We start from the raw sequence: 57913 nt of genomic DNA on the forward strand, positions 1-57913 counted from the left end.
CAACTCAGATTATACTATGGCTCCAACATCTAGAATGGCATTAATGGGAAGAATGACTCATTTATTTATCTATTTAGTCACTTTAATAATTGATGCGCTGCATGACCTCTATGAGGGTTTCTTTGTTTTTTCCAGATTTTACAAATTATGAACATTGAATTTTGTTAATTATGTCGTAATTCCATGTTGTGCATTTATTTATGTGTTTGTTATCTGTTTGTATGTATATAAAAAGAATAAAAATAATGTTTAAAAGTATGCTTTATTTCCAGTCTGATTTTGTACCTTCAACTTCCCGCCATTGGATCCTGTTACAACTTTCTCTTATCAAATATTTGTTCTCCGGGTAGGTTCTAGTAGAGCGAACAAGGACTTTTTCAATCCGCACCTGAAAAACCTCTAAGGATGGAGATTCCACCACCTCCCTACATAACCCATTCCATTGCTTCACCTTCCTCCTAGTCAAAAAGGTTTTCCTAATATCCAACCTAGACCTCACTCACTGCAACTTGAGACCATTGCTCCTTGTTCTGTCATCTGCCACCACTGAGAACAGCCTAGCTCCATCACCCCTGGAATCCCCTTTCAGGTAGTTAAAGACTACTGTCAAACCCCCCTCATTCTTCTTTTATGCAGATTAAACAAGCCTAGTTCCCTCAGCCTCTCCTCATAACTCATGTGCTCCAGCCCCCTAATCATTTTTGTTGCCCTCTGCTGGACTTCTTCCAATTAGTCCATATCCTTTCGGCGGTGCGAGACCCAAAACTGGACACAATATTCCAGATGAGGCCTCACGAGTGCTGAATAGAGGGGAATAATCTCTACCTTTGATCTACTGGCAATGCTCCTACTAAAGCAGCCCAATATGCCGTTAACCTTCTAGGCAATAAGACCGCACTGTTGACTCATATCCAGCTTGTTGCCCACTGTAACCCCCAGGTCCTTTTCTGCAGAACTGCTGCCTAGCCCGTCTGTCCCCAGTCTATAGCTGTGCATGGGATTCTTCTGTCCTAAGTGCAGGACTCTGCACTTGTCCTTGCTGAACCTCATCAGATTTTTTTTGGCCCAATCCTCTAATTTCTCTAGGTCACTCTGTATCCTATCCTTACCCTCCAGTGTATCTACCACTCCCCACAGCTTAGTGTCATCTGCAAATTTGCTGAAGGTCCATCCTTGAGATCATTAATGAAGATGCTGAATAAAATTGGCCACAGCACTGACTCCAGGGGACTCCGCTTGTAACTGGCTGTCAACTAGACATTGAACCGTTGATCACTACCCATTGATCCCAATGATCTAGACAGCTTTCTATCAATTAATCTAACCCATACTTCTTTAAATTGCTGATAAGAATGTTGTCGGAGACTGTATCAATTGCTTTGCTAAAGTCAAGGTATATTATTTCCACTGCTTTCCGCAAATCCACGGAGTTTTCCGTAAATCCTCATCATTGAAGGCAACCAGGTTGCTCAGGCATGACTGGTCCTTGGTAAATCCATACTGACCATTCCTGATCCCCTTCCTCTCTTCCAAGTGCCTCAAAATGGATTTCTTGAAGACCTGCTGCATGATTTTTCCGTGGACTCAGTTGAGGCTGAGACGTCTGTAATTCCTGGGTTCCTCCGTCTTCCGTTTTTTGAAGCTGGGCACTCTATTTGCCTTTTTCCAATTGTCTGGGACCTATCCCAATCCCCACAAGTTTTCAAAGATAATGGCCAATGGCTCTGCAATCACATCAGCCAACTTCCTTGGCACCCTCAGATACATTGCATCTGACCCCATAAACTTGTGTATGTCCAGCCTTTCTAAATAGTCCTGAACCTGGAAATCTTTTTCAATGTGTCCACGAAGTGATCCTCCTGAATCAGACTTGCTACCTGCCTCTGATACCCCAAAACTTATAGAGACTTGTGAATCAAAAGTATTACATAGCTGATCAAATGTAAACGATTGTCAAGCAAAGGCAAAGGCTACAAGGAATGTCAAAGCAGGATGCAGTTATGTGCTTTCGAGTAGTTAGTCTGGCAGGTATGCTGACGGCCTGCTTTTCACCCCCGCACGTGAAGAAAAAGGCACAGAAAGTCAGGGTCACCTCTCCTCCTCTCTTCCAGCTTTGCCCTAGCTGAACTAGGTCACACAAAAGATAAATCTACTAAATGACTATTCCTAGAAATAAGCAAAAAAGCAATAAGCAAAATAATGGATAGTTCATCTCAGTAGCTGGCAGTGGCTTAGGCACCTGGTGATTTGCTAAAATGCCCCCCTTCAGTAGCCACTTCTTCCCGCCATAGGTTGCCGGATGCTGTAAGGAGAGGGACCTGTGTGGAGTGGAGATGGCTGAGGCAACTGAGGCTGGTTGAATACCGTGCCCTGAGAACTAGCCCTCTCAGGACATGCCCTCGTTGCACTCAGTTTTGGGGACACATTGTAACAGCTCCCCTCCCTTTGAACTGCTCTGTGCCGTTGGTGGCAGCAAGGCAGCTTCTGCCTGCAGTGTCACGTGTGGGGGTCCCTCATCAGTGACTGTTTGACAGGCCTGGCCTCAGGAAAGGCCTCAGTTCTACATGTGCCCTGGCAAACCTCCACAGTCCCAGTGTCCCAGGTTTGCGAGTCGACCCTTTGTTTGCCCAACCTCCCTGCCTCTGGGGGCCCCGGTGAGCCTGGTGCGGTTGCTTTGCTGCTGCTGATCCCCGCTGGGCTTAGCCCATGTAAGAGCTATGAAGCTATTCCTGGGGAAGTGTCCAGAGGTCACTGCTGGTGCCTGTCTGTTTGCATCCGACCTGTGGGAGAGCAAGGGAGGTGGCTGGTTTGTGGAGGGATATAGATTTATAGACTTTAAGGTTAGGAGGGTCCGTCATGATCATCTATGTTAGGGATCCCCTGCCCCATCTCTCTCAGACACATTCGTGGACAGAAAGCAGCAGGCCAGAGACCAAAATGCAGGCAATGCGATCTTTATTGGGGCTAAACAAGCAAGCATAAAACCATAACCCTTCACACCAGTTGGATTTCTTTTCCCATAACCATAGCTCTATATCCCAATAGAGTTTTCTTCCCCCTTCACCATAGCTCTATAAGCCCATAGAGCTCCCTCTCCCTCTCTTCTTCTTGGTAGGCATAATTATCCCTGTTGTGTCTGCCCCTAACACCACGCCTTACAATTTATGGTTATAGTCCGTTTTGGAGCATCTTGAGTCTGGCGGCTTTGGTACCACCTCTTTTGTACCCCATGGGAGGGGCAGGGAGCAAGGTTATATTTTGGCCATGGTCCCTTTATGACCCTTCAGTGTTTCTTTCCCACACCTTCCTGTACCCCTCTTGCTCCTCCCAACCGGTGGCTCGACCTTTCTCTGGCATCTGTTTTGAAGAGGAGTCAGAATTATCTTTCATTAGTGCATTCATATATCAAACCCCCACTACACCTCAACACATTTTAACTACATCCCTTATCTCTTCTCACAGTAATAAAAAAAACCCATGTGGTTGTGGGTAGGCAGGGGGAACACACTATGTCTTTGTTCTTTGCTTACATGTGTATCTAAAGACCTTAGCTTTCAGGCAGGCAAACAGGCCCCCAAGTAGGCCCAGAATACCATCTCAGGCAGATACACAGGCCTAAATACTTATACAAACCTAAATTATATACTACTAATCCTAAAAACCTAGTTTGACCTCTTGCACATTTCAGGCCAGAGAGCCTCACTCACCCACTCCTGTAATAGACCCCCACCTCTGGCTGAGTTATTGACATCTTCAAATCATTGTTTAAAGACTTCAAGTCACAGAGAATCCATCATTTATTCTAGTTTAACCTTGCATGTGACCCATGCCCTATGCTGCAGAGGAAGGTGAAAACCCCCCAGGATTTCTGCCAATCTGACCTGGGAAAAATTTCTTCCTGACCTCAAATCTGGAGATCAGTTAGACTCAGAGTATGTGGGCAAGACCCACCAACCAGACACCTGAGAAAGAATTTTCTGTAGTAACTCAGAGCCCTCCCCATCTAGTGTCCGATCACTGGCCATTTGAGATATTTGCACAATTTCAGGGATGGCAGATTACCCAAGCTTACGTCCCCACATGTGGTGCACCAGGAATTAGTATTTTCATTGCCCACACATTTATTTTGATACAAATTACTTTTTAATGAACACTACCAAAAAATGGTTAAAATTGTCTCCACTGTACCGGGTGCTCGGTTAAGATCTCCATGATGGGAAGATGCTGATGGCCACCTCCCTCCCTGCTCCTTCCATTGAAATGGACAATGTTAGAAATAACCAAACAGGTTGTCCCTGGGCCGGATTGGGGAGACAGAGCCCTTTATTACCTACTTGTTCCACCTCGACAGCGCGAGTGACCAATGAGGGGGTTACTTTACAATTCTTTTATCCATAGCAGTATGTAAATGTATACATTTCCAGCAACTCCCCATAGACCATTATTTGGTTACGTTGACACCTATAAAAGGAATATTAACAACTACATGATGAATACAATTATACCCGCCCCTGTTTGTTGTTTACAGGATTACCACACAGAGGGCAGGCACATCACCTTAAAACCTATACATTTTACACTAACATTCTTTGAAGCAAAGGCATGCCGGGGGAAGAAGGAAGATAATGCTTTCTTCCCACCAAGGCCTTGTGCAGGAGTGGTGATAGACTCATCCCCTGTGCAGATGGCCAGGAAGGGAGGAGAAGAAGAGAGATAACAGACTCTACCTAAAATTCACATCAATTAACAGAAACAAGGTTTGCCTGTGACTTGACCCTGTTCCCTGTAGTTTAGGCCTGACCACTTATCCAGCTTTAACTCTTTACTCTCTTACAGACAACACTAACCTGAGTGCCGCCTGGATTCTTCTGTGTCCTTAGGGGCATAAAAAATGATCTGCAGCAACAAACATGATGATGTCACCCCCTTGTGTTTTATTTGTATTTGACTGTCTGAATTTGATGACAAGACTTTATTATCTTGCATTTACTTGGCTAGTTAGTGGATTTTGTGCCTTACAAAATTGCTGCTCTGTTCATGTCAGATGCTGTGCACCCACCTCCCAGGGGGTGAATATTTAGCTGACACCGTGACGAAAAATACCATCATTCGGTGTGTCTCAGTGCTGAAAATGGAGAGTGACAGAGCTTTCCTCAGCCAAAATTTTCTGTGTGTTGTGTTACATGGACACAGCATAAGAGCATAACACTATCAGTAACTCTCTGAGATCAACTTGTTTTTTTTCACATTCATGTTGAGATTTTCAGTGGGAGTTTTCAACTTCATTTTAATGGGGGCTGAGCAGTTAAATCACCAGGCGACTTTGAAAACCTCAGGTTAAGTTATTATCTCGGAGGCTCAGTTTAAACCTCAGGTTAAATATTATCTTGGAGGCTCAGTTTTGTGAAAGCCACATTTACTGACTGCTTTGCTCAAGGCTTCCTTGACCTCCCTGTTTCTCAGGCTGTAGATGAGGGGGTTTACCAGGGGAGTCAGGACCGTGTAGCAAAGCGAGAGCACTTTCTTTATGACACTTCGTGTATCATGTTTTGGAAGCATATACACAATCATTATGGTGCCATAGAAAACTGTCACCACGATAAGGTGAGAGGAGCAGGTGGAAAAGGCTTTTTGCCTCCCAGTGGTGGAAGGGATTCTCAGGATGGTGGCGATGACACACATGTAGGATGTCAGGGTTAGTAGAAATGGAGGCAGGGTGAATACACAGGCCAGTATGAAATCCACCAATATGACCAGGTGTATGTCACTGCAGGAGACTTCCATCAGTGGGATGGATTCACAATAGAAATGGTCAATTTCATTAGGGCCACAGAATATTAACTGTGATAGGAATGAGTCAAAGATGGCAGGAGCCAAACAACCATTTAACCATGATCCAGCAGCCACTTGGAGGCAAAACCTGGTATTCATAAGAGTGGGATAGTGCAGGGGTTTACATATTGCTAAATACCGATCGTAAGACATCACCGCTAGAAGGTAACATTCTGTGCATGCCAGAAAACCAAAGAAGTACAGTTGTGTGAAGCAGCCACTGAATGAGATGCTTCTGTCCCCAGTCAGGAAACTGGCCAGCATCCTAGGCAGGATGGTGGAGGTGTAGCAGATCTCCAAGAAGGACAAGTTCCCCAGGAAGAAGTACATGGGGGTGTGAAGGTGCCGATCAGTCACAACGAGCATCACGATGAGGGTGTTTCCAGCTACGGTTGTGATGTAGATCACTAGGAACATCAGGAAGAGCAGAATTTGCTGGTCAGGGAGATCCCTGAATCCCAGGAGAATGAATTTTGTGACAGCCGTTTGGTTTCTCCAGGCTGTGTCTGCCATGGGTTAAGTCTAGGAACAATAAAATAAACTGTGCAATTGATTTAGAAGAACATAGCCTTAAGGTCATCAAATTTCATGAATTAATTCTTTAAATATTCAGTAACTCCCCTTCTCCTGACTATCGGCTGAAATTTTAAGATTAAATGTACATTTCAGAGCAAAATGCCAGGAGTCTCAGTCCAAGGACAGAACACTGGTATCCATGTAGACCACTCCTTCCCCATCACAGCAATAACTACTATAACAGCCCATTTCTCTGGTAGCTAAGTACTGATATGACAGATCAGAGCATTTCTTTATCTACCCTCCGGTAACACACAGGAGCTTAACAATGATGCTTGAATGCTGTATTTCACTTCTGGCAATGGCCAGAATCATGTCCCTCTCAGGAGTCAAACTGAATAAATACATAAACTAAAATCTTGCACTGAGATTTCCAGTGCAGTCTGGTGTCCTTAGGCACCAATCTTCTGTTAGAATTAATGGAAATTAATTTAACCATATATCCTGGTACATTCAGTATTTCAGTGTCCTGTAGGAAAACGAATAATTTTCACCCCCTCACGAGAGATCAGATTATGCCATAAATTATGAAGTGGAGTCAATTCTTCCTTAGTTCATGGGCTGGTGATGGAGACTCGCTGAGGGGACTGGCAACCTCTCTTCTGTTTCCCGATGTTCCCTTTGTAGCAGTAATAAAATACAGCTCTTTGGAGGGTGAATGTTAGGAAGGGGCGAAACCAGGCTGATGTGCAGCCGTAACCAAGGAGTGTCCCTCCCCACTCCATAACAATTGTGGGGTGATAATACAGGAACAAGAGAGGCACTGGGGGATGTGGGGGTGAGGAAGATGCTGTCCATGAACTCAGAGTCCAGAAACAATCCAGTCTCTGTGATCTGGGCTAGTAAGACTCTATTGCCACTTGCTACCCCTCTGAGTCATATCCTCAGCTGGTGTAAACCAAGGAAGCTCCATTTGTGTCAGAGGGCCAGATCCTCAACTGCAGACCTGTCACGGGTCCTGGATCTCAAGCTCCATCTCTATTAAATGGTGCTATGGACCCCAGCTGACACTACTGTGGGAAGGTGAGGCTAAAACTGTTGATATTCACCTGAAGAAGAGCTCGGTGTAGCTCGAAAGCTTCTCTCCTTCACCCACAGAATTTGGCCCGGTAAGAGATATTACTTCACTTGCTGCGTCCCTCTAATCCTCACAAAGCACATTCACGCCCCTGTCTGGAAGTGGGATAGAAACGCTGTCAGGAAGTTGGTACTCACCTGTGACCATAGGACAGACACAACTTGAAGCAATGAGCTCTTATTTCTGCAGAACCCGGATTTTCTCAGTGAAGAGACCTGTGGTTACTTGGATGGGGAAGCAGCTGCTCCGATCTGTCTTAGACTGTGCTCTTCCCCCTCTATTTACACAGTGCAGAGTTCGCCTCCTATTTGTATCCTTCTCCGTGGAAGGCTGCATCTCCCTTGATTCACCCATGAAGGGGCTGAGGCTGGGGAGTTAGCACTGTGTTTTCTGTGCACACAGTACAAACAACGGTCCTGATGCAACCAACCTCCCACACCCAGAGGAACCGCTGTATGAGATCATTGCTCTGCAAGGCTGAAATCTAATGCATTGACCATGGAGTGCATGGCCATGCAGAGACTGATTCTACTCAGTAATCTTTACTCATGTCAATTGTTCCATTGTCTTCAGTGAAACAACTACATGAGTAACAATGGCTAAGATAAATCAGGCCTGCCAGACTGGGTGCTGAAGTCATGCAGTTTAACAAACACACAGGAAACTGAACGTAAAGCAAATATAATCCATAGCTGGCAAATGAAAGATTTGGCTGAAAGGAAATCACTCTCGCACTTCCAACCCCAATGAAAATATTTCTCCCGAGGAAATTTGTTAATTACAGATGTTTAACGATCCTCTCGCCCTTCTGCTGAGCAGTAGCAGAACTGGGCGTCTTGCAGGTTGGTTTCCCACTGGAGGAGAATTGAGTGATGTGGAGTCTGGGTAATTTCTTAGTGTAACTTGTTTGTTTTTACACTATAAACAAAGGTCCTGGACCAGAGGTAGCCACAAAGGACATGCCAGGAATCCTTCTTTAGAGATCTCAGCCCTTACACCAGGAGCAGGACCTTCTCCCCACACAATACTTTCAGCCCAGTACACCAAGAGTGAAAGCTAGATCATCACCAGTGAATGGGAGGTGGGCATGGCAGGGTACTTCTCCATATAACCTCTCTGACAAGAGTTGGTCTCTAATGCTGTTGCATCGTGAACTAAGTGGTTACATATTTTTGGTCTATATCCTAATAACTATTGCAATAGCTTCTCTGTAGTTCCAGTGTCAATTCTGGGACGTTCCCTATAGGTTGCCTGGCCATGTTGTGTGTTGGATTCTCATTTCTGAGAGATTCCTGCCTCTCCTGAAGTCACAGGAAAGAAATCATTTGAAATGGGAAAGGAAATGCCCAGCATTCTCAGTCCTGAGGCTAATGGGGTTATACACAGTGTTTTTGGAAAACTCGGTTTTAAAGTACTTTTCTTAAGTTTTCCGATCTCTTTGATTTGCCCAACGTTCATCTCAAGCATCCCTGAGGACTTCTCAAATCTGTCCCTGAAAAAGTGCCTGAGAGACTGTAGGGACGGCAGTTAGAAAGGGTTTTCTCTGAGCTCCTCTCTGGGTCCAGAATGGAACCTGCACATTTGGAGGTTGCCTCACTAGTCTCCCCTAACCCTGGTCTTATTGACTCAAGAGATATGGAGTGGGAGAAAGTATTCAAACTTGTGTCCTAAACGGAAATACCAGAGATGCTGAAAAGCAGCATTAAGTACAGAGTCACTGCAGAAGAGCTGTTCTAAGGTAACTCACCTGTAAAATCATGACTTCTCTCTGGGACCAACTTCTAGCGTTCCTTATGGATTTGCCACAAACAGTTTTAGCTGAAATTTTATATGCCTGCTCTCAGCCGTGATACTGTTGTGATTATTAAAGTTGTGCTTTGGATTCCTTTTGATGGTGCAAAGAATGGTTGTGACGCTGGCTGGATTTTTTTTTGGGGGGGGCACTTATATTATTTAACATCAATATGTCAAAATCATAATAATTCATATAAACTATGCCGTGTCAGGTGCTGTTAAAAAGGCTATAATGTGCTAAGTAAGGTAATAATATTTATGTTCATGTGTTATATGTGTAATGGAAGTTATGGATATGTTTGATATAACTGTATTTCAAATTGTGCTGTGTCTGCGCGACACCCCAGATAGGATGGCTGCAACACTAGCCTGCTTAATGGCCCAATAAGAAATTCACATGTACAAGGGGCCCAGGCGGAGAAGCCAGGGATATACCTGATGAGTCACCAGGACTTATTCATGTGACCCTGGACTCCATCTTATTCCTGTAAATTTCCACAAGCAGCATGGCAAAGGACAAAGGACATAAAAGGCAGCCGCACCACATCCATTTTGTCTTCAGTCTTCAGCCTACCTCTGGATCAACTCCTCTACAACTGAACTGAAGCTGTGAAACAAAGGACTGAGACCCATCCAGGTACTGGATGTACACCAGAGGGATTATACAAGCCTGCTAGCTCCACAATTCCATTTGAAACCTGATGTATATGGACTTTCATATCAATTGTATGTGTCTGATTGCTTTAATCCTTTAACATTCCTCTTATAGTTTGTTTCTTTCTTTTTATAATAAACCTTTAGTTTCATTTACTAAAGGATTGGCTGGCAGAGTGGTATTTTGGGTAAGATCTCAACTTATATTGATCTGGTGCTGTGGCTGACCCTTAGGGGTCAGGAGAAACCTTTCAGGTAAAGAGCATAGAGTTTTAAATATATGATCTCTTTACTGGACCTAAATGCAGTAAAGGGGCTGTGTATATTTTTGTTTTGGCTTCTTGATAACCAGTGTGGGGAATCAGAAGCACTGTTTTTGGCTGGTTGGGAAGTCTGACTTCAGTGTCACTCACCAGTGCTCAGAGAATCTGCTCTCCTTTTGCAGCCTGCCCTGAACTTGGCATTTTCAGGTGGCTACCCTAGGCATGGACGGGTCACAATGGTGACAGACTGTCTACCGCTAGTGTGCAAATTAAAGAGAAACTAACTGTGAAAAATTATGTTTGAGTAAAGAAGGAATTATATTTTGGGGGGTTTTTTTATTATTATTTGAAATGTGAGAATGTTGTTAATAAAAGAACTAAAAATTGTTGCTTTGAAGACTTCCTTTTTTCTTCTGAATTATCTCTCTTTTTTTCCAGATTCCTCCAGCAGCGAAGGAATGAACCAGAAAGCCGATGTTACCAGCTGTGCTTAAATCTATCTGATTTTCAACCCAATAGATTCTTTTCTGTTAACCAGACATTTGACACTTGGACTGTAGGATTTGATTTAATTCCTCTCTCCTACTACTGGGACATCATACCCAAATAAATCCATCCCCTCACTACCTCTAGCCCTCCTTCAGCCCCTCATGATCCAACCCCTGCAGCACCAGCTCCCTGACCCTTTCCTTTCCTTCGCCGCTCTGCCCCCAGCCCTCCTGACCCACAGTGTATCAGTAGATCAGAACTTCATTTGCACGCGCCATGCAGTTGGAAGTCACTCTGCCTTAATGTTGCCAAGGTCACCACTGGGGTGCTGTGTTCGAGTGCAAGTCTGATGAAGCCGGGGTATGTATTGCACTTCAGTTGGAGATAGAAGCAAAAACCTAATGGTCCACAGCATTGCAGGCACTGTGAATGTAGCAAGCGGTGTTGGGGGGCTTTTCTCTGAACTTCTGATTTCTGTGCTTTTAAGGTATGAATTGGCAGGGGTGTGTCCTGATGCAACTTGCCCAAAATTTGTTTTTTCCATTCCCTTCTATTCTATTCATCTGCCTCTATCCCAGACTTGTCACCATGGTATAGGAGTAGGGTTGGAAACATTCAAATGTGATTTTTTAAATAATATCAGTGGGTAATACCAATATTTGTTTTTAAGCATTTTATTTTTAATTTTTATTGATTTTAAATTCTCACCCTTCCCTAAAATTATGGGGTTTGTGTGTCAGAGTAAGGGTGTCAAACTATTATCTAATGACAGAAACTGCAATTCGTGAAATGAAAGCTTTGTAATCCGTAAAACACAAATTACCAGCATCACATGTCAAAATACACAAAGCCAATATCCTGAAATCAAACTCTAACAAGTTCTCAAGCAGCATTTTTCTTACTTTGTCCATCTGTAAATTTTGCTTGTTAATAATGGAAAATTTTGTTGTTGGTTTGTGTGTACAGTGAAATCAATGTTTATAGACACTTGCCGAAAAAAATGTAATCCTGCCAAGCCTAAATATGAGCAACTTCTAGCAATGCATTGAGCAATGTGACTAGTAAGTATATGATTATTTGTTTCATATGTTCTTATATTCTTTCTTTTTCTCCATCTCCTCAGGGAGAATATTTCATGTGGATATTTTTCTAGATATTTATGTATCTAGTTCAATTTAATCTAAAAAGCCCCCAGTTAGGTAAAAAATTTTGAACTCTGGAAAGTAATATATTTCAGGACCAAGTAGAAGACATAGAACACTTTGACTTCCCCCACTGCAACCTGAGACCATTGCTCCTTATTCTGTCATCTGCCACCACTGAGAACAGCATAGCTCCATCCTCCCTGGAACCCTCTTTCAGGTATTTAAAGGCTGCTATCAAATCCCCTCTCAATCTTTTCTGCTGCAGACAAAATAAGCCCAGTTCCCTCAGCCTCTCCTAATAAGTCATGTGCTCCAGCACTGTAATCATTTTTGTTGCCCTCCACTGAACTCTCTCCACTATGCCCACATCCTTCCTGTACTGGGGGACCCAAAACTGGACACAGTACTCCAGATGTGTCCTCACCAGTGCTGAATAGAGGGAAATAATCACTTCTCTCGATCTGCAAGAAATGCTCCTACTAATGCAGATCAATATGCTATTAGCCTTCTTGGCAACAAGGACACACTGTTGACTCATCGCCAGCTTCTTTTCAACTGTAACCCCCAGGTCCTTTTCTGCAGAACTTCTGCTTAGTCAGTTGGTCCCCAGTCGGTAACAGTGCGTGGGATTCTTCCATCCTAAGTGCAGAATTCTGCGCTTGTTCTTGTTGAACCTCATCAGATTTATCTTGGCCCAATCCTTTAACTTGTTTAGATCACTCTGTATCCTATCCCTGCCCCACTGCCATCTACCACTCCCTCCAGCTTAGTGTCATTTGCAAACTTGCTGAGGGTGCAATCAACCCCATTCTCCACAGCATTAAAAAGATGCTGAACAAAACTGGCTCCTGGGGCTGACCCCTGGGGCACTCCACTTGTGACCAGCTGACAACTAGACTCAAGTCACTGATCTCTACCCACAGCCCAATGATCTAGCCAGCTTCCTATCCATTTTAGTCCACAAATATTATGCATTTTTTCTCCACGTAACTACTTATAGATTGTCATCAAGTCACCCTTTAGCATACTCTTTGTAAGCTAATAGATTGAGCTCTTTGTGTCTATCATTAGAAGGCAGGTTTTCTAATCCTTTCATCATTTCTGTGGATCATCTCTGAACCCTCTCCAATTTATTAACCTCCTTCTTGAATTGTGGGCCCTAGAACTGGACGCACCATTCCAGCAGCGGTTGCATCAGTGCCAAACAGTTTGACAGCAGGAGACTATCATGCTTTGACCCTAAAATTGGGGCAGTCATGAGGTCAAGAACTGAGGAGATGCACTGAGACCCGACAAGGAGTCAAAGGTGCAGGTAGCCTTGTTACCATAACAGTTGGGATTTAGACATTCACATAAAAGGGATCCAGATTTGGCTAATAGTCTCTCATCCACACAAGGATCTGAATGTGTCTAATGGAGTCCTGAATTGCAGAAGTTGGTTAAAGTACAAAAATACACATGTAATAGAAGGTAACTTTCTCCTCTGAGCCTCTGCTTCTGGGCTGAGATGTACTCTGGAGAGAGAGCTCCCAAAAGCCCTTGGGGAGTAAATCTGGAGACAGCTCCTTTCCATACCACCAGATAGTTACTTCTAGTGAAGATCAAGCTCAGCTACACAGGTAATCTGCCAGGGTTACACATCTGAGTTGATATTTGTCAGGGTAATCTGGGAATCATTAGGAAACAGATAGATAATAAGACTAAAAGTATCATATTGCCTCTTTATAAATCTATGGTACATCCACATCTTGAATACTGTGTTGTGGCCGATGGCCGGCTCCCCTCTAGTGGATCTCATGCTTTGCTCCTGTTGGGGGCCAGGAAAGTGCCCATCACCCCATCTTCCCTGGGGGAGGGGGATAGGGACCCAGGCCCACCCGCTCCTCCGGGTCCCAGCCCAGGGGCCCTATGAACCGCAGCAGTATACTACTGGCTCTGTATTGTTTGAGCTGCAGCTTCTTCCCCTGGGCTACTTTCCCCCCTCAGTCCTTCTGGCCTCTCAGGCCCTATGTTCTTGCTGCCCCTTGCTGGGCTCAATACCTCCTTTCGGGGTTCCTCTGCTCTCCCACACTCTGCTACTTCAGTCTGCTGCTTTGCTTTGCTCTGCTCTGCTCTGCTCTGCTCTGCTCTGCTCCTTCCAACTTGTGCACTGTGTGTTTGGGGCGGAGCCCTTTTATGGAGCACCTGGCTGATCACTAATTGGCCTCAGCTGGCTCCTAATTGCCCCCTTATGACTCCAATTAGGCTACAGGGAATAAAGCCCTGATCATCCTGGGGCTGATATACCTCCCTTCGTGTATTCTCCTGCTACCCTCTGCCCTTCATATATCGCAGTGTGCAGATCTGGTTGCCACATCTTCATTAAATTAATGGCATCTGAGTATGAGGAATGAAATATTTCTTCTACAGCTATGTCTAAGACATCTAGATACAGCTACATTAGGGAGAGAGAGAGACAGAGAGAGAGATTCACATACAATAGGTGATGATGATGATGACGACGATGAAGATAGATAGACAGATAGATAGATATATTCACTTCAATGAAAATTTATTTCAATGACCAAAAGAATCTTGAAGTTGGAGGAGGAAAACCAATTTAACTTTGGAGAAAACCACACACACCAGTACAATGAGTGTCTTGCTGTCATTATTATTTATTTAGGTTGAGAAATTTAGCAGCATGAATCTAAATGACAGTGGAAACTCTGTCTAAATGTGACTTCATTAAATTCAACCTCCAAAACTTAAGTTGAGTAGTTTGAGTCCTTTCTAATTAAGATGGCAATGTTCTCCAGACGGCAGGGCAAAGGACTAGGAGAGAGAGGACTTGTATTGCTAATGTCTTTTAACACTCAGTGGATGATGTCCTTGTGTTTCCTCCATAACAATGCACAGATTCCAAGGTCAAAAGGGACCATTATGATCACCTAGTGTGATCTCCTGTAGAACACAAGTCATAAAACTTCCCCAAATTAATTCCAGTTTGAACTAGAGCGGATCTTATAGAAAAAACACATCCAGTCTTGATTTAAAAACGGCCAGTGATGGAGGATCCAACATAGTCCTTGGTAAATTATTCCAATGGTGAATCATGGTCACTATTAAAAATATATGCCTTATTTCCAGCCTGAATTCGTCTAGCTCCAACTTCCATCCATTGGATTGTGTTACTCCTTATTCTGATAGATTGAAGAGCCCATTATTAAATATTTGTTCTGCATGTTGATACTTATAGACTGTAATTAAATCACCCCCTAACCTTCTATTGGTAAAATAGATTGAGATACTTTGAGTCTATCATTATAAGGGATGTTTTCTAGTCCTTTAATTATTCTCATAGCTCTCCTCTGAACCCTCGCCAGTTTATCAACTTCCTTCTTGAATTGTGGGCCCCAGAACTGGACAAGTCATTTCAGCAATGGTCACACCAGTGGCAAGTAATCTACCCCTGCTCGAGATTCCCTTGTTTATGCATCCAAAGATTGCATTAGCCCTTTTGACCACAGTAAAAGCACTAAGCATAAACCCGTATTCTGATTATTATTTTTTCTTTTCCTTTCATTACATGGTGCAATTATCAATCCAATCCCTGTCCTTCATCTTTAGACTCCATTGTATCCCTTTGTGGTACAGAAGAATTCATAATGATCTCAAGTACTTACAGAATTGGGAAATTCTCACTGAAGATGGAAGAATTCCATGCACACCTACAGACTGGGGACCGACTGGCTAGGCAGCAGTTCTGCAGAAAAGGACCTGGGGTTACAGTTGAGAAGAAGCTGGAGATGAGTCAACAATTTGTCCTTGTTGCCAAGAAGGCTAATAGCATATTGGGCTGCATTAGTAAGAGAACTGCCAGCAGATTGAGGTTGTTATATTAAATCCTTGGAAAGTACTTGTATCCCAAGAGAAATCAGCAGGGAACACAGAGGGATGCAAACCCATGAAAAGTCTTTATGAACTACACTAAAAACCAGCCAGGACTGGCTGAGCTATCCCCTAATAGTCTAACTCTATTGCTATGGCAACAAGCCAAGCTCTGTTGCTATGGCAACCTATGCAATAAGGCAAGACACAAAATACACAACAGAAGGAATTGATCTTTCCCCCTGTATTCAGCACTGGTGAGGCCACATCTGGAGTATTGTGTCTGGTTTTGTGACCCCCTCTACAAAAAGGATGTGGACAAGTTGAAGAGAGTCCAGCGGAGGGCAACAAAAATGATTAGGAGACTGGAGCACATGACTTATGAGGAGAGGCCGAGGGAACTGGGCTTGTTTAGTCTGCAAAATAGAAGAATGAGGGGGGGATTTGATAGCAGCCTTTAACTACCTGAAAGGGTATTCCAGGGAGGATGGAGTGAGGCTGTTCTCAATGTAGTAGATGACCTCCTGAGCAGGGGGTTGGACTAGATGACGTCCTGAGGTCCCTTCCAATTCTATAATTCTATAATTCTGTGACAGAACAAGGAGCAATGGTGTCAAGTTGCAGTTGAGGAGGTCTAGGTTGGATATTAGAGAATAGTTTTTCCCTAGGAGGTTGGTGAAGCACTGGAATGGGTTACCTAGGGGGGTGGTGGAATCTCCATCTTTAGAGGCTTTTAAGGCCTGGCCTGACAAAGCCCTGGCTGGGACAATTTAGCTGAGGTTAGTCCTGCTTTGAGCAGGGGGTTGGACTAGATGACCGCGTGAGGTCCCTTCCAACTCTAATGTTCTATGATTCTATGAGTCTATGAAGCATATTCTGTGCTCTATCAGCTTTGCGGGTTACTCAATTGCATTTTCCATTGAAATAGAAATAAACCCAGATGCCAGATAGTAAATTGTTTTCTAATTATATTATTAAACAATATTACCCCCTCCCTTGTTTATAGGTAGTTGGAAAGTTTCATTTTTTTAATAGGAAATTGGGTTTTCACCAAAACAAAAATTTTTCCTTATCATGTGCCCTCTTTCCTCGAAAATTTGTGATGTTTGGTTGGAAAAACTGAAAACTCAGAGAATGACCTGGTTTGGTTTTCTCAGAATGAACATTTTTAAGCTGAAAGTTTCCTGGCTTAGTCATGCCAATGTTATAAGAAAATGAGCCAATACAAGTAACTCGCACCAATGTTTATGTCACTGTTGCACTCATCCCATAGTTTTTGTCCAGAAACTCTTCAGAGTTAATCTGAAGTGGAGTCACGTTGAATTTTCATTGATCCAAGTAAAATGACATGCCTTGTACACTCTTTCTCCAGGCTCCCTTTAAACATATTTGGATCCTTGTGTGGTGAAACCCTGATTCCTTCAAAGTGAAGAGGTTAAATCCCAGTGCACGGCATCAACATTTGGCCTCATTTTCCAGAGTCAGCTTGTTAGGAAACACTGCAAAACCTTCCTCTTCCAAAAAGCCTTTCCACCACATCAAGAATGACACAGCATTAGGTATTCAGGGATAAAATAATACAAATATGCACCGCTGTAGGCACCCTTACGTATCCATAACAACACAATACATTAACAGAATCATTTCAACAGGAGTTCAGCCTTGCAGACGCCTACGAAGACACTTCAGCACCCCTCTCAGATTGCAGGGAGCAAACATTAAGTTCCCTCAGAAAAATGCATTAAAGAGGTGATAGATCAGCACCCGCAAGAGATGACAAAACATCAACTACTGGGTGTAACCAAACATTCCCTCTCCCCCACCAAGTATACTCACTGACCTAAAAAACAAACATCTGGAACAAAAAAAAACAACCAACCAACTAACTAATGAAACAAAACAAAACAAAAAATAGACAAGACAACGAACTATAAAACTCCAAAGCCTCTGTTCCCAAGCAGAGCTCTTTATCACCCTCTGCCCACGCCCCAAAAAGGAGATAGACCAGAGGATACACTAGGGACTATGATATGGCTACTGATTTTGTGTGGAAGCTGCTCAGATAGCATGATGGGTGGTAGTATAAAAACCTAAAATAGCTGGCTAGCTGGATTTTCATCTTATATATACGGGGGTACTTCAGTGGAGTTAATCTTTTTTATTTTACCAATATAAATACAATATTTTTCATAAAGACTCTGTGCACCATGCCCTGATGGAGACAATATTGTCACCTGTTGATTAGATTTACAAATACAGAATTAAAAGACAATTATGAGAGGAAGACAGATGTTTTATTCTTGGTCAATAAAGTGTGCCAAATGAGTTTCTTCAGAGCAGTTTTGATCTCCTTGTTCCTCATGCTGTAGATGATGGGATTCATCATAGGATGGACCACAGAATAGAGAACAGTGAGCATGAGATCCAGACCTGAGGCTGAGCTGGAGGTGGGTTTCAGGTAGGCAAAGGTGCCAGTGAAAACTAACAAGGAGACTACAATCAGGTGAGGGAGGCAGGTGGAGAAGGCTTTCTGCCGACCTTGCTCAGAGGGGATTCTCAGCACCGTGGTGAAGATCTGAATGTACGACACAATTATTAAAACAAAGCAGCTTAAGCCCAAGAAGGCATTTAAAGCAATAACCCCAACTTCACCGAGATATGAGTCAGAGCAGGCAAGCTTGAGGAGCTGGGGGATTTCACAGAAGAACTGATCCACCATGTTACCTCCACAGAAGGTTAAGGTGAACGTATTCCCGGTATGCAGGGCAGAATTGAGCATTCCACTCACCCAGGCACTGGCGGCCATTTGGACACAAGCCCTCCTGTTCATCACAGTCTCATAATGGAGTGGTTTGCAGATGGCGACGTAACGATCATACGCCATGACAGTGAGTAGGGCAAAGTCAGACAAAGCGAAGAAGAAGAAGAGAAAGACTTGGGTGATGCATCCAGAATAAGAAATTGACTTGCTGTTCAATAGGGAGTTGGCCATGGACTTGGGGACGGTGACAGAGATGAATCCGAGGTCTAGAATGGACAAGTTCATCAGGAAGAAGTACATAGGGGTGTGAAGGTGGTGGTCGAGAACTACTACAATGATAACTAAGAGATTCCCTGTCAGGGCCACCAGGTAAATCACTAGAAATAAGACAACGTGCAAAATCTGCAGTTCCCGAACCTCAGAGAATCCCAGGAGAAAAAACTCAGTCACGGTGGTATGGTTGGACATTTTCCTTCTCAATACATCATGTGCTGCCTGTGAAGGGAAGGACAAGGCAACGTCAGGATTAGAATGATCCTCACCTCCGACAACTGGACCCTTAGTCAGGTGCATTATCACACCACTGTAAATTGCCATTGATCCCTTAAAGTCAATGGATGGCGTCTGCTTCCATCATCTGAGAATCTGGTCCAAGATGTGGCTTGATAAAACGCAGTGTAAATATGGAACAAATTATAACCCTGACCCAACTATCTTAGGAACAATGGTCATCTTGTGGCGACAATGGAGAGCTATTAATGTGAGGAGACCAAAAGAGTTCAGCTTGTTTAGCCTGGAAAAGTGCAGAACGAAAGGGGGTCTGGTCACTTTCTGTAAATATATCCGGGAAAAACAGCAGGGAGGCAGAAAAGCCACTGATGCTAAAGGACAATGTAGGCACAAGAGCAAATGGACTATACTGGCTGTGGGTAAATTCAGACTGGAGATGAGAAGTTTTGTCCCCATCAGAGGAGGGAGAGTCTGGAATAGCATCCCAATAGGAGAAGTTGGGGACAAACAGTGTTCACATGGGTCTGGATCAGTTTTTGATGGGGATTAGATGACAGGGTTGCCAGTGAAAGCAGGGGATTGGAATCGATGACCCAGGAGGTCCCTTTCTGTCATATGTTCTTATGACAAACAGCAGGCTCACATCTAGGGAAGGAAACTAAACTTCTGATCCACCAATACTGCCTGATTATCTCTTCCCAGGGAAACACAAGAGAGACACACACCCAGCTCCCTGAGCACTAGCTTGCCTGTAGTGAATCCACACTGAGTTCAGGGCTTAGGTGGTCTGCTACCTGCTTACAGATTGAGTTATGGCACCAAATCCCAGCCTCACTTTCATCTCTGTGTGATGGAGGACTAGGAGCATCACTCCATTACTTCGATGTTGTAGCCTTTGCCTCTGAGACTGTATGTCTGTGCTGTGTGGGTGACGGCAGTCAGGAGACTTGGGTTTTGTTCTTGGTTCTTAGCTCTGCCACTGATCTGCTGGGTGACCTTGGGCTAGTCACTTTCCCTGTGTGTGCCTCTGTTTCCCTTCCCTGCCTTTCTCTGCCTTGTCTACTTGACTGTGAGCTCTTTGGGAGTTGGACTGCGAGGGCTTTTTAAACTAAAGGTTGAGGGAAATATGACAGGTGCAGAGAAGCACACAGTTTGGGTGGAGACATCCCTAATGGATGAATTTATTAAAAGGGAAACTCTATAATTTACTATACAGAATAGGAAAGATGTTGGAAAAATACAGGCAGAAGTTAATGAGGAATAGTCAACCATAAAAGAGTCTCAGTTAAATATAACAAATAAAAGCAAGCAACTAAATATCAACAAAATGTACAAGTGCTCCTATAAAAATGCTAGAAGTCCAAATACTAAGATGGCTGAACTCCAGTGCTTGAAAACTTATTGTAATAAGGATAATCAATGGGATACAGTAATACCAGGTTACAAAATATATAGAAATGACAGAGTACTTCACACTGGTGGGGGACTGGCACTATATGTTCAAAAAAAGCAAGAGTCAAATAAGGTAAAAATCTGAAATGAATCAAACTGTACCATAGGCTCTCCATGGATAGAAATTCCAGGCTTGAATAATAAGGGCATAGCAGTGGGAACAGACTACCAACCATCCGACCAGGATGGTGACAGTGATTGTGAAAAGCTAAGGTAGGTTACAGAGGCTACAAAATGGAAACATGCAATAATAATGGGTGATTTCAACTATCCTCATGTTGACTGGGTAAATGTCACATCAGGCCATGATGCAGGGATCAAATTTCAAGGCACCATAAATGACTGTTTCTTAGAGCAGCTAGTCTTGGAACCCACAAGTGGAGAGGCAATTCTTGTTGTAATCCTAAATGGATCACAGGACCTGGTCCAAGAGGTAACTACAGCTGAACAGCTCAGTCATAGTGACCATATTTAGCATCCTTGTATGGGGGGACATATAAAAAATCCTCATCAGAATATAATTTAATTTTAAAAAGGATAACTAAGAATGATGCACTAGTGAGATGGAAATTAAATAAAGCCGTCAAAAGGGAAAATGCCTGCAAGCAGCACAAAGACTACTTAAAACACCATCATAAAGGCTCAGAATAAATGTGTACCCCAAATCAAAAAAGTCAATAGGAAGACCCAAAAATTGCCACCATGGTTAAATAGCAAAGTAATGGAGGCTGTTAAAGTTAAAAAAGGAATGCTTTAAAATTTGGAAGTCAAATCCTTCTAAATAAATAGGAAGGAATACCACTCCCACAAATAACACGTAAAAGTTTAGTAAGGCAGGCCAAGAAAGAATTTGAGAAGCAACTTGCTAAAGATGCAATAACTAATGGTATTTTTTAAGTACATCAAACAGGCATCTAGATGTCAAAGGTGTTAAAGAAGCACTCAAGGAAGACAAAGGCACTGTCAAGAAGTTATATGAATTCTTTCCATCAATCTTCAGTAATATAGTAGAACAGTGATATGTCACCAGAACCAGATAGTAATGACCCAAGAATTTGAAAGAACTCAGATATGAAATTATGTAACCTATCTCTGAAAGCAAAATCTGCACCTGATGACTAAAAGGTAGCTATTGTTATGTCATTTTTTTAAAGAGGCTCCTGAGAAGATCCTGGCAATTACAGGCTGGTCCTAACTTCAATATCAGGCAAATAGGTAGAAACAATAGTAAAGAACAGAATTATCAGACACACAGATGAACATGATTTGTTGGAGAAGAGTCTACATGGATTTTCTAAAGGAAAATCATGCCTCACCAATTTATTAGAATTCTTTCAGGGCCAAAAAGCATGTGGATAAGCATGACCCAATCAATATTGTGCACTTGGATTTTCAGAAAGCCGTTGACAAAGTCCCTCACCAAAGGCACTTAAAGGCACAAAGTAGCCATCAGATGAGAGGAAAAATTTTATGGTTCAGTAACTGGCTGAAAGATAGGAATCAAAGAATAGGAATAAACAGTCAGTTTTCCCAACAGAGAGAGGTGAACAGTGGAGCCCCTCAAGGATCTGTACGGGAATTGTGGTATTCAACATATTCATTAATGATCTGGAAAAAGAGGAGAACAACAAAGTGGCAAAGTTTGCAGATGATACAAAATTATTCAAAATAGTGAAGTCTAAAGCAGACTGTGAGGCATTTCAAAGGAATCTCACAAACTGGATGACTGGGCTACAAAATGTCAGAAGAAATTCAATGTTGATAAGTGCAAAGTAAAGCACATTGGAAAAATAATCTTTTCTGTCTCTGTAGAGAGAGAGAAATCTTGGAGTCACCATGGAGAGTTCTATGAAAATTTGCACTCAATGCTCAACAGCAATCAAAAAGGTTAACAATATTTTAGGAACCATTAGAAAAGGGATAGAAAATGAGATTGAAAATATCATAATGCCACTCTAAATTCATGGTGCACCCACACCTTGAATACTGTGTACAGTTCCAATTGCCCCATCACAAAAAGGATATAGTGGAACTGAAAAAGATTCAGAGAAGGGTAACAAAGATGATCAAGGGTATGGAACAGCTTCTGTACAATCTTAAAAAGATTAGGGCTGTTCTTCTTAGAAAAGAGATGACTAAGAGGAGATATAACACATGGCTATAAAATCATGAAAGGTGTGGAAAAAGTGAATAGAGAAGAGTTATTTATGCTTTTAGACAATACAGAAGCCAGAGGTCACTCAATTAAATACATAGGCAGCAGGTTTAGTACATAACAAGAAGTACTTTTTCACACAGCACTTAACTAACCAGTGAAACTCATTGCCATGAGATATGGTGATGACCAAAAGTATAACTGAGTTCAGAAAAGATCTGGGTAGGTTCATGGAGAATATGTCTATCAATGATTAATAACTAAGATGGTCAGGGATGAAAGCAGATGCTTGGGGCGACCCTAAACCTCTGATTACCAGAATCCAGGAGTGGAAGACAGAATGGATCATTTCAAAATTTCCCTGTCAGCTTTGCTTCTTATTTGGTTTGAGCTATACCTTTGAATCAGAAATAAAAAAAGTCGCAATAGAGTGAATGGGTTTGAAATTATGGTATCATTAGACAATATTTTTGTTCCCCAAACTTGCTTACAGCTACGTTTCCAATTAGGGGTAGTCAGAAATTTTCTTCTTAAATTGTTGTCAGAGGAAAATTGGGTTTTCAATTAAACAAATTTTCATGGACAATGGCAGCTCCCTCTCTCTGGGCTTCTCTTCACTTACCTAGGAGATTCGGCGGCGGTCGACCGGAGTTACGCAAGCTGCACAAAAAACTTGTGTAGCTCCCGTTGACTTCTCGGCTTCTGTTCTGCACACCGTCTTCACTGCACTGCACCTGCACCTGCATTATCTATCTATCTATCACCCGAAGTCATTTCCATGTCCCTACAGCACATTTCCTGAATTCCTAGGTCTCTCTGCAGTTCCTAGCGGACAGGGATCCACTCCACAGATGGTGATCCTGGCTTCCCTCCATGGACAGTTTGGCCAAAATGTGATGGACTAAATAGGATGAGAGACTGAAAGCCTCTCGCAGATCTAGAGTGGATCCCGACTCGTGCAGGCTTCAGACACTGGCACAGCCCAGGATTTCCCTGCCCTGGGGCTAAATAACTGAATCCAGGCTCCAGGGCTGTGAGACCAGCTCTGATCTCACATCTGGAGCAAGCCACCCTGGCAACCTGCCTTAGCTGACCCTAACCCCACAGAACAGGAACATGACATCCCTGTATCTCACCCAGTAACAGCATTCCTGGAAGGACTCTTGGTTAAAAACAAGGCAGGGCTGAGGCTCAAAAGATGTCCCAAGGTGTTTACAGAATAACATATGTATTTATAGCACAGACTTGTGACCTACGATAGTTTACAGCCTAGTGGCACTAGAACCTCAGCTGGCCTGGCAGAACCTGTTCCTTCATTACCTCCACATAATTATCTCTGGGTGAGCAGAGACGTTTTTCTCCTGAGTTGCATCAGCAGCTCTTGGGATGCAGACACTGGAGGAAACCACAGCTCAGGCTGCCCTGGCTGCTTAAAGTTAGTCACTAAGAGATACCCAGAGGCAAAGACTAAGAGCCAGGTCCTGAGCTGGTGTAAATCAGTACAGTTCCATTAGCTTCAGAGTAACTAGGGCTATTTATGCCAAGAGAGGATCTGACCCTTTGATTTCCATGGGGCTATGGCTGATTTAAACCACCCTGAGATCTGGCCTATTCAATCCAAAGGAGATATATCAATCTGCACCTGCCGGGGATGTGCCCTGTTACACACTTCCAAATCCGTATTCTCCATCTGTGAATCTGAACTGAAGACAAGTCAAAAGTTCTGAACCCGTCTGCACTTCCCTATCTCTTTGTCCCATGGGATAAATTACAAATGTAACTCTTAATGGCCACAGAGTGACTCCTTCCCAGGAGGGACAGATATTTGGGGGAATCCAGTGTTGCAAAGATTTTCTGAATCTGATCTTCAACTTCTGTTGGGATGAATGGCCCAACTTTCTTTCTTTCTTTCTTTCTTTCTTTCTTTCTTAGCAATTTAATGGTTTATTACTGCAGACAACACTAAAATAAAAAAAACTTATCTAGGCAGTATTTTTGCATTACTCAGCACTTGCAACAGCTCCCCACCTCCCTGCCCCATAGGCCACATAGGCATACAGTCACGCTGATATTGATATAAATTACCTTTTTTAACATAAACCAGCAGAAAACAATGTAAAATTTAACCAAAATGAAGTTCAAATGCAGATTTATGCAAACACCTTGAGGTTATTAAATTTTAATGACACTTGGTTGTGCTTGGGAGACTGGGGTAGAAACCTCTTGAAATTGTTTGTTCAGCTTTAATATTTTGCAACATAACCAGAAATAATATATAGTTACATTTTTAGACATTTTGCCGTAACATTCTTATAACTATATTTGAATATTTAATAAAGTTGTAAACAAGTTTTAAAGCACCTACCACAGAACATGTTTGGACATGTTGGCAATATTAGCTTTGCATTAATGTTGAGGAGATGTTGCATTAATGCTCCAGCATAGCTTACAGCTTGCCGATTCAGCAATCCTTGGTGTTATTCATAAAGACAGACCACAGACTTGGTTCGGTGGCAAAGCCTTGGCCAGGTTTATTGTCAATGAGGCACAGTCCTAATGGCCTGGCTCAGTGGTTACCAGTACACTAAAACAGATATTCCTGCAACATGATGTTAGTTCAATCAATGGACTGTCATCCCCAGGGCCAATATAAAGATGCCCCATCCTTCCACTATCTGTATACATGGACACAAAAAAGTTACGCCTTACACTCCATATGTTCCTTGGGCTTTGCACCTGCTAGTTCGAACAAAACTTCCTCATCCATTACCCTGTCATTCCTTCCTCATCTTACAAAGGGTTGGTGTGTTTCTGTACCGCTCTCGCAGGACTGTGTTTACGTAGTTACTTAAGAGTTCTGTGTTTTCCTGTACCATCTTCTCAGGCCAGGAATACATTTGCTCGGTTAGCTGACATTCTGACAAGGCCTAGTTTGATTAATACTGGCAGTCATGACCATTGCTCCAACAAGGCCTATTCTGAGCACGTGTATGTGTGTTCTGAGTGTGTGAGTGTGTATGTTTGATCTGCGTGTGTGTGTTTGAAAAAGACTAGTTGAGGGCCAGACAAAAAACAGAGAAAAACTGAGAGCAGAAGGAAGAAAGCAAGGCAACAATCTGTAAACATGATGCAATCCTCGGACGAACCCACACAGAAGTTCTGGACTCAGGGTGCTGGAAAAAGGGATCTTGGGTCTGTAAACTAAGAAGCTACTCCTTTTGGTTTTGGTTCCTCCTGTGTTCAGAGAAGCAGAAATTTCTATGTTCCTTGTAAATAAACAAGATTGCAACAAAGAAACTACCAGACTTACTCATTGTCTTCTACTCCCAACTGCAACAAGCTACAAGATCCCAAACACTGAGTGGGCAGCCGGGTAAAAAAAGGTGTAACGTATGCTTTAGATAAATTCAAGTTATTGAGGGCCAAATGAGTGAAATCTAATGGCCAGTGATGTATGGGAGGTCAGACTATATGATCTCTTGGTGCTTTTTCTCCTTCAAATCTATGTGTGCTTGTTCTGAGTATTTGAAAGTATGTGTCTCCATTGTTACTCTCCTGTATGTTGACATCTGGTTGTAATAAAATTTAGTAGTTTGTTGGGGTTTTGTTCCTAAAAGGTTTGGACCAACACAAAAGGGAAACAACCAGGTATCATAATGACTCTTTGGAAGTGAAATGTGATATTTGAAAGGTGAGACATTTTCTCTCCCTGGTTTACACACACCAGAAATAACCCAGATATTCACCCAGAGTCATCAAATAGAGTAAAATACAGAAGGAAAAGAACATACAGTCATCAGCCAGATACTCTGAATTAATGAAATTATGGAAATTAATACCATCAAAGAACACATAGAATCATAGAGGATTAGGGTTGGAAGGGACCTCAGGAGATCATCTAGTCCAATCCCCGGTATATGGGGTTTGGACTAGATGAGAAACGTGAATATACCATTGTTTGCTTAATTGAGACTAAAAGCTTTATTATCCAGTGTAGGAAGCCCAAGTCTTAGTAAAATGTTAAGAGTGATGGACCCATCAACTATGGGACAGGATACCTCAAAGGACCTGATTTCCCTATAGTTGGCCGAGCTTATGAAAGCCTTACAATCAACCCGACAGCATTTCTCTGCTGGTCTGTATACATTGTACTAACTTTTGAATGCCATATCTGATCAGTCCCCAAATTTCGGGGAATGTTTTAGTCATCAGTGGTCAGAAGCCTGTTGATTTTTGGGGAAATCAGAAAACCAAAAGGGGAAAAACGTGGAACACATGGCGTTCCAGTCATCCCATTAGCACAGCCACAGCTGCAACCATCTTCGCAACTCTTGACAGATCATACAACTGGTTGATGTAAAAATTAAAGCTTTCCAGCATAACAATACTTGATATCGTCTTTGCCTATCCTCCCAACAGAGTTTAACATCTTTACACCTTGCGCTACTCAGTGAGAAAGAAGGCAGATAACTAGGAGAGGGACTAGGGTGAAATGTGGGGGAAAGGTGGGACTGGGGGTGTGCATACAGACCCTGGCATGGTGGGAAGAAAATGGAAAACCTAGTATGGGGGGAGGGGAGCATGATGGCACACACACAGAGCCCTTACTATGGGGAAATTGGGACTGACATATCTAGAAGACAAGGGCACATTTGGGGAAAGAATCTAAAAGCAGATACCACTTGAAGCTATGGGAAAGCATCTGAAGGAAGATTAAAAACACATCTATATGTGTAACTACTCAGGCGTGTTACCACCAAAGACTTCATCAGTGGTAACAAGAAAACATACAAGAAAGAGAGTCATAAAGGCTAGAGAAGCTGTGGAGGAAGAATGGCCTTTCTGCATATATGCTAGGAATGGCCTAGGATGGTAGGACAGTAATCAGACAATATTTTAGAGGAAAATAAATAGTTTTTTTAAGATTACTAAAGTTAGGTCACCTTTGGAACCTATAGTTATAATCCAAAGTTGGTTTCTGACTCAGGGAAGGAATGATTTATAATATATTTACTTCTAGTAGCCAGATCTGTGATAGTTTGTGTTTGGAGAAGGACAGATCCACCAACACTGGCAGCATGGAGAAATAAAGAAAGGACAATCCTTCCAATGGAGAAAATGTCAGAGATCCTGAGATCAGGGTCATTTAGACAGCATAATGAGTTATTATTATGTTTTGAATATAATGAGTACAAACTTCATGATAAGAGGTTGACCAATACATTTCATTTCTAATATCACAAATAGGAATGATGAATGAGACTTATTAATACTCTGATGGACAGTTCACTTGGAATAAGTATTACAAATTTTTTAAAAGATCGTTCAAGGTAAATTCTGTCTTTATAGTTTCCTCCCTGAGAACAAGATTCTGCTCATCATTCTTCTGATGGCCTTTTTCATCTCAGTGTTTCTCAGCGTGTAGATCATTGGGTTTAGCATTGGAGTGATTACAGTGAAAATGACTGAGGCCATCTTATCCATGGGCAATTCCTGGAAGGGCCGAGCATAGATTAAGAAGGTAGGTATGAACTGTAAACACACGACTGTGATCTGGGTTCCACAGGTGGACAGAGCCTTGCGCTTCCCTTCCGTGACATGTTTCTTTATCCTGACTAAGATGACAGTGTACGAAATGAGCAGGATGATGAACATTACTATGACGAGCATCCCACTGTTGGAGACCATCAGCAACTCAATCAAGTAGGTGTCCGTGCAGGCCAGTTTGATGACTTGTGGGACATCACAGTAGAAATTGTCCAGAACATTTGGACCACAGAATGGCAATTGGAGGATCAATCCAATCTGAACAACTGAGTGAGCCAATCCACCCAGCCACGCCCCTGCCACCAGCCCCATGCACACACCTTGGTTCATGATAGTCAAGTATCGCAACGGTTTATAAATGGCCATGTACCGATCGGCAGCCATCACCACAAGGACAACAACCATAGCACCGGCGATGAAGTGGAAGAAGAACATCTGGAGGATGCACTCATTGAATGAGATGGTTCTGCACGGAGTGAGGAGACCAAACAGCAATTTTGGAGCAGTGACAGAAGAGTCACTGACATCTAGAAAAGCCAAGTTGGCCAGTAGGAAGTACATGGGGGTGTGGAGCTGATGCTCAGTGATCACCGTGGTGATGATGGTGAGGTTCCCCAGCCACGTTGTCACGTATACTATGAAAAAGATGACAAAGAGGCATTGCTGCAGCTCAGGACTCTGGATGATGCCCAAGAGGACAAATTCTGTCACTGCAGAGGTGAGATTCTGCTGTTCCATTTACTAGCCTCAAAACATGTCTACAGAGGGAATGGTAATAATTAATATGATGCCATTCTTCTTACTCCCTCCTTAAATGACTAATATGAAGTCAATATTAAATATGTTTACAAAATTCAGTCAGCCTCAGTAGTGGGCAACCCTTCTTCAGTAGACCTAAGGAGCTACGCCAATGGTCATTTTCTGTTCCAGGGCCATTGGGGGTGAAGAGGAGCAGTCTATGCACCAAATCAAGCCCCCAGATAACCACTGTCTTCATTTGTTTTCCTGCAGGCCTTGTGCTGCACACTTCCCACCGTCCAGAGATACCTCATAGGAGCTAGGGAGTCACGGTTGGGAAGAGTGTGCTGTGCAGGGTGTACACTTGATGTTTGTAGGGTCCAGTGACCAAGAAGTATCAGGAGGTCATGATAACCAGAATGTCCTTCCCATATTCGTAAATGCCAGGTAGGTACTAGGCTGAGGCAGGTCCAGACTGAAGAGTAATTGGACTGGAAAATTTGAGATCAACTAGGCATCTGCTAAAGTTGAGCCCTTGATATTAGAGGTATTGAGCATCTGTAACCCACATTTATCAAGTGATGGCTGTTGTCCCTTTCTAGTGGCTACAAGAAGAGAAGGAATTAAGTCTTATTGTCTTTAGTAGCAATGACGTGCTCACCATCTCTGAAAAAAAAATTAAGTTACTGTAATTAGCTGCCTATGGATTCTATTGCTTAAAATTTAGCTGAGGTTAGTCCTGCTTTGAGCAGGAGGTTGGACTAGATGACCTCCTGAGGTCCCTTCCAACTCTATGATTCTATGATGCTAAAAGCATCTGACCTTGAAAACTATCAATACAATGATTTCCACATAAATATCTAGATTTAAATATTCAAAACTGTTTCAGGGTGATTGACGTTCAGCTCCCATTAACTTTTTTGAAAATCTCTAGAGCTGTCGGAAAAAAAAGTCCCAATTTTCATGTAAATTCTAACTTTATTTTACAAATTTCAAACTCAAATTGAAATTTTCATTTTTCTTCTTTTTCTTTTTGTTTTTGGAACCAAGAAAAATATTTTCCAAATGTTGGCCTGAATAGTACAACCAGCACCTAGCTCTTTTCATCCAAAGACTCAAAGTGCTTTACAAAGGAGGTTGGCATCACTATATCAATTTTACAGACAGGGAAACTGAGGCATAGACATTTGAAATTTGTTCCCCAAATTCACCCAACAGTCCAGTTATAAAACCAAGAACAGAAATGGTCAATTTTCTACTTTTTTTTTTTAATTTACCTCATTTTTTAGATCAAGGTATCTGATTTTAAAAAAGTATAGTTAAGAAAAGAGATTTTACTGTCCAAAATTTCTGTTTTAAAAAACCCCCACATTTTTGTGTAGATTTTTTTTCTTTGGCAAAGAATCTCAACCAGCCCTGAAGATCTCCTCCTTAAAGGACGGTGTCAGGTCACTGCGTGAAATGGGTGAGAATGGCTTTGTGTATAAAGCACTGGCCTTGGACTTCAGGGAGTTGGGTTCAGATTCTACCCTACTATAGACACTGTCTGGGACCCCAGACAACTAACTTCCTCTCTCAGTCTGGGATTTTCAAAGGGGAATGAGAAAAGTAGGTGCAGGGAATCTCGCTCACATTTTATCTGCAGATCTCGACACTACCCTGGCCATTATCCAATGTTCATTTCCCTGCTCCAAAGGTAACATCTCTTAGATCAGAGCAGCATACAGACTCTGCCATAAGAGATGCCTGGTCAGATAAAGCTTGTCTTGCAAAGGTCTCAGATAGTTTTGGTAGTAACGGCTCTGTTGGGTGTTCTCCTCTTAAATCACTTAGGTTCCACTAAACATCCAAGTCAATATCTGAAAACATAGAACCATAGAATATTAGGTTTGGATGGGATCTCAGGAGGTCATCAACTCTAACCCCCTGCTGAAAGCAGGACCAACCGTGACTAAATCATCCCAGCCAGGGCTTTGTCAAGCTGGGCCTTAAAAACCTGTAAGGATGGAACCGGTGCTTCACCACCCTCCAATTAAAAACATTTTTCCTTATCTTCCAATCCAACTTTTTTCTCTGAAATAATAATGCCTATTGCTAGTAGATGGACAAGGTGGATGAAGTAATATCTTCTTCTTCTTTTGTGACCAGGTTCTGTTGTAGAAAGAAATAAGCTTTCAAGCTTACTCAAAGCTCCCCTTAAGGTCTGGGAAGGGTGATAAGAGTGTCACTGTTAAATAGAAGAAGGATCAGATTTTTAAGCTTATGGAGTTAACATGCATTGCAAGAAACCATTCAAGGTGAAGTGGGCGTTGTGCCGGAGGTCAGACTAGATGATCATAATGGTCCTTTCTGACCTTATAGTCTATGAGTTAACACCCTGCAGCTGTAGGGCAAAGGAGAGTCAGTAGGTTAAAGATTGTTGTAATAAGCCATAAACCCAGTGTCTCTATTGAGTCAATTATTTTTAGTGTCTAATAAAGTCATGAATTTAAGTTCCAGGCTTCTCTTTTGAAGATGTTATGCATGTTTCCTTTGAGGATGAAGAATGAGAGGTCAAAGGTCAGCTATGGATTGAAAAGAGTGTTGCACCTAGGGGTGTGCGGTCAGTGGGGGTTTCAATACAGGAAAAAAACCCACAGACCACACTTCCTTCGTTGTCACCTACCACCCGACACTGCAACCAACACAGGCTATCATTAAACAATTGCAACCCATACTCAGTAGGAACCATATACTTAAAGAAATCTTTCCTAAAACCCATCTTCTGGACTTCACGCAATCCTCCAATCTTGCCAAGCTCAAAGTTGGAACTTAGCTCCCCACAGACCAGGACACACCAACTCAAATCTCCACCGCTGTGATGACCAACACCCCCTAACACACACCTTTCAAGATATGTGGCTATCACAACATGCAGTTTATCTCATCCAGTGAATTAAATGCCCCAACAGGAACTATGCTGGTGCAACCAGACAATCCCTTAGCTCTCAAATGAACTCACAAGGAATAATGACAAAAGATAAGCATGCCATATCACCGGTGGGTGACACTTTTCACAAAATGATCCCTTCATAATGTAGGTTCTGCTACCAGGATACGACCAGCCCAGAAAATCCAGCCTAGGTATCTGTAGTGTGACCTTTGTGGTCCACACCTGGACACAGAGGACTCCTGGCCTGAAGTATGCTAGTATGGTAAGGATTCATGTGAAAAGTACCTGTTTACCCAACAACACTTCTTGACTGTTTAATCATGTTACCTGTTCTTTGGAGTTACTTGCTTGTCAGGTTACCCCACCGTGACTCTGCTTGAAGCAGAGCTCTGGTGTCTGTAGCTTCACCTCTTTAATAAAGAATTTGTTGAAGACTTTCCTGAGTCCACAAAGGAAACCTGCACAACACCTTCAAAAGATGAGCGTGGGAGCTTAAATACATAACTTTGCTAGTTTCTACAAAGACACTGAATTTATGACTTATTACCGCAATCTGTAACACACGAATCCTCCTTTGTCTTACCACTGCAGCGGCGTTAACTGCCCACTTCACTTTGAATGGTTTAGTGCAATATATACCTTTTCCAGACCAGAAAAAGAGCTCTGTGTAAGCTCAAAAGCTTTTCTCTTTCAGGAACAGAAGTTGGTTCAATAAAAGATATTACTTCACCCAAATTTCTAATATCCTGGGACCAACACAGATAGAACAACAGTGCAAATATTGCTAGTAGTGTAGATTGCAGATTTTGTATAATGAGAATCATTATCTCACACAACCTTCCGGGTCTGTAACGTCAGGGTTGGTGCTTCCAAACTGCTTGGGGAAGTCACATCTCAAAGTTGATCTTTGCGCTCCTGACTGGAAGAGGAAGGGGACCTGTTCTTAAAGAGGAGGCAGCCCTAGAAATCTTTCCCTTACATCATACCTCTCCCACGCATGGGTGCGAGGAAAAAAAAACACTCTTTGAAATCCCCGAGTGATTTTTACTGAACGTAATCAGAAGAGCTACGGTTTCAGAGACCCGGGGATTCTGTCACAAGAGGAACGGTTAAGCTCATGGAGTGTTTCGTTTTGTTTATGTTTATTTTTAGCCACTCAATTCAACAGCTCTGGTAATTTTCAAACATGACTGGGCTTGATGCAAGGAGGGTATTTGGGACATGAGATGAATTCGTCTTCACACACAGGAAATGACAGGACTCCTGGGTTCTGTTCCTTCCTCTGAGATAGAAATCTGATCAAGGAGTCAGAACTGGAAACAAGGCGTCAGGACTTCCGGGTTCCGTGCCAGTTCTAGGTGGGAAGTTGGCCATGAAAGGGGTCAATTTTATTTTCACATCCCTCATGAACCACTTCAACATATTTTGTCCAAGAGCTTTATTGAAGATAAGGATGACTTTTTGGTAAGATCAGAATGAAAGGGCAAACTGCAAAGTCAGTCTGACTATGGAGTCAGCAGAAAATGCAAGATCATTGGCCCCAGACTTTAACTTTGCAGCTCAGCAGACTCCTGAGAGCTTATTGTGTCAATGAGTGACCTTGTACAAAGCTAGTATAAACATATACAGGGCTTTGGAGGTTCATGCCAGTTCCCTGGATGATGTAGATCAGGTCTACACTAGAAATTTACATCAATATAGCTCTTTGGCTGTTCGTCATACTCGACAATGATGTGGAGGAGGAAAATTTAGCACTTGTTAACTCGGCGATGAGAACCAAATCCAGCATTTGAAATAAAGCCCGGGTGACAGTTTGGACAAGAGAAATTGGGGAGCTACTTGATATTGTGCCACTGAAGATGGTGCTGCTGGCCCACTGCCTCTCTGCGTGCGTCAACTGCCTGGATAGAATCCAACACTACAGATCTCCATTTACACCCATCTCTGGCAACTTCTTCCCAGTTCTCTATGTGAATATTTCCTTTCTTCAAATTCCTTTTCAAAATGTCCCTATAGCACAGCTTTTTCCCTCCTCCCTCGCGTTTCCCTTCCCTAAGTTCACCATAGAGGACAATCGTTGGGAGCCGATGATCCGACATTTTGACAATATGATCTGTCCATGAAGTATAACTACTTCTCCCAGGAATAAGCCACACCCCTGAGTGACATAGTTAGACCCGACCTAACCATCAGTGTAGATAGATGGAATAACTTCTCTCATTGGCATAGCTACTGACTCTCATGGAGGTGGATTAACTATGTTGACTGGAGGAGCTCTGTCTTAGTAAAGTCTTCACTAAAGACTGCATAGTAGTCTAACTCTTCTATTCTACTCTGCTTAGAACTCTAGTACAGTGGTTCTCAGCCAGCAGTACGTGTACCCCAGGGGGTACGCAGAGGTCTTCCATGGGGTACATCAACTCATTTGTGTAGTTTTACAACAGACTGCATAAAAAGCACTAACAAAGTCAGTACAAATTAAAATTTCATACAGTGACTTGTTTATATTGCTTTATATACTATAAACTGAAATGTAAGCACAGTATGTATATTCCACTTCATTTATTTTATAATTAAACGGTAACAATGAGAATGTAAGCAATTGTTCAGCAATAGTGTGCTGTGACACTTTTATATTTTTACATCTGAATTTGTAAGCGAGTCTTTTTAAGTGAGGTGAAACGTGGGGTACGCAAGACAAATCAGACTCCTGAAGAGGGGACAGCAAGCTGGAAACTTTGAGAATCACTGGTCTAGTACTCTACTCTGAGTAATAGAGTCTTCACTAAAGTATTACAGCTGCATCAGTGCAGAGCTGTATGTGTAGACAAGCCTGGAATGTGAGACCAAGAGGGAGATGTCATTCCAAATATTTGAGCCATGAACACGATTTGAGTGAAATATTTTTTTGTCTGTTTGTGAGTCCACATTAACAATAATTTAGCAGAGAGTCTCTGCATAAAAGCCAAATAAAAGGTATCTTCCTGAAGCTCCCGACCCCTGAGATGGTGACATTTTAGTGAGTTTATGAAAGGGGAAAAGCTGAAGAGTAGAAATAAATGAAAAATGGGTTTCCCACCCTGCAATACTTTTCATCCCACATCAGGAGAAAAAGTTAAAATCTCAAAAATATTTGAAAGCAGATCATCTGAACAAAAATGAGGGTGGGTCAAATCAAAACATTTTGATTAATAATGCTTATAGTTTCATAGACATTAAGGCCAGAAGGAACAATCAGAACAGATAACCAGACCTTCTGTTTAACACAGACCATTACATTTCACCCAGTTTCCCCAGTATCGAACCCAAAAACTTCAGTTCAGCTAAACATTTCAGTCACAGAATCACAGATAAAGATGAGGGTTGGAAGGGACCTCAGGAGGTCATCTAGTTCAACCTCCTGCTCAAAGCAGTACCAACCCCAAATGAATCAAAGTCCTCCGCAGACTGCACCATTGTGAGTCATAGGCAGAGAATCAGGGAGACCGAGGTGTCACGCTCAAAGTCTGAGACCCCTGCAATGGTAGAGAACTCATCCGTGGAGGCATGCCCAGCAGGTGAAGTGCGCCTCTCGCTGCAGAGGGAAGTTCCATTTGGATTCTGATCTCTTAAATTTTTGTCACCATTTCTTTTCTATAGATGAACTGACTTTCAAAACAAAAAATCTTTTCAAACTGGAAAAGGTCCAAACTTGATATTTCAACCACTTCGAACCTTTTAAAGAAAATCAAATCAGGGGACTCATTGAACCTTTCCCATGAATAGTTCTGGTTTCGTCGAATCAGCACTTGCTGATGAACAAAATGTTCAGCCAAAAAATGTAAATACACAATTCATGATCACCCCATTGTCTTCAATTTCTTCATCCACTCGGAGGTTCCAAGCCTGAAATATGACCCATCTGAGCAGACCTCTATGTCCATGTGGATGCCTTTAGACTAGAGGATTCTCAGACTTTTTTTTCAGATCATGGACCGCATCCGCAGAGAGATTGCCTTGTAGACACTTCCCCTATCGTTCATGAATCTGACAAACTTCCTGTCTATTAACCACAATCTTAAGATCTTAGAATCTTTCATGGATATTAAAAAGGGATGGTGGAGCTAAGCATTGAAACTCTCAGATACATGAAAAAAACTAAAAATAGCTATCACAACACATATATCCAGCTTATAGAAACTGGCATAGAAAGAAAGAAAGTTTAAGATCAAATACGGAAAATCTCCCCAACGCTGAATTCCTCCAAAGTTCTGGCCATAGTGGGAATGAACCACTCAGCAACCATTAAAAATAACATTCTTGTAAATAATCCCATGGGACAAAGACCTAACAAAGTGCAGAGGGATTAGGAATTTTTGCCCCAGATTCACAGACAAAGAATATAGTTTGAAACTGTGTGACAGGCCAGATCCCCAGCTGGTGTAAATTAGCTATAGTTCCATGGAAATCAAAAGGCCAGATTCTTGCTAGCTATTGTGAAGTCACCAGAACTGTAGCAATTTGCAGTAGTTCAGGACATGACCCTTCATTATTAGTCATCGGATTTGGTGTCATAGATCAATTGGTATCCAGGCAGCAGGGTTGTCTCTGTGTCTTTGGTGTGGAACCATCACAGATGATGTGACATATAGGGTGCTTGTGAGCCCGTGTCGTGTTTTCCTGGACAGTGGGAATCCAGCAGATTTGGCATTTTAGTATGTTTGTTTCATGCCCAAGTGGTGAGTCTGCCATTTGTCAGCACAGGGGAAACATCTTGGCTGGATTTGGGTTTTACTTTGTTCCATCCTTCCTACTGTTGATACTGGACACTTATTGATCACTGTGAATACCAATGAGACCCGGGACGCCTGATTTGCAGATCAATAAGGTTTAATGTGCAAGGTTTTCTATAAATACACTAGTTAAATATAAAACCTAAAATTAACTACAATATCTCATACTCACTAAGCCTGGAGAGCTAAGCAGTCACTCAGAAGGCTGTATAGACGAACGGCTTTCTTCAGGGGCCCTTCCAGGGAGTCAGTGGATCCTCTGGTTCAACTGGCAGCACCTCCCGCAGAGTCAGGTGTTGATGGAGTACACCCCTTTGCCTAAATAGTGATGTCTTATACCCTTCCATAAACAACCTTCACCTAATTATCTCTCTCATTATCATATATGCTAATTACCTGCATTGGGTTTTCACCTTAATTACATTCCATTCTCACCATGATTATTGGGGTCGTAATAACAACATCTGGTGATAAGAGGGGCAGTGTAAAAACATGCCCCTTGGCAATGAAACCGTGTACCCCCCGACGTTCAAGGGTAACTTGTTCTTCCCATCACTGTTATCTACGTGCAGCTGTATGCACACATGTTGTGTATTTCATCTTGTTATGTGCTGTGGTATGCAGAAACGGAGACATCTATAAGGTTACTCAGTAGTCCTATTCATCTCTGCCAACCGGAAGGTGACCTGCTACAGGGGTCAGAAGCAGGCAGGCAAGCAGGCAACTGAAGCTATGCTAGGCCTGTAGCACAGTGGTCAGTCAACTCAAACTGCACTGGGCCTCCAACACCGACTGCACTTGATCAAACGACCCTTAGAGGGTTTAAATGCACACTGTTCCCTTGACTTTCAGGGAGCTATGCCAATGTACACCAGCACGATAACACATCTGAGTCATGCGCTGATTGTCAGCGGTGAGGAGCACTCGTCTCCCCTAGTCAGTGGAAGCGTGCGCCTCTGATATTCACATCATGAGATGTTCCTGAGATGAGGAATCAAGGCCATTCCATCTGCCACTCTAATCCTGACCATTTCCCTCGTCCTTCACTCCTCAGGCAACACACGATGGACTGAAGAGGAAAATGTCCAACCAAACCACCGTGACCCAGTTCCTTCTTTTGGGATTCTCTGACATTTGGGAGCTACAAATTTTACTTGTTGTCATATTCCTAGTGATTTAACTGGCAGCCCTAATCGGGAATATTCTCATCATCACATCCATAGACCTTGACCACCACCATGTTTCTTTCCCTACCTCTCTCTGTGTCTCTTTCCCGGATTACATATATTTTCTCCATTGCTATAATGTTATCCTCAGTGAACTCTGGGCAGACCCATCCTCTTCACTCCCTGCCTTCAGTGACCCCTGTGCACTTCAGCTGCTTTAAGTGGTATTGCAAAGGAGTAATTGATAAGAAATTAGTTTACAATTGTGTTAACCATATTCCAGCCAGGAATAATAGGGGCCAGGAGTTTCCTAGAATTCTGTTGACTAAGCAGAGCTTGCAGGAGTAACAGCATTTACAATTTAGTTATTTATATTTTTGAGTGAATTTCTGATTAGGCTACACATGGTTGGTAGATCTGTGTGTTGAGTAAGAAGAGGTCATTTTTACTACGTCACTTTTCAGAGATGAACAACGTCTTAATTACTTAACTGTTACAAATATAGAGTTGTATGCAGTGTTGTTGTAGTTGTGTTGGTCCCAGAATATTATAGAGACAAGGTGAATGAGCTAATAGCTTTTATTAGACCAGCTTCTGTTGGTGAAAGAGAAAAGCTTTCAAACTAGACAGGCATGAAGAAGAACTATATGTAGTTGGAAAGCTTGTTTCTCTCACCAACAGAAGTTGGCCAATAAAAGATATTACCTCACCCACCTTGTCTCTCAAAGATAATTGGACAGTAATAAGATAATATTTTAGAATAAAATAAATAGATTTTTCAAAACTATTAAAATTAGGCAACCCATGGAACACATAGACACAGTCCAAAGTTGGTTATTGGCTCAAGGAAGTAACGACTGATGACTCAATTATTGCTAGTAGCCACATCTGTGATAGCTCATGTTTGGAGAGGGAGAGATTCACCCACATTATGGGCATGAAAAATCAAGTATAGGGAATCCCTCAAATGGAGAAAATTGCAGAGATCAGGGTCAAATAGTATATACAGTGTATCATCATTTCCATGTTTGAAATTTGACCATAATGAGTACAAACATAAGAGGTTGATGTCCAATGTATTTTTATATGTAATAAATAGAAATCATGTGTGAGATTTAATATTCCTCTGATGGAAAGTACACATAGAATAATAATAACAGCGGGCATCCTCTTACCCTTCCATCTCTTCTCCTACTGACCCCTGTGAAGTCCTGTCCCCTTCACTCTCTGCCTCCACTTCACCTCTCCTGAATAACATTCCTTTGTCTTTTAAATTCCTGAGAGTTTATTCATTATATGTAAGTGTAATTGGTTTGAATTCTAATTCTGTATGAAAATAAATATTGAATTTTATTACTCACACTATTAACTAGTCATACAAGAAGTGTAAATAACATGAAAATGTGGATGAGTAAAATGACTGATATGTACAATATGAGAATACTATATTCATCGTGACCCATTCTATAACAAAATCCTCATGACAGTTAAAAATTATACATCATAATTCATATAAACATATATGAAAATGTTTTATCTTTTCCTAAGGAGACTCTGATGTTTATCAATTTTTTTTTCAGTATTTGAAATCATTCATAGAATTTTTTTTACCTGAAAATGCTGAGGCACCAATCCTCAGCTGCAGGAAAATATTAAGTATTTCACCTCATTTGGGGATCTGGCCCATTGACTTCAGTGCAGCTACACTGATTTACACTAGGTAGGGTCCATTAGCTCCAGTTGCACTACGGCAATTTAAACAAGTTGACCCCATAGACCTCAATCAAGACTGTGGCCGTTGGCTGTAATTTATTCATGTGCGTGATTTCTCATGAGTGTGCAGTATGTGCTCTCTTTGATAGGATACACATTTCACATGGCGAATACATCTGCCTCCTGATATGTTCAGGTCCATGTCTAATAGAAACCATTATTCAAAACTATCCATAACTAAATTATGTCTTTAGTTTCCGCCGTGAAAACAGCATTCTGCTCATCAGTCGCCTGATGGCCTTTTTCATCTCAGCATTTCTCAGGGTGTAGATCATTGGGTTGAGCATTTGAGGGATGACAGTGAAAAAGACTGAGGCCACCTTGTCCAGGGTGAACTTCTTGTAGGGCCGCGCGTAGACGAAGATGCTGGGTATGAATAGCACACACACCACGATAATCTGGGTTCCACAGGTGGACAGAGCCTTGCGCTTCCCTTCTGTAACGTGTGTCCTGATCTTGATTAAGATGATGGTGTAGGAAATTAACAGACTGATAAATAGTATGATGAGCAGGACTCCACCATTGAAGACCATCTGCAGTTCCGCTACATGGACATCGGCGCAGGCCAGTTTGATGACCTGTGGGACATCACAGTAGAAATTGTCCAGGACGTTCGGCCCGCAGAACGGAAACTGGAGGAGCAGACCTATCTGAACAGCAGAGTGAACCAATCCACCTAGCCATGCCAGTGCCACTAGCCCCACGCACATGTCCTGGTTCATGATAATCAAGTATCTCAGTGGTTTATAAATGGCCACGTACCGATCGATTGCCATCCCGACAAGAAAAAATGCCATTGCACCCCCAATGAAGTGGAAAAAAAACATCTGGAGGATGCACTCATTGAAGGAGACGGTTTTACGCTGAGATAAGAGACCAGACAGCAAGTTAGGAGCATTGACCGATGAGTCACTGACATCCATAAAAGCCAAGTTGGCCAACAGGAAGTACATGGGGCTATGGAGTCGGTGACTGGCGATCACCGTGATGATGATGGTGAAGTTCCCCAGCCAGGTGATCATGTAGACTAGGAAGAAGACCATAAAGAGAAAATACTTCAGCTGATGATTCTGAGTGAAGCCCAAGAAAATAAATTCAGTGACTGTGGTGGTGAGGTTCTGCTGATCCATTTCATGCCCTTAAAATATATTGGAAAATTGAATGGAAAGAATAAAAAAATATGACATTTTTTTCTAGCCTACCTCCCCTTTAAGTTATTAATATTAAACCTAATTCAATCCAAATTAGCAAACACACTTTGTTTGGACCTTTTATTTTTTTATCTCAATTAACCGTGTTCCAACGTGCCCCACTTCAGGAAAACCCTGATTGAGCAAACCCGACTCATTCCACCCATGGTGATCTTCCATTGTGGTGTCCTGGAAGGAAAGTGGAGTAATCTACTCAACAAAAGAGCCCTCTGCTCACCACAGTGTCCTTTCACCCTCCCATAGCCATGGTTCAGCAGACCTGCCAAATCTTGGCATTCACTGTTCATCTCTGGATTTTCAGTCTCTCCTCCTGAGAATCATAGACGTTTAGGGTTGGAAGGGACCTCAGTAGGTCATCTAGTTCAACCCCCTGCTCAAAGCAGGACCAACCCTAAGTCCTTGTCTCTCACTTTTTTACTTTACCCCATTTTTTTCACTGCATAACTGTGGAAGTGCAATTTAGTACAGTGTGAGAAAGTGTGAAAAAACACTTTCTCTCACAATTCACCATATGAACATTAGGAAACAAATCCAAATGAAATGAGACACACAAGGTGAGTGAGGTGGTATCTTTTATTGCACCAACTTCTGTTTGCAAGAGATAAACTTTCAAAGCGTCTCTTTTTCACTAACAAAAGTTGGTCCAATAAAAGATATTACCTTATTCACATGGTCTCTCTCATATCCTGGGATCCTGGGACCAATGCACCTGCAACAAGACCACAAATATCCAAATAAAAGGAAAAGTTTCATTTTAATTTGACATTTTCTCATGGAAAATCACAAATTTTCATCAAATAAGCCATTTTGCCATCCAATATTTCAGTTCCAACAAAACATCTTTTCTGACAGCGACATTTTTTTTGGCAGAATAAAGTTTTCTTTCAAAATTAAAGAAAAAAATTCAGTTTGATTGAAATTTTCTTGAGATTTTTTTTTAAAGTAAAAATAAAAACAAAAACCAACTTTTCCCCATCCCCAATCTGCTGACGTTTATTGCCAAAGACTGTGTAGTGATGGGTTCCACTTCTACCCTGTCCTGGATACCACCTGTGACCAAAGGTAATTCATACCCCCACTCAGCTTAGGATGTTCAAGAGACAGGAAAACAGGCTCCCAGTTCTCACCGAACTTCACTGGGAGTTTGATCTCTGAACCCCCCAGGATCCTTTGAATATCCCATCCTCTTTGCCTCTGCTCTCTGTGTCTAAAACAGAATAACAATTGTTTCCTTACTTTGCAGGAATGTGGGGAGGCTAGATGCTTTAAGGATCATAAGGCACTCAGGTACAATGGCGACAGGTGCCCTACCAGTATGTATGCCAAGAGCTCAGAGAGAAGACTATAAAGACAGGGAGATAGTCTCAATGAGGCAGTGATGGGCAATCTCAGAGGTTCCCTACTCTTCTGGACAGTTTAAGGTGCAGAAGTTTTAGTGGGATGTCTGTGAGGACTGACCTCATGACCTTGTAATCTAAAAGCCCTGGTTGTACTAAAGGAACAGAGCCCTTAACTTAACATCCTGTGGCAGACCCGTGAAAGCCTACAGAAGGGAAGAAAGAGCCAAATTGGGTTAACCTGGGTTGCACCTAGCTCTGTTTGAAGTAAGACGCTTTTAAACATTCGGGGAGTTTAGGGCTAGATTCACGATGGCACTTGGGCTTTTGAACCTGAGAAAAGCACGGGAAGTCACAGAGCCTACGTTCGGTGCCCAGGCTCCCTGACCAACTGGAAGAGGTAGGTGGATAATGAGTGGGATTCACAAAAGCCAACAGGCTGCAGGGCTGCCTGCCCACATTTGTGCAGGGAGATGCCCTGGCGAGGGGTGAGTGTCCAACTCCACCTTTCTGGCAGAGCTTGGGTCTGGGCGACAGGGATCCACGGCCAGCACATCTCTCCTGCCTTTAGACGCCTACGCTGTTTTTGGGCAAGACATGCCAGAGGAGAAGGCATTCACTAGCTTATAACATTTAGCCCCATGCTTAAGACTTTCACAGGAGCTGTGGAAGACCCCCTGTTCCAATCCTTGCTCTCTCTCTGCCAGAGACAGGAATTGAACCCTAGCCACCCTGCAAGTCTGCCACCTCCCCTGGCTGGATTCGAAAGGGGCCCCCCTCCAATAGGTGAGATCTCAGCTCATGGAGCAGTGGACCAATGGACCAGACCCTGCCGGGAGGATAGTCATTCCTCCATCCACCTGCCCCCGATTTGTGGTGTCATACTGGGGCTCAGACGTCCGGATGCCTAGGGTAAGGCATGCCCAGAGGCAGAAATTTAGGCACTGAGGGAACTTTTAGGAGATGAGTGAGTTCAGGTGCCTGCAGGATCAAGCGACAGCTAAGTGGGGCTTTGCAAATGCCAGTGGCTCCGAAACGCTGGCCTTGGGCACCAAAAGTAGCAGCGAGAATCCTCCAGCCCTTTGTGAACCTAACCCCGAATGGGAAGCTGGGGTGTTGTGGGGGCTGCTAGGCTGGGATTCGTAAAAGAGTCCAAGAGATTTCGGGGCCCAGCTCCCCATTCAGTTCCACCCCAGAGTAAAGCTACTGCAGAGCGTGGGCTATAACGAAGCAAAAGAAAAAATGAAACCCACGCTGGAAATCTCACTATGCTTTTATCCACTAGTCTGGGCTCTTTCTGGGGTTTGTTTTGCAGCTCGGACCAACCTGCAGAGCTTTGAGCACCACTGAGCGCCTGCTGTGGGACAGCCAGGGGTCAGGGGAAGACCTCAGATGGTCACAAGAAGAACCAGGAGAACCATGCCTCTCCTTCCTTCCCAGCTGGGGCTCTGACCACACCTCCCCCCCTGCAATGACCATAGTCACACGGCACAGCTTAGGAATCAAAAGACAATACCTCCCACCGCCTGCCATCTGCACGGTCCCAGCGCCAGCTCCTCCGAATGAGTGAGGAATCACATCTCAGAGCTGATCCTCGCTGTGCTGACGGGCAGGGGAAGCGGACCTGGTTCCAAAAACAAGACGGCCCCAGAAATTTTCCTCTTATATAACATCTGACCCATGAACTAAGGCGGCGCTAGGATCAAAGATTCCCTGAAATCTCTCTCCGCTTTGCTGGGCAGGATCAAGGGAGCTGACTTTGTAGAGATTTAGGCTGTCTGTCACAAATGGAATCGTTAATAAATTCCATGAGTGGTTCAGATCAGTTTGTTTTATCCACCCAAACACAGCCTGCTCTGGAATTCCCCTGCCAGGGACACATGGGGGATGTAGGAAAAGAAATGGGTATTTGAGTGGCCTGTGAAGCAGAGGGAATCCCAGTGAGTTTTATTGCTGGCACTGGGAGAGAAATGTGATCAGGTGGTTAGAGGAGGAAAGGAATCAGTTCCACTCGGTTCTAGGGGGGCAGTAAGACAAACTCTTTAGGTTAGGGACTGGTTTTTTTGTTCTTTGTTTGTAACACACCTTGAGTGATGCTGATTTGGTCCAGGATTGGGGCTCATAGTTAGTAAGACACTAATGCAACAAAAACAATAATAAAAATTATTGGCTATTATAGGGGAAGTGTAGCTCCATGAGACGCCTCTGAAAGTCACACCCCCCATGCACAGAGTACAGTCTCTGGACTCTTTTGCACAACTTTCTGAAATGCATCTATAAAAAGTTATTCTTGGGGCCGATTGGACATTGCATCAGTTTACAAATTCAAATGTATTTCTCTGCCTCCAGATTCTGTGAGCTCAGCCTGGGACCTGAGAGTGAAACTATCTCATCTTCTCCATCATCCACAGCATCAAATGTTCTGCAGAGAACACCGAGCTTTAAGTGACCACTGCATAGACCCATCCCCTTCACACCCTGTCCTTCGTGACCTCTGTGCAGTCCCGTCTCCTTCATAGTCTGCCCTCATGGACCTTTCTGCAGCCTCCTCCCCTTCACACCCTGCACTCACGCACTTCCGTTGAATACCATTCCTCTAAAAAAATTTAAAAATAAAAAAATTCCTGTTGACTTCATTCATTATATGTAGGTGTAGTAGCTTTGAAATTCATTGACAGTGCTTTATAAGATATTACTGCCAGAAAAAGCGTGTAGTTTTTCTCTCAGTGCCATGTTGGTTCAGGAGGTCCTGGGGAATATGAATAGTTACAATTCACTTTTGGATCTGAAAATCCAATTTTGATATACATGGAGTGTAGATCTGTTCAGGAAGAAGTGCCCATTTTTACCTACATATTTTTTTCAGTGTAGAACATCCTCTTTACTCATTATACTTTGAACATATACATCGTGTGGGGAAACGAAAAAGAAATCACAATATTGTTAGAAAATTTACGAAATATATATATATATATATTTTTAATTTTTCAGAAAGAATGTTTGGGGTTTTTTTGGAAAATTACAAAAGTGTTTCCTTTTTACTCACATTTCTTTCTAAGGGAGAAAAAAGGAATAAACATGGAAAATGTAAATAGTTTGTTACAAGATTATTACTTCATCTGTGCATTCCCTCTGAAGCACCTGGTATTGGCCAAAGTCAGAAGACCATGTAAATAACTCATTTCTTTTTTGTAAAAACAAGAGTCCTGTGGCACCTTAAAGACTAACAAGTTTATTTCAGCTTAAGATTTCGTGGGCAGAAACCCACTTTGTCAGATTCTTTTTCACAGTTCATGCATCTTTAGTTATTTTATTATAGGATTGGCTACAAGTGTTGTTTTTGATATGAGGTCTAAGGTGAAATTGACCTGGCATAAGTAACTAGTTCTGTGCCTCTGGGAGTAACCTGAATGTTGTTGTGGTTTTTGGTGTAAGGAACCGTCTATCACAAAGGCAGGCTTGCCTGCGTGGCAAGATAGACTGGCATGCCCAAGGGGACTGTCTGTGACTTCATGTTAAGGCTGTTATATTTCTTTAAGAGTTCAAACTTGACACTTGGTTGGTGAAATCTAATTATAGGACACACCACCAGTTTGGGGTTTATGCCCTGGCTTGTAACCATCTGCCCTGGGGTTGGCATTTACATACATGAGCCACTCCAGACAGTTTGACAACATATATTCCACGTATCTGCATTCATCATGGAACTTCTCATGAGGATGGTTTAATAATATTCAGAACTTACTTGCAGAAAGAACTGGTGTTAGTTCTCTCTTCATGATATTTCTATTTTTATCTAGAACTTCACAGGTTAAACTGAAGTTCTGTTTGCTTTGCCTTTTCTGTTATTCCTGATACAAAATTGCAATGATAGATACAGGTAAAAACATATTTTATTTTGATTATTGATTTTTTTTAACTTATTCTTTTCATTAAATTCATTAAAATTCATTGAATTCATTAAATGAAAGAGGTTTCATACATTTTTCCAAATTATTATTTTCAAGAAAAAACAAAAACTAAGAATGTAAGATCAAACACACTGGGTCAGGCCAATGGTCCATCTGGCCCAGCATCCTGTCTTTTGACAGTAGCCAATGTCAGATGCTTCAGAGGGAATGCATAGATGAGATAATAATCAGGTAACCAAAACAAACTATTTCAAATTTTCCATGTTTATTCCTTTTTTCAATTTTCAAAAAAAAATTGTGTAAATTTTCCAAATAATGTTGTGATTCCTTTTTAATTTCCTCACACAATGTATATTTTCAAAGAATAAGGACTAAAGAGGATGTTCTACACAGAAAAATATTTAGGTAAAAATGAGCACTTCTCCCTGGACAGATCTACACTCCATGTATATCAGAATTGGATTTTCAGATCAAAAAGTGAATTGTAAGTATTCTATTCCTCAAGACCTCCCAAACCAACATGGCACTGAGAGAAGAGCTACACACCTTTTCTGGCAGTAATATCTTACAAAACCTTGTCAATGAATTTCAAAGCTATTACACCTACATATAATGAATGAAGTCAACAGGTATGCCCTCCATTCCTACATCCAGGTCTTTAATAAAAATGTTAAATGACACTGGACGCAAATCAAGTCCATGCTGGTTTGGCAGGATTAGTTTTTAGTAAATTCATAGGCGTGCTCTACACTGTGAGCAAAATGCGGTGGCAGTCGATGGGAGTTACGCAAGCTACGCAGAGTGGTCGACTTCGTAACTCCACTGCACTGTGCCAACAGGAAATGCGTACTCATCAACGCAGCGCTATGCTTTTTTGGGAGGGCTTTTTTATTAGATCGACTTCCAGATCGATTGAGCGTGTCTTCTCTGCTGCTCAATCAAACCAGATAAATCGATCTGACAGCGGCAAATTTGCTGCCTTCGGTGTAGACATAGCCTCAGATTACTTGCTGTGAATTTGGGAAGGATACACTATGTTCTTCACATAGTACAAAACTCCATGTTGTAAGTGAAAATCTGAACGCATATCATGAGTATGGATGTTCTAGCAGCATCTCCATAATTCCGCTTATACCAGGGCCAGACCTCCAACTGGTGTGAAGTGGCAGTAGCTCCATTGGAGTCAATGGGCCAAATCTGCAGCTTCTGTGAACTGGCAGCAATCCATTGAGCTAAGTGCAGCGGACTTAGTAGATCTGCAGGTGGAGAAGCCAGTGAGAGCTGCAGCCATGCACCTGCAATCAGAATCTATCCCTTGGTATGTAAGTTATCTCAGTGGGGGCTCCATTCTCCTCCCTTCCCCATGGAGGGTCTCCTCTGTGCCTGGCCCCCATGTCTCTGCTAAGCACCCAGTGATACTGTACATTGAAGTGCTTGTTAATGTCCTCCTTTCTCCATCCTGTGTGTGCTTCAGGGATCTGCGCTGATGGGATAGAGCATAGAAATGGCATGGGGGTGACAGAATTTGTTCTGCTGAGACTATCCCAGAACCACAAGGCTCAGCTCATCTTCTTCTTCTTCCTTCTCTTTTACTTCATCATCCTCCTGGGCAACATCCTCATCATCCTCACCATCCAGAGTGACTCCCACCTGGAGTCCCCCATGTACTTCCTGCTGGCCAGCCGAGCCTTCCTGGACATCTCCTACTGCTCTGTCACCCCCAGAAGATGCTGGTTGACTTCTTCTCCCACTACAAGACCATCTCGTATGGGGGCTGCATGATCCAGCTCTTCTTCACCCACTTCCTAGGGGCCACTGAAATCTTCCTGTTGATGATCATGGCCTACGATCACCATCTGTAAACCTCTGTGCTTTGCCAGTGTGATGAGCAGAGGAGTCTGCTGTGGCCTGATGGGGGCTGCCTGGGTGGGATGCTTCACACACTCCATAGTCCCGGTGGCTCTGACCATCAGGCTACCCTTCTGCGGCCCCAACAAGCTGGATAACTTCTTCTGTGATGTGCCCCAGGTAATCAAGCTGGCCTGCTCTGACACTTAGCTGGTGGAGCTGCTGATGTTCTCCAACAGTGGCCTGATCATCTTGGTATGCCTTGTCCTCCTCCTCATCTCCTACACCATTCTGCTGACAAAGCTCAGGATACAGTCCATCCACAGGAAGAACAAAGCAGTTTCCACCCATGTCACCCACATCATCGTGGTCTTTGCCATGCTTGTCCCAGCCCTCTTCATCAACGCCCATCCCTTACACAGCTTCCCCTTCAACAAGAGGATATCCATGTTCAGCACTGTGCTCTTCCCCCTACTCAACTTCATGATCCTGTGGTGTCATGCTTGATGGGGCGTCCACCCAGCACCCCTGGGTCCAGGGCTTCCTTCAGCGGTCAGCCCTCACCATAGCCTATAGCCTCAACTGGGGCCTGTGGGGGTCTCACCCCTTCTCTGGGGAGAGCTTTGGCCATCCCAGCTGTGGCCAATGGGGGGTGTCTGAGACCACCACAGACTTCAGACACCAGCCCAGAAACCCTGATGGCAGCAGCCTCCCATTGCTGGCTCACCTAAACTGCTACAGTCTTTTCCCTGGCCTGCTTTCCCATGCTGCCCTCCCCAGGCTTTAGTAGCCACCCTCCTGGTAGTAGCAGCTTCCCATATCATGCTTCTGTCCTCTCCTGGCTGTCACTCTGCTTCCTTCAACTCCTGCTTCCAAAATCTCACCGGGGCAAGAGCTTTTAATAGGTCTTGGGTGGGCCCTTAATTAGCCCCAGGTGGTTTGATTAGCCTAAAGTTACCCCTTCCCAGCTGGCTGGGAACAGGGCTCTGACCATTCTGTGGTTTCCCTCTCTGCCTCTCTTCTAGAGGTGCTGCAGGTGTAGAGGAGCTGCTGCTGCTGCTGCTTGGGGGTCCTGACAGCCTCCTGCACCCCCCCCATCAGCCGGCTAGGAGGGAGCAGGTGAGTAGCCCCTCCACCATTTCTGATGCTATAACCACCAGCACCACCACTGCAGGAGGGGCCTTTCCTGGCCAGCTGCTTCTTCCCACTGCTGCTGTGAGAACCCCTTCCCTGCTGCTGCAGCTGCTGCTGCCGCTGCCCCCCCTTCAGCCCACATGCTTGGGGGTACTGCTGCCCTTCCCCTTCTCTGGCCCCCCTTTCCCTCTGGCTGCCCCTGCTGACCGGCCCCTTCCCTTGCCTCCCCCCTGGTTTGTTTGGTTGTTTGTCTTGTTTGTTTGTTGTGTTAGATTGTTTGCCACACCCTCCTTGCTTTGGCCTTCATTCTGGTCAGTTTGTTTGCCCCAGCCCCTGTGTTAGTTTGTTCCTTGTCCCGCCCGGCCTGATCAGTTTGCCCCTGAGCCTTCTCAGCCCTGCTCCAGCCCCAACCTACCCCCCTTCCCCTGCCCACAGCAGCTTTCCTGTTGCCCTGTCCCCTCTGGCCCCTGTGTTCCTGCCTCCCCAGGAGTCCTTTTCTGCAGAACTGCTGCCTAGCCCGTCGGTCGCTGTGCATGAGATTCTTCTGTCCTAAGTGCAGGACTCTGCACTTATCCTTTTTGAACTTCATCAGATTTCTTTTGGCCCAGTCATTCAATTTGTCTAGGTCACTCTGTATCCTCTCTGTACCCTCCAGCATATCTACCACTCCCCTTAGTTTAGTGTCATGTGTGAACTTGCTGAGGGTGCAATCCAGTGTTCTGGAGTGGGAGTCTTGCATTATTCCTGTTGGAAATTAATTGTATCCCTTTCCTTCTCTGGACAATTTTCCATCAGGAAATGCTGATTTGACAGAATCAAACTGTTCCAAGGGACAAATTGATGCTGTCTCAGCTTTTGATGGTAAAAGGCTGGCTTGCCGTAAATCCCCTTGTCTGGTTTCCTGTCAGCCTGTACAGTTCCCCAGAATTCCCAAACAGAAATTCCCGGTTGTGCACAGCTCTTCACGTAGCTCTTAGGTTTCGGTAGCAAATTAACCCTGAACTGGTCATTTATTTCTTGTTAAGGGATTATGGAGGTTGAATGTTGAACCTATAACAACTCCCACTTTCCACCCTTCCCCCCGCTTTTTGTTATTATTATTTCTCTGTATTACCGTAATGCATAGAGGACCTAGCCCAGGACCAGGACCTCATTGTGCTATGTGTTGTATAAGCACAGAACAAAAGAAGCTCACAATATAAGACAAGAGCTGGAGACAGAGATGGGGGTGTCAAAGGAAGCAAAGAAACAATGAGACTTGTTCCATCAGCTGGGCTCTTCAAAAAAGTTTGTGTTAGTTTTCAAAAATGTATTCTTTTGGTGGGAAAAAATATTTTTGTGTTTTACTTTTCATGTTTCGTGCTCTTCATTGAGTCTTTGGTACTCATTGTCATTCTCTTTATTTTTGTGAGTTTCATCATCTTCATAGTGCTCTTGTCTTCCCCATGATTGTGTGTGTGCCTGTTTCTGGGTGTGTTCTAACCCTGAACCTTTCTCCCCCCCCCCCCCTTTTTTTTGTTTGTTTCACTGTTGAACTTTTCTTTGTAATTTATATTTGTTCAGGCTCCGATCATTGTTGGGTTAAGTGGGCATGTACTGGGTGGTGTTGCAGGCCTGTGATATACACCTGTTCTTACTAGGTGACCTGATAGACCCTTCTGGCCATAAACTCGATAAGTCAGTGGGTTTATCATTCTTTATTTTTGTGTTTTTTCAGCATCCTTGTTTTTTAGAGTTTCGTATTTGTTTTTGTTTTTTTCTGGGGCATGACACCGGCAATCTTGACTGGTCAACCTACTCGCATGATAGACATTTTTAAAACAAATAAAAAAGAGTCTTTAATTTCTATCTGTGCGTCCTGCAGTCAGCAGTTTTCTCTTTTCCATGGGGTGGGGACAAAGAAACACACTACACTAAAGTAGGTTACACATCTAAGCAACATCAGCTGAGTTAAGCAAAGGTTTTGCTGCTGGGAGTCACATAATAGCCACATTTCAACCCCCCGCCCCCCGTTTGTTTGTTTGTTTGTTTGTTTGTTTTCTCTCATGCAGAACACACACTTCTGGTTAGTGTCTACTCATTTCCCCCATCATTACCCTAATTAGGTGTTAGAGGGAATTGACATCACACTGCATTTGATTGATGTTTTGAAACATTGGGGATCTTTGTCAAGTCTTAGCTATACTGACAGTTGGCTAAGCTGAATGGGGAAATGGATAAGAACACTTCTGAAGAAGAATTGAAAGAATCTATTCTTACACTAGAACCATGGAACCCAAAAAACCCCAGCAGAGTGAATTCTGTTGAACAACACTGAACTTCTTAGTGCAAGAGAAGTGGAATCCAAAGAATCAAGAAGATCCAGGCTATGCTTTCAGTTACACATATGTAGGAGCTCTGATGTTGTTCATGGAAAACACATGGCAGAATTTCTTCCTAGATCTTTCTTTATGATGACTCCTAATTATATTTTTTTTAAATGGCGTGGATAAAAGAGATCATGATCACTGAGTTCATTCTCCTGGGGTTCTCTGATCTCCTCCAACTCCAGATTCTGCTTGTCGTGGTATTTCTGGTTCTTTATCTGCTAACACTGATGGAAACACATTCGCACCATCCTTATCACCATAGTGGACCCTGCTCTTCACAGCCCCGTGTACTTTTGCCTCTGGAATTTGTCCTCCTTGGTCATGTGCTTCAATTTAGTCACTGTCCCAAAGATGCTGGTGAACCTCCTCTGTAAGAATAAAGCCATCTCCTTCACTGAGTGCATGGCATGAATGTATTTATTCTTCTTCTCTGGCATCACAGAGTCCTTCCTTCTGTCTGGCATGGTATATAGCTGCTATGCAGCCATGTGTGTCCCTCTGTACCACACTACCTTCACGAACAAGAAATTTTGCATAGCACTGGCAGTGACTTCTTGGAACTCAGGGATTCCTGTGGGAACTCTGCAAACAACATGGTTGTTTAGTTTTCCCATTCTGCTGGTCCAATGAATTGAATCACTTCTTCTGTGATGTGCCTTCAGTTCCAGAGTTTGTCTGTGCAGACACCATCCTTTTTGAGATGTGTTAATTATCTCCGCTATAAATTATCTTGTCAACCCTTCTGATTTTCCTCTACACTATGTCCATATCATCTCCACCATCTTGAAGATGCCAACAGCCAAAGGCAGGCACAACACCTTTTCTAGCCGCTCCTCCCCCCTCATTGTGGTAACCATGTTCTATGGCACGGCCAGCCTGACCTACCTCCAACCCAGTTCCAGCCACTGCACAGATACCAAGAAGCTGTCTTCTCTCTCCTACACCATCTTCACACACATATTAAACCCCATTATCTACAGCCTGAGAAACAATGAGGTGAAAGGGGCCCTCTGAAGAATTTGGAACAAGAGAAATGTGTTTTGTAAGGGAGGTGAATATTTCAGGTAGCTAAAACCCTGATATTATGACTGAGACATTCCCCTGGCACAATGTAGACTGATGAATTGCTATGTCACCCCAATCCCCTACTCCTGGAGCCCATTTTACTCTGCTCTGCTGTGAGAACCCCATTCCTGGGCTATTCACGCACAACCTCCAGAATACAAGCTGCTCCCAATAAAGTGAGTGAGTGCTTCTAGCCAGCCACTCCATGGATTATACAATAGAATGACCCCAGTCAAAATCCACAAGCTGAGATACAACCCTGGGAACCTCCATCTTGTAATGTCCAGTTATGCCCACAGAACAATGGAAACTCATAAGTTCGTTAATATAACGAAGAAATTGATATGCACCCACCTTGTTGTGCCAAGTGGAGTCTCCAACACACATCAAACCAAATGCACTGTGTTAGGTAGAGCAAACAAATGTATTAACTACAGAAGGATTTTAAGTGATTATAAATCAAAGCATAACATTATTAAATATTAAATTTGTTAGTCTTTAAAGTGCCACAGAACTCTCGTTGTTTTTGCATGACAAGTCAGATTTGGTCAAAAGAAACTTCTTGAGTTGGGTTAAAAGCAAAACACATTCTAAGATAAGCTTAACACTTTCAGCAATTAACAAACTAGGTGATTCTCACCACAGGCTGGCTGGTTTCCCTTCAGCCAGGATCTCCCCTCTGATCAGCATTTCAGTTTCTTGGTGGTGTTCGTAGATGGAGGTGGAAGAGAGAGAGCAGAGCATGGTGAATGTCTCCCCTTTTTATGATATTCCTTCGCCCCTCTGTGGCTTTGCCCACACCCCCAGGATCAAGTGGCAAGCAATGTCCTTATATGGACTCATCCATGTCCTGAATCAGTGAGCATTACCTCCTCATGGTTCCAAACTGACCAAGGGAAGGGAGGTGACTCACTTGAGAGTCCAGTTGATCCTCCTTTGATGCCCAGGCCAGATCTTTGTTCCTGAAAGGCTGAGCTGGGTTTGTCCTATACACGCCATGACAAGGTGTGAATTGCCCTGGAGAGTTTTGCCTGGACATGTTAGAAACCAGGACACATCTTTGGGAATGTTACGTAGTGCAGCCTCAGAATTATACACATGAAATTGCAACCCACATACTACTATAACAATTTACATCAGGAGCCTTCCAAAGACATCTGATGTGATATACTTTGCATTAGATAACACACAATCATACTATAACGCTGAAGATGGGGGTGCAGGGCATCACAATGACTCCTAAAAAGTTGGTTTTGTCTGTAATCGTTAAACTGTTTGTTAAGAATGTCAGCGTTCAAAGAAGGGAGCCTGGATTGGATTCTAACCTCACTTGTGCTGATATAAATCTAGAATAACTCCAGATTTATACTGATATTACCAAGATCAAAATCTGAGGGCTTGTCTAAATGAACAGCTAGTGCGCAGAAAGCTGGAATGGTAATGTACAGCACGTTAGCCTTCTGCACGTGACCTGTCCATGTGGGCCCTGGTTCTGAGCGCTAAAGGTTCCCTAGCATGCTCTGTTCTGTTCCGCTTTGAAATGGGAGGTAGGGGAATGAGCACTGGAGACATTTTAGTGCATGGCAGCAGGGGCCACACTGAAAGTTTGTACACAGTGCTGTACTTTTTCACCCCGGCGTGGCACAGGTGCACGAGCTGAGGCCCGACCCAAAGGCTGTGAACCAAAGTCAGACTTTATATTAAAGTCAATGTTTACAAGTCCAATACATGAGCTTGGCAAAGTTGTTGCTAGTGTACGAGGCACTAGATATCTACTTAAATATATTCCAGCTAGTACAAATACTTCCAGAACTAGTACAAGATAAGATGGTGTGACGGAATAATGAATAGGGACATTTTGTCCAAGATATCAAGAAGAAGGGGAGATAACAAACAGATGTCATGAAATACGGAAGGTGGTGTGTAAGTTGTCTATTCAGGTTGTTTGTTTTAGCCTATAAATGTCCGGGTACTTTGCCTTAATTCTTTTTTCGGCTGAGGGCGCTAGGACTTTGTCTTGATGTCAATAAACATGGCCTGGTGCCTTTGTCACCAAACCATGTCCATGGTCTTTCTTTATAAGTAACATCGAGGTCTGCTGAATGAGTGCGCTGCCGTATCTGCTCCAAGGACTAAAGCACCAGGTAGCCTAACAGCGTTACGGAGGCAATGATATTTCAGCCCTCAGCACTGAACAACTCGGGGTAGTGTTATCGAGATTTGCTGAACCAGCTATCTGCACGGAGCAGGACAGCACACTGAAAGAACACACACATACAAGCCAACTGACAACAATAACTTGTAACTCTTTGAATCTCAACATTTACTGCCATCAGATAGCGATGATCTGACATCCTTCCATTGCATGAACACCCCACGATTTCCCACAACTGGGAAAAGGCTTTGAGAAACTCATTTTACCTTTGATATAAATTATTGATTATTATTTTGCTTCTGTTTGAAATACCAGCAGCTCAAGCTGAGAGCTTGGTTGGACAGCCCTGGGGCCACGGCTCTATCTCTCTTCATGGAGAATTTTTAATTTTTTAGATTTTGCTTTTATAAGAATGAAGCCAGATTTTGAAATATCAAACTCCTCCATGAAGTGGAATACCCTTCTCAGCCCACTTCCACTGCGGCTGATGTTTCTATAAGAATCTAAAATATACAGGCCTGATCATGTTCCCATTATCCTTTTATGTATCAGCAGCAGCAGGCATGAGACCTCTAATGAAAGTGTGACTCTGATTCTTAGAAATGCACATTATCTCAGCAGAATTTCACACCCAAGAGACCTACAAATAAAGAAACAACTGCCCAATGGAGTTTACCCATACCACAGCTCATTATGGAGAACTACATCTAAAACTTGGGCTGGGATTTTTCAAGAGAAGCTAAAAGGATTAAGTGCCAAATTCTTCTTGAATGTCAGTAGAATTTGGGTGTCTAATTACTTCAGACAACTTAAAAATATCTCGAGCCAGGATCACCAGGGTATTAGTTCTTTCCTCTGAAGCAGCTGGTATTTCTGGAGACAGAATGATTGTGTGGACTTTTAGAAGATTTGGGTGCTTAACACCATTAGGCCCCTTTTAAAATCTCAGCCAAGAACAGTTACAAAAAATTGTAGATCTTCTTTATGCGTCATTAATAAAATGCCCTTCTTTTAAACATTTTCAGATCACATTTAAGGCAGCAACCAAAACAGTGGAGGGAAAAAAAAGTTTTTAAGACAAAGAAAGATATCGTTGAACTCTCTGACATGTAAATTTCACTTCTAGCTTTCCCTTTCTTATAATTTCATTCCAAAAAAGGAACTAGGCAAAAGCTACATTTTGAGGGAAGGCCACATTTTACCGATAGATCTGCTCAAGGCATCTTTCACTTCCTTGTTTCTCAGGCTGTAGACAATGGGGTTGAGCATAGGAGTCACCACTGTGTACAGCAAGGAAAACACCTTGTTGAAATCCAGAGACTTGTTTCCTGACGGGACCACATACACGATGATCAGAGCCCCGTAGAAAGTTGAGACGACAATGAGGTGAGAGGAGCAGGTGGAAAAGGCCTTTTCCCTTCCAGTGGTGGATGGGATTCTCAGGATGGACAGGATGACATACACGTAAGATGTGATGGTCAGGACAAATGGGATCATTGCTATACTGGAGGAGGAGAGCAGAGCTGCTATCTCTATCAGGCTCGTGTCAGTACATGGAAGCTTCAACACAGCTGTTAAATCACAGAAAAAGTGGTTGATCTCACGAGGACCACAAAAGGGCAACTGGGATGCCATAATTACTGTGAAGGAAGGAGCCACAAAGCCTAATGACCAAGAAGCAAAAGCCAACAGAAAGGAAGATCTGGAACTCATAAGACTTGCATAATGTAGTGGATCGCATATTGCCAAGTACCGGTCATAGGACATCCCAGTCAGGAGGAAACACTCAGTAGCACCTAGGAAGCTAAAAACAAACAACTGAAGGAAACAGCCCATGAGAGAAATGGTCTTGTCACCTGTCACAAGACTCACCAGCAGCCTGGGGATGATATTGGAGACATAGCCAGTTTCCAGGAAGGATAAATTGCTGAGGAAGAAATACATGGGGGTGTGAAGGTGACGGTCGGTCCACACAGTCAGAATGAGGAGAAGGTTCCCAGCAATGGTTGCTAGGTAGATAACGAAGAGCACCACAAAGAGGGTTATCTGCAGTTCTGGAAGAGTCTCAAACCCTACAAGCAGGAACTCTGTGATTAGCGTGTGGTTTCCATCCTCTAGACCAGCCATTGGTTATCTAAAGGGGAATAAAATAGGGCTGATCTAAATTCACAGAATTTAAGGCAAGAAGAAACCAATGAGATCATCTAGTCTGACCTCGTATAGACTAGAAAATTTCACCCTGGTGATTCGTGCATGACACCCATGTTTTACGGTCGAACTAGCGCACATCTCTTAGAGATTCAAATTTTGATTTAGAGACATCAAACTTAATGCTTTTCTTTATTGTTGTTTGGTAAATTTACAAGCTCAGTTGATAAAGGTAACTGGTTGACATAATGAAGTTCTGTAAGGTATTTGACTTAATACTACATAGCATTTGGATTAATGCACAATGACATAGATCTAGAAACAAACAAAGTAGGTCACATATACAGGATTGAGGACGGTGCCGTTACTCTGGAAAGGCGTTGGGTGTTCTGTTGGATAACCAAGTGAATTTGTGATTCCCAGTATGGTGGTATGGCTAAGAGAGTTGAGTCAATCTCTGGATGTTTAAAAAAAGGGAATATTGAGTAGGAATAGAGAGATGGTATTATATATACATCAGTAAGATGACTGTAATACTGATTCCAGTTCTATTGTCCATACATCAAAAAGGATGTTGAAAAGCTGGAAAGTGTTAAAAAGAGCTGAAAGCATGATAAAATATTTGAAAAACCTGCCTTACAGTGAGGGACTCAAGTAGCTCAATCTGTTTAGCTTACAGAAGAGAATGTTAAAAAGCAACTTGAACCAAGTCTGTATGTACCTAAATAGGGAGAAGATTTCTGCTAATAGAAAGTTGTTAAATCTAGAAAATAAAGGGATAACAAAGTTCCATGGCTGGAAGCTGAAGCTAGATCTTAGAAATAACCAAACAGGTTGTCCCAGGGGCAGACTGGGGAGACGGAACCCTTTATTGCCTGCTTCTTCCACGTCGACGCCATGAGTGAGCAACGAGGGGCTTACTTTACAATCCTTTTATCCATAACAATATGTAAATGTATACATTTCCAGCAACTTCCCATAGATCCTTATTTGGTTACATTGACACCTATAAAAGGAATATTAACAATACATAATGAATATAATTATACCCACCCCTGTTTGTTGTTTACAGGATTACCATACAGGAGTCAGGCACATTACATTAAAACCTATAAATTTTACACTAACATTCTTTGAAGTAAAGGCATGCCAGGGGGAGAAGAAAGATAATGCTTTCTTCCGACCAAAAGACCTTGCACAGGAATGGCGATAGACTTATCCCCTGCGC

At 42.9% G+C, this 57913-nt stretch overlaps 4 protein-coding genes and 2 pseudogenes across 4 annotated transcripts; 1 reads left to right on the top strand and 5 right to left on the bottom strand.

Moving 5' to 3' along the window:
- Positions 1–5332: 5332 nt before the first annotated feature.
- Positions 5333–6398, bottom strand: LOC137144823 (olfactory receptor 6B1-like; annotated as a pseudogene).
- A 10548-nt stretch (positions 6399–16946) lies between these two features.
- LOC137144884 (olfactory receptor 14A16-like) lies at positions 16947–18930 on the bottom strand. The gene is made up of 2 exons (XM_067535370.1): positions 18021–18930; positions 16947–16999 (listed from the first exon to the last, which is right to left on the bottom strand). The coding sequence occupies exons 1-2, from the start codon at positions 18928–18930 to the stop codon at positions 16947–16949; spliced, it is 963 nt and encodes a 320-aa protein (XP_067391471.1).
- Positions 18931–27922: 8992 nt separating this feature from the next.
- On the bottom strand, positions 27923–28864 carry LOC137144818 (olfactory receptor 4D9-like). Its single transcript, XM_067535304.1, has one exon. The coding sequence runs from the start codon at positions 28862–28864 to the stop codon at positions 27923–27925; it is 942 nt and encodes a 313-aa protein (XP_067391405.1).
- A 10825-nt stretch (positions 28865–39689) lies between these two features.
- On the bottom strand, positions 39690–40637 carry LOC137144820 (olfactory receptor 4D2-like). The gene has a single exon (XM_067535306.1). It carries the CDS (start codon positions 40635–40637, stop codon positions 39690–39692), a length of 948 nt encoding a protein of 315 aa, XP_067391407.1.
- Positions 40638–47475: 6838 nt separating this feature from the next.
- On the top strand, positions 47476–48321 carry LOC137144885 (olfactory receptor 4M1-like; annotated as a pseudogene).
- A 7389-nt stretch (positions 48322–55710) lies between these two features.
- On the bottom strand, positions 55711–56664 carry LOC137144886 (olfactory receptor 6C74-like). Its single transcript, XM_067535371.1, has one exon. It carries the CDS (start codon positions 56662–56664, stop codon positions 55711–55713), a length of 954 nt encoding a protein of 317 aa, XP_067391472.1.
- Positions 56665–57913: the final 1249 nt, after the last annotated feature.

This window comes from Emydura macquarii, unplaced genomic scaffold (assembly GCF_026122565.2).
Source record: "Emydura macquarii macquarii isolate MOO-44397 ecotype Brisbane River unplaced genomic scaffold, CSIRO-AGI_Emac_v2 contig_3487, whole genome shotgun sequence".
In the NCBI taxonomy this organism is placed as follows: Eukaryota; Metazoa; Chordata; order Testudines; family Chelidae; genus Emydura; species Emydura macquarii.

Coding starts and splice junctions, on each gene's coding strand:
- LOC137144884 (XM_067535370.1), bottom strand. CDS start 18,930: ATGTCCAACCATACCACCGTGACTGAGTTTTTTCTCCTGGGATTCTCT. Junction 17,000..18,020: donor TGCTCTGAAGAAACTCATTT/GGCACACTTTAT, acceptor CACTTCAGATTA/ACTCTGAAGAGTTTCTGGAC.
- LOC137144818 (XM_067535304.1), bottom strand. CDS start 28,864: ATGGAACAGCAGAATCTCACCTCTGCAGTGACAGAATTTGTCCTCTTG.
- LOC137144820 (XM_067535306.1), bottom strand. CDS start 40,637: ATGGATCAGCAGAACCTCACCACCACAGTCACTGAATTTATTTTCTTG.
- LOC137144886 (XM_067535371.1), bottom strand. CDS start 56,664: ATGGCTGGTCTAGAGGATGGAAACCACACGCTAATCACAGAGTTCCTG.